This window comes from Anarhichas minor, unplaced genomic scaffold (genome assembly GCF_050575085.1).
Source record: "Anarhichas minor isolate MPS153535 unplaced genomic scaffold, ASM5057508v1 ptg000004l, whole genome shotgun sequence".
Classification (NCBI taxonomy): Eukaryota; Metazoa; Chordata; class Actinopteri; order Perciformes; family Anarhichadidae; genus Anarhichas; species Anarhichas minor.
Window position 1 is genome coordinate 9536228 of NW_027466450.1, and position 72089 is coordinate 9608316.

A 72089-nucleotide genomic window follows, 5' to 3' on the forward strand; every position below is an offset into this window, starting at 1 on the left:
AGTTGGATTTTGTCACAAGAAAAGTCAGTAGAGGGCCTGTTTCAATGTTGTACACATAGCTAGTGCATTGCTTCTGCTGACTGCAACTTTGAAACATATATACACTGCGAGCCTTATGCTGTAAATGTTATGCTGTTGCAAACAGGACGCAGTAGTACTACAAAACAATCAAATGCCATTAAATATAAAGTCTTACAAATAAAGGCAATACACAGGCCTTACATTACACCGCAGATAAACTGAAGAGCTGTGACACTGAGCACTGGTTGAAAGACTTCTTGGTCCTGACAATGGAAAGCGCTCATCAGTCCTCAAAGACACCGAGTATGGCTTTGTAGACCCTGGGACTGCACAGGGCCATAGATAGAAACTATAAAAGATGTATTCGTGTCCTTAAGTTTGAAATCATTTATGTAAAATGTTTGTCTTGTCAGTTTAGTTTATTTGATTCGTTTATCTTAGAATACTCTTCTCCCAACCTCCTTCCTTCCAATCACTGGTGTTATATGTTGTTGTTGTATGTTTGCAGTACAGAAGGACTGTGATTTAGTTTCATAATTGGCACATTATTTTTCCGTTGTATTTTAGCGTCTTTTAACATAAATTAAAAAAATAAATGAGGATGAGATGTGTCTGCATTAACTTGGCCTTGGAAATGACCCCTTCATTACAGACCGAGTCAAGAGCTGACTAAGATTAATGGCAGATATTACGGACAGGGAAGCTGAATGTTCATTTGCTGACCAACATCCTGCCCTTAGCACAGCTCATTCATTATGGTTAGAGAGACGTTCAGACCACCGACACTAATTATGACAAACCACTGGTAAGTGAACCTAGTCTGTTGTCATTAACACTACACCATTTTGTCTCAGATAATATATTGAATCATACAAACACAAGAAGATGGGAGTTGAATGATGGGAGGAAACGCTGCTGGTTGACCAGTGGTCACTATGACTGTATTGTGACACTGTGTCACTCCAGTGTTTACTGCACTTTGACGTACATGTTGACAGGATGACAGGATTTAGATTCAGTGTACTTGTTGAGAGCTGGTGGCTCTCCATTACTGCGACCACTCTGAGGAGTATTATTTTTATGGGCAACAAATGCATCACTGAGCTCTTTTACATTTTACAACCTCTATTATACTCGAAGGAAACTTCGCTTATCCTCCTGCCCTTTACCTGTGACATGGCCTATCAGTCATGGGGAAGTTCTCGGGAACCTCACAGTTCGGCAGGCAAATTAAACTTGATCTCTACCCTACTCAGCAGAATAACACAGTGGGATATTTTATCCCCCTTCCCATAATACACAGGAATAAAAAATGCTTGAAAGAACCACTAAGACTTTTTATTAACTTGTCAAAAAGTAGCAACAGGACAGAGCGGTTGATCAACTGTCACTCGCATGTCGCAAATTAACAAGAGGGCAATCAATTTTTGCAGATGCTAGCTTTAAGGCTCATCCTACACTGCTTCAAGACAAATGAACTGTGACTAAACCCGGGCTATTGACACCTACAAAACACAATCTGAGAAAAAATAAGAACAGAGTTCACATGCAAACAGCTTGTAATGCAAATCATTTAATCATCGCTCACTGCTAAGAGACATTTGAAGCACGCTGCTCATCATCGCACTTATTAACATCACATAAAGACGGAGCCATTAGTGTGTCATCCACTGGGACATGGATTTTACAAACAGCACCTGAGCACCCAGCACACATAGATAATATATTCCATTGTGTTATGTGGCTGTAATGTAATCTGCTAAGGTAGACCATTGGTACAATTTGTTACAGACACACAAACAAAAATCTACAATCACCTAAAGATAGTTGCAAATAATTGATAATAGCTAATCAAGGGGTAAATGTATTTGAAATAATTGGGGGTGACATGGCTCCCTGTCTCTGCAGCACATTTTCCATTTGTTGATCATTGATTATTTTTTGGACACTGTGGAAATAGAGTGACTAAATGTATAATTGATGTTGACAAACTGAGCTGTGATTTGGACCTGCTGCACAGGGAGAAACGATGTACTAAATTAATTCTACCACACCATACTTCAGAAATATGTCAGATGATTTTAAATGCGTTTTTCCATCAATCTTACTCCATGTGTCAGATCAAATGAAAATAATTATTAAAACAACTAAACATAAGGGAAGCTTATTGGTTCTAGGGATGTTATTCTCCCTTTGGGTACAAGGGGTCCATGATTAAAATCCCAGACAAGTGCAGACTTTAGGTTGAAGCCATTTGAGTATGGACTCAGTTTTTAAGTAAGTATCAAACAGTATCATGTAGAAAAAGGATGCAAACCCTTTCTATTGTCTCTTGATGCAATGAAAATGCACGGGTAACTGATCCACAGCTAACAGTGAGACAAAAATTAAAAGTAAACTGGAATAATTTTCTTGAGGACATTTGTGGCTCAGGGGATAGTGCAGTTAAACTAATTTGATCCCCTGCCTACATGTTGAAGTGTGCTTGAGTATGGATGGCACTGCCTTAAGCACTATATGAATGCTGTCATCCAGCCATGTTTATAGTTCAGCTGAACTAAATTGAGAACTGAAATGCATAATTCCTGCACCAATTAATGACCTTTGACTGATGTAACCAGAGCAGCTGATCTCTCAGCCGTCAGTCTCTTAGTGTCAGAGGGTCTATGTCCAACGTGATTGTATTTCTGAGTTGGAGGTGTATATATCTGTGAACATCCATGTGATTAAAGGTTGTAGATGAGCCCCTGTTTGACTGTGTTAGTCCCCAGTCCCCTATAAATTACATTTGTCTGCCACCATTATGTATTAACAGTAACACTCCACATGTGAGCACATTTCTGCTAAACACAAGGTTGAAAGTGATACTTTTGGGAGATTCTCAGTTTTACAGATCTGTCGATTAAATCAACTAATTGATTAGTCGACAAAAAGTGTTAGCCAATTAAGAATTTCTTTGGTCAAGGACGGCCTTGCATTCTTGTTAAAGATAATGCCAGCATAGCATAAAGGTGAGGGTGGAGGTCAAGAGGTGAATAATAATTTCCCTTCAGTGCTGGAACTCAGATTTAAATTCCTGTCTCACACCGGTAGTGAATGTTGAAATATTTATTGTTTGACCTTCATTTATACCTTGTAGTTGGTTTTAGTTGCCCAACCTTAAGCGTATGTTAATCTTATGGCTCAATACGTTTCACAAAAAGTACTCAGATTTTGTAATAAAAAAGCTTATAAGAAAAAGTAGTTTAGTAATCAATATCCTTTGATGGCGGTGACAGCTTGAAATGCCTTTCATAAAAGAAAGTAAAAAGACCTGATAAATGTTTGCAGTTGAAGTTTTGCAGATTCTTGAAATGTGAACGTGTTATCTTTCCATTAAAACATATTAGCCACATATGTGTTGTTCCCCAAATGCTGACGACCACCATTTTTGCAAATGTATTCATACTTTATGAGACGTTAAGGTTAAGTGATGAATCATGTTAGGCAACTAATGCAATTGCATTAAAGTTACACAGGGTAAATAGGAAATATCATTATTATGGCGAATAATAAAAAAGTAATTGTTGACGTCAATATGACACCGGATGGGGAAGCTGTAAACTGCAGTTTTACTGTAGAGACATCCACGACCTTGACCGCATCACTCTGCTGCACTTAAATATCGCACCACTTCCTGCATTAGCATTGAATTGTTAATGCAAATTAGTTGCATGAGAACATGACTAATCAGAGACAGGGTTGTATAAACATGCTAAATGTCAAGTAGGGTAAAGAACAAATTGAGTCACAAAAATGGATGAATTTAGGAGTACAATCATTGAACTTGTGCACAGAGGTGAGAAATGGCAACATATCTGTCCTGCCATAGGATGATCCAAAGCCCTCAGCTCTGTAAAAGTGTAATTTATTATTGCTTGATTATCACTTAAGATTGTGATACGTTTAATATGTTTATACAACTATGTCCCGTGGTAAAGTCGCATGATACTTCACACAGTCCTGTAATGCATTTATCTAAAATGGTGCATGGAACAACAAATAATCCCAAAGACTTTGGGTTTGACATATTTGGATAGGCAAAATCTTCAGTGAGCATCATTTCCGTCATTTATGTTGCACTTAAACTCATTAAATGTAATTTATGCTGTTACCTGCATTGCTGTGTGCAATCAGGTCTAAAATAACTTTCTATTAGTTCCAAACAACTTCCAATGGTGTTCAAATGAGTTTTTAGCATACTTCACTTTGGGATAATTTTGATCTCATTTGGGTTGAAATTAAACTTCCTGCACACAACTGACTTGAGGCAAGTGTTGTACTATAAATACAATGTTTCCATCATTGAGCACAGGGCTTGATTTTTGTCTCAGGATTAAAGAACTAAAGGAGACAAATGTTTCTGTAGAGGAAAGTCATTGATTTGTAAAAGGATGAAATAAAAGTACACTGACTTATGATAACAGGATGCTCTGAAAGGTGAGGAGCTGTCAGACTGCATTTGATTTGTAGGCATACTTCCTCCATTATGTGCTGTGTGCTGATTACAGCAGGAAAAGAACTCAGGCTGTGAGGTGCAGTTTGATGTGGCTATAAGGAAGCCATATACAGAAGACACCGTTATTGCCTTATTGTGTTGCATAATTTATTTTCTGTGGCAGTGTAGTGTCTTATGATAGTGCCTGATCTGTGTTTAATTATAATGTACTTGTGTACAATGATTTGTGAGCACCGAAAAGTTTTGACTGAACACATAAAGGTGGGAAAATGATAGAAGTGATCGTGTACCCTCAAGTGATTATGGGCTATGTAAAGCCATTTATTGCTGCACGGTATACAGCTGAAAATATTGCCACGATACACATTTTTCAATAATGCTGTGACAATATCAATCAGACTTGGGTTATTTCTGTAAATATAAATAAATTAAAAAGAAGCCAGTTCAATGTCATGCTATAATAAAACAAATCAAAATGTTTAAACTTTTAAATAATTCGATATTTAATTAAACTGAACAAATACACAAAAATAAACAATTTGAATCTATAATTAATTCGATTTTTTGTTGGGTAATCATTTTCTGCAGGTTCATCACCACAGGTGACCATTTTCAATGTAAACTTGTCATTTGATGTAGAATTAAAAGTAAATAAATGAATAACCCAGCTTGGCCAATGTTAGCCACACACGTTGACTGAGATGTCGTTGCGATGGATGTTTACATTGGATCTGCTTTTGATCAGAGCATAATTACCTAGCGTGCTGGAACATTGCCTAAAATAGCCATCATTCCCAATGTTTTGTTTGTAATAGTTTATTGCTGATAACTTCTAGCTAAAAATATTAATGTTTGTTATGAATTATATCATGCTTTCATTGGGAAAGTACTCTGACACAGCCCAGCAAGTAGGATTGGTGGTCAGGCTAAAATGACCACCATCAAAATGTCCCTAATACATTATATTTCATGGTCAAATGTATTTTGTATGAATCATTTTAAAATAACTATTTATGTACAATTTCACATAATGCAGCAATCTCAAAATCTCAATGAGCCTGCAGACTGTTGTTGACATCTATATAATGCTGATTTGTTTGCTTTCACGGTACAGAGTACAGGCATGGATAACGTTTTACTCCGGCAAGGGTTAAATTCTAAATTCATGCGGTTATGATATCTTATCTGGCGGGTGTGTCACTTCTCTCAAGCACCAAATCAGTTTCTCAGCTTTGTGGAACCATTTCAGGTTCTCGCACAGATAAATTGATCCATCTGAGAAATTGTTAAGTGGAGTATTGTCCTCGGCTGCAGCCGCCGTTGGGGAAATCACAGGATTGTCCTTGGCAATGACATGAATGACGGCTCCGGCAGCCGCAGTGAGAGTTTTAATCAGGCATGATGACAGTGGAGAGATGGAGGTGTGTGGAGCAGAATACAGAGGCCACACAGTGAAAACATTCATGACAATGATACTGATATGTTTATTCTGGCCTATCACTGATTTAAGGATAGCAGATAGTTTGTATACCATTTCAGTGCGCATACATTTCAGGAAGGAGGGAGAACTGTGTATGCTTCTGCTTCAAGGAAGACATATATTTACTTGTTCACCGAGGGAAATAATTAAAAAGGGAGAAAAAATCTTCAATTGAAGACTTTTTGAAGATTTGTTATGGCAGTTTTTGATAACTGCAGGCAAAAAAAATTAAAATAAGTTATCCAATAATGACAACTGGAAACTGAGGCAAATCTCTCTGACAATATTAGTGTAAAATTGCACTTGCCATACAGTAACTGAAGTTTACCGTACAGCTCACTTTGGTTGGTAGGTTTTGTGTTAAACATTTTTGAGTTAAGCACAAAAAGTAACGATGAGGTCAATAGAATTAAATAAGAATAAAGATTCAAAAGCGGTGCCTGTATTAGAAATCACTTTGATTATGGCTATTGCATCATAGCATCAACCATCATGGATACTGCTTTGCTATTTAAGAAATAAAAACTGAGTTAGTCAAAAATACTTTGTTTTGACATCCTTTATGTATTAACTCAAAAAAATGAATTGGACTTAGTGGACAATTAGAGCCTGTAGGTGAAATACCATAAATGCTCCTAATAAAAAGCAGCAAGTGTAACAAACAAAGCAAAACTCTAACAAGACTTTTCTCTGGTATACAGCAATTTAAAAAATCATCCATGTATTGGATGCATTGGATCCTTGCATTGGATGATCATGACCAAACTCCGGTAGCGAATCAAGAGGCGTCAGTAGCTGAAGCAAGTCTTCTATATACATTTGCGAAAAAGACATGAACCAAATATGACGATGGCAATGTTAACACATATTAATTTAATATTAAGTTCCTATATGACGCTCTTGCTCAGGTAAACCACGAAATGCCAAAATGTATTTCAGTAAAGCAATTTCCATTTAGCCGTTGGTCTTTTTTACAATGCACAATTGTCATGAATTGATTGGATTAGATGGTAGACTGGCTTTACATTAACCTATCGGTTCTTAACCAAGCCTCCTCAGTAAAGCAGGGGGAGGGGTTTCCATTTTGTAAATTGGGGTTTAAAACTGAACAAGTACACCAAAATGCATTCAATTTAGGGTCTTGTAACACTGATTCATTTCAATGTAATTGAAATAGTTGGTCAGAGGAACATGCAGGGCAGAAACTATTGACAATCAAAAGAGATAATAACTTACTTCTGCGGAGAAATTGTTAGGGCACAATGAGTATAAATATGTTTTTGTTTTCATATATTTATTTATTTTTCCACCACAGCAGCAGCGGCCCACCAGAGTTGCACGGAGGTGGAGCCATTGCCTGCCAAGTGTTTGATGCCGCACTTAGAGAGACTAGGTTTTTGTTTAACTGCCCACACTATTGCCTACATTGTTAATTGTATGTTTTTTTCTTAAAATTGAGATGAAAGTTGTATCTTCTGCATGTGTAAAGGCAGTGTCCATATCAAACTTCAAATAGTTCTTACTACCAACATTCCTTAACTCTGTCAAAGGTAATGTCTTTACAATATTTAAATTCATGATAATTCATGTTTACTTTAAAAATCAGTAGACTATTGTTATATTGCTTTGCACTAAACTAGCACAGGTACTGGAGTCGGAGACACTCTTCTCTTTGCTATTGAGAGAAGTTCATCAGGTTTTTAGGGTAACACCTGTTCAATTGACCGTGCCAGCGCATCTAACATGGGGAAATTTACAGACGGTAGCTCTAAGTGCACAGTTCAAAACGTGTGACACAATGCTATAAGATTTAGATGTCACAGCACAGACAACCATGACGGCAAATAGCTTAGCCGTGGTAAGACCCTAAAGGGACAAAGAGAGGTGAGATAAAAGAGGCTAAAAGAAATCTCTGTGTGAAGCTTAAACCTTAGAAACCAATGTCCTTATAAGTCTTCATCTGTCCCACACAGTTTGACTGAGTCAGACACCATGGAAAGCGGCTTACAGCTATTGTTGCACTCTCAGCTGTTAAAGTTGTATAAAAGCCTCGTACAAAGAAGGCAGGAATGATACCATGTCGCTCGTGTCTGTTCCGCTGAATTGTGTACCATATGAAGGTATTCAAAGGCATTTAAGGAAAGTGCAGAATTTGAATATTCAACGTCTTAATGCTGTTTTCAGGCACAGAGACAATTGTTTATGAGGGTTTCTTTTCTTAGTGCATATGTTTTCACTTTTGAATCAACCCTTTTGACATACATTCAATTCAATTCAGTCAATTGACACTAAGGCATAATCAGTTTGTTTGGTGTGAGTGTGTGTAGTGAAGTTCTCTGCCGGTGAGGAACATTAAATATGCGTAAGTTAAACAGAATTATTATTCAGCTGTGTGTGTCACTTTTATTAAATAGGAAAAATAGCCTGCTTTATTGAATACGAATTGCATAAACATTCATTAAAACATGTGTATGCCATTTTTCACCAACAGAAGATGCATGGGGTAGAGTGGATACAATGTCTCTGTTGTCTGCACTTTACTTTTGAAATGTAACAACCTCCGGTCAAAGCAACTTTATACCAAAGTTGTTCCACATTTGTATAAAATAACACCTGGCATTGATATAACACACATGTAAATTGTTGATAGCAAAACAAATTCATTTCTGTCTTTTAACGTTATCCTTTACATCTATGTTTATCTGAAAAGTGATACTTTCATACCAACTTACTCATTGCTGCATCAGGATCAGAATTTTATCCACATAAAGAAATTAACAATTATTTTACTGGAGCCATATTTGTGGAGGGTATAGTTTTTTTGTGCTCCGGACCAGTTAAAGCTTGCATTTTATATTTGTAGTATCCAATTACCCACTACTTCTGCCAACACACACACACACACACACACACACACACACACACACACACACACACACACACACACACACACACACACACACACACACACACACATTCATTGCTGCACCAAAAAGGAATGAGCATCAAAGCCAGAGGGACGAACTGTCAGAGGAGGCTCGTACATGCATCAATGCAACCTGACGTACCAGAACTTACATTTCTTTATGTGGGCCTGGTTGGGAGGAGACACTCTCAGATCGCCTTCATACTGTCCATCCCAGTTAGCAAGAACTGTTCATGCAAAGCAAGCTGGAGAGTGACAAATGAATTTGACCACCCAGGTACAGCAGAGATTGACGCATTGCTGTCAATGTTTGGACTAACAGAACAAAGCGTCTTCAACCAGCCTTTTCAATGAGCGTATTGAGGCATGCATGTCCACTGCATGAAACCACAACACGCAGACCCATGTGTAAGTGAGAAGCATTTCAGGCAAACCAACATTGGTTTCCAGACCCATATTCTATTCGTTCATTTGGCACCCAGCTCCTCCAATTTACCATCGTTTTTCCCGCACATAGCGCCAGATTGGATGAAGTATTGGTCTGTTTACAAGGTACAAGCTTTAAAGAGTATATATACACCAGTGTAATTCATCTGTGGCCTGATGGATGCCATGGCCCCAGGCTTCATTCCTATGAGACCACACTCTATTTGAAGCGCACTCATCCTGCTTGTCACCATCCTCTCAGTACATACAGAGTATTTTTCCACACTAACTACTCATGTGATGTGTGTGCCAGGAATAGGAGCATGAATAAATGATTGATGTCAAACTCTATCCTGTATTTAGTTATCAACCAAGCTTAATGACGTTGCCTCCCATTCATGTTTAAATAGAAGCCTAAACTGCAGTGAGTTGGTACATAAAGTTGCAAAATGGCTGTGAAAAACAGAACATTTTCAACAAAGTGTTTCTGTCTGATGGTGAAGCGAGCAAGTACAACACAATTTAGGTTCAACACTATATAACTATATATGGACAACAAGAAATGCATAAATTACATTAGCGGTAGAATGACAATCTAGTGAGTGCGGTAACTATATTGCTTTGTTCCTTTGTCTGCAAAATATTTTATGAATGCAGTGCTGTTTAGCATCCTTGATGTCATGATTCCCCTCTTTTACACGTCATACTACAAGTGATAAATATTAGAAATGGATGCCAGCTAAACCTGAATCTACAGATGGCTGGTCAAGTGTGATTTTTCTCCTAAATCTTTAGCCATATCGATTAATTAGTTTCAATCATCCTCGCTAAGACACAGACAGGCTAGCAGGCAAGAAAACAGTATTGTCTTCCATCTTCACTGCTTGAGGTAATGATGCACATTCAAAAGACTTGTGGATTTATTATCAGCAGTATAATCATCCTTTGATCAGGTGTTTATCAGAGGAAGATGTTCATTAGCATGTCTGTGTATGCGTTCTGTAGACGCAGGGATATGTGTTACACTTGTTAGTTTGGTGCCTTCGATGTCATATGATCAGTTTTTGATCATTTAGTTTGCTTTTCAGGGCTTATGTAAAATGGTATGTTAATTCTAAATAATAGTGCTCTTCAAAGCAACTAAAAGAAGTCATTACCTGGAAAAAGATCCCTTTTATTAGTTTCATTTGATGCTACTCAAGTATATTTAATTCATAACTTCAATATATTTTAATTCTAGGGTTTCACCCTCAATAGGATTGTGATTCATCATGAAAAAAACTGAATCATCAAACAAAAAACAAAAAAATGTATATTGGCACATATAAGCTATCTTTAATAAGTTAATCTCGTTAATATCAAGACATATCAGACATTACAAAACATTAAAAGTTTAAATTCATCCATTGGGATTAGATCTTCAAATGTATTATCCCCTGTTATTCTCCCCATTTGTAAGATGAAGGTGAACGGAAACTCTTGCTAAATTCAGTATTTACCTGAGGGGTAAACAGTTCTGTGATCCGGTCTCGTGAGCAGTGGTTTTAACCTTTAGAAGCGATGGGATATACTGAGCTTTTTGCAAGAGATCTTTACAAATAATAATGATATAATGCTACATATGTTGTTTACAACAGGCAGCTTTGCAGGGTTGTACAATTTAGTTCCTACTAAATTCCCAATGAGTGCCATTAAGTGTTGCACCAGCAGTAATGCTGTCACTAAATAAAACTTGACTTTGTTCACAACATGGATAAATACACCAGTGCAACATTAGGTAACCAGGGGACAAAAAAGAAATGACACAAAACAAAAAAGGAAAAACCTCCAAACCTTTCTGAGGTAAAGGATACTGATGCTCTTCAGTGATATCTACATAGTGATATCTACAAGCCCAGAGCGGATGTACACAAATATACAGTACTGTGCTCTGATTTTTTCAAACGAACAAAGAAAAACTGAATTGAGACCAATTTATTGAGAAACAATTCGCATTATTTAATACTTCCGTGCAGTAAGCATACGAAAGCCGGCCGTTCTAAATCATTGCCAATCAGCAGATTTAGATCACCATCTTTAAATAGCTACAGAAAGACAATCGCTATTTCCTTTGTCATCAGAGTTGTCACTGGCTATTCTGTCTTTTTAAATTATGATGGATTCACATCTAGGATTGCATAATTGACTAAGAGTGACTCTTTTTGGGGTCAGTGAGTTTGAAATATGATGACTGCACAAAAGGCATTAGTGAAAATACACCCATTGCCTATATTTACTTTACTTTCTCATTGCACATGATGAGATGTGACAAGATGTCTTCTCATCCGTTACAATCATTTCAGCATTACCCAGAATATCACATTTTAGCACATAACTTTGCAGAACAATGAACATTCAAATGGAATCTGCCAAAAAAACAGAAACAGATAACAACGTGAGATACAGCTCTTTTTCCCCTTTTCTCCAAAGGCAACCATATCATATCCATCAACTGCACACCTGGAACCTTTTTGATGGAGACATGCTTCTTGCAGAGCGTTTCTTGGCCCTGAAAAACATTGGCTAATGTCTGGTCCAGTTCCAAGTGCATCCTGAGTCCCCTCCAGACAGACCCTGAACCTTAGGAGGCAGAGGGGAGACAGCAGGGGTACATAGTTGGGTCACTGTCCAGAGCACTGGTGCAGAGCATTAATTGCTGAATCAGAGTGTGTGCTGGGGCCTCTGCAGTGGCAGTAAATTGGGAGGGGAAGCCTGCTGACAAGGCAGTAGAAACTTTGTGGAAGAGCTAATGGCTTGGAAACTCAAGTAGGAATAACAACTTTAAGGAGACAGACACTACATGCAGGTGTAACTGAAGTCATTTTTTTGTTAGAAATAACAGAGCAGAGACTTGCTGAGATTCTGCTGTTTGTAGTTCTTTCTGTATTTCAACCAACCGTACTATTTGGATTTGGATAAATGTTAAAGTCAGTAGGGTTTGAACTGTTGGTTACTATTTGAAACATTTTATTTGTCATCATTGCCATTGCAGTAGACAAGATATAGGAGCATGCATCTTGTTACAGAGTCTAATACTCTTGCAAGAATATTAAAGTGTGACAACAGATAATGCTATGTTTAACAAGCAATGCAGGCCGCTGTAAACATAGGCTTTTACAAACACCGGCAAAGCCCAAACTTCAACCTCAACATACATTGTATGCCATTATGTATAATAAGTTGTTTAACTAATGTGGCGTCTTGCAATTTGAAAGAAGCTCAACGTTATGGAATTGCATAATTGCATTGTTTAACTAAATTAAAAATAAACAATTTGGTCAAAAATGACATCCACAAAGATTGCCAAAATATTTCCATCATCTTTCACCCGCATTGTCATTTCCAGGACGTAATCTTTCTCATCCCGGCATGTCTTTTATGGAAAAATAAATCATAGCACTGTCACGATTTCTGGAATTGTCTGAGCTCTTTCTCTTTGAACTTTTAAGGTTGTAGAAGCATATTTACCACTTCACTCAGAAAGTGGTGCCATTAGTCATTTCAAAATCAAAAAACATACAGAAAATACTGTCCTTTTATTCTGTCATGTAAAATATCAAAATGGAGCACCATGTTATCCAAGTGGTTACAGTGCATGCCATATAGCAACAACGTCTGCTGCTCGATTCCAGTACAAAACACCAATTTATGGTCGATGCATCTCCATGTTCATCAAGATATATGAGTGTGTGACACAAAGTTTGGCATTTGCCCGTGTCTGAAATGGTCCACACAGGAGCTCATCTTCTTGCTTTTGCAAGGTTTCCATCTTGTTCTCTAGTGTTCTCGTGTTGGAACGTGTCTGTACGGCCATGTGTGTCCGCAGTCAAGTCTGCATCTGTCCGGGTCTGAAGTATAATCAAAGCTTGATTCTTAAATACATTGTGATGAACATAAATCATCTCAACAGGGGCAATCTGTCAACCTATAAATACATTTAATAAACACGACATTATGTGACAGTATATCTGCGTAAAACTCAAATGTCTTTTCTTTGTGCTTTTAATTTTCATCACAGGTCTTTTTTAATTCAATCTGCACCCTTTAATTAAAGTACTTTATTTTATACTAATTATTTAAAAGTATATTATGTGGGTTTTGTGATTGTGATGCCTGAGAATCATTGTGTATGTGAATGTTAGTGTTGATTCTACTGCTCTCTTACCAGTTTGAAACAAGCCCAAGGCGACCACATGACTTTTGTAACACAGTGATGTGATAAATTGAGCCCTGAAGGGCAGTGGAAAATAAGTGTGTGCACGTTTTCTTTGCTTGAATGTGTTCTCTCAGATGCATTGCCGTGGGCGTCTGTCCTACAGTATGACAATGCCTCTGCTAATGCGCCAGTGACTATATGTGACATCAGCCTGACTTATTTTTCACACTTTAGACCACAACCCTCATAATTTTTAAATAAAATGTAAATATATATATATATATATATATATATATATATCAGGTTGTGATATGTGCAGTGTCAAGCACACTGCTATATTCTCTGACGATTTGTCATCAATCACAATGCAGTGCCAAGGACATCTGTCTATTCACAGCTTTTTATGTTACTTATAGAGTAGATCGGGTTTTCACGTGTAGCCCTATAGTCTTGTGTCTGTCACAAAGAACATTGTTTATCTTTGCGAAAACAAATGGCCTACGATGGTTTGACGTGCTGGTCCGGAGACAAGCCGGTTGCAGCATAAAAAGACAAACGTTGACTTTCTTTCCTCCCCATAGGTGCTCAGTTGGTGATGCATCGGTTTTAGTGGGCGGACGTGCTGAGTCAGCTGTGAATGGTAATATGATGGCTTTAAGTATTGCTGTTTATATATTAGGGTTAGAGATGGGAACATTGAAGTATCACCTGTAGAATATGATTTAATGTGACACGATTTGTGAGTGAAAAAATACATCTTAATAGAAAATAAATTATGAAAGATTTATATCATGTGCCATATTGATTTCTCTGAAACACAGCTTGAGCGTCATCCAAATGCAGAACAGGACATTTATAATCCAATATATTTGGCTCTACAGTAAATGGCTCTATGGTGAAGCCACTGCTTCAGACGCTGTAGACTGACACAGCTTTTGGCACGGACAGCCTCTCTAGCATTACGGACTGTAAGTGAATTAAACTAATGCACCCGTCTCCTTTCTGCTGCTGGACACTATTTATTAGTCTGATCTACATCCATAACTCTTATTCTGTGTCACAACTCAATCTTTTATGCTGTTGGCTGAGTAAAATGCTAGTGTCGTGCAATAACACCCAGCTACTTGTCTGATGAGCAGATGTGCGTGACATAGTATTTTCAGTATGGGCAAAGCACTGCCCTGTCAGTATATACGCGTTGACCTTGTTTTCCTTCCGTCATAATTCAAACTGTATACTGAACAGACCATGGCAGAAGATTTGTCCTTTGACCTAATTCCAGAGCTCAATGAACATGCATTATAAAAGAACCATTTGCTTAATTCATTATTTCATTGAAGACCTACTACCACATCAGTATACAACTATTAAACTGAGGTTGAGAAAGAGGCAAATATTACATCCAATGACTGAACCATGGAAACAAAGCCGACCAAGCATTTCCCTTTGATGCACGGCGGTCCACAATCCCATTACCTCTGTCTGGTAAGGATCACAGACTCACCTCATGGGGAATATCCCTTTAGACAGGTGCACAGAAACAGACACCATAGTTGCAAACCAACATTGCCACCTAGTATACTCAGAAAGCCTCCACACCAAGCAATAGCTGACAAAGCCCACCACAAACCACCATACATGACATTAACTTGGCATTAATTAAAAAATCATGATGGCTCTAAAACTGGATTTAAAAGATTCTCATGGTTTTGGCAACAGGCAACAAATAATTGTTCGATGAGCAGAAAAAACTAAATTAATTATCCCAGTGGTATATAGCTATCTTCTAGTGATACATGTAATATTTTATGCCCCCCCGCCTGAAACTATCCATGCATTGCTACTCTTTTGACAAATAGATGGATATGCAAACATTAACAGAGTAAGTGTTTGTCCAATGAATTACAAGTGTACCACGTTCATCTTTTCAACTAACCTTTTCATGTAAGACAATAGCGGCAAAAAGACTGACTTCACTGTGTGATAGATTGCAAAGTGTGAAACTAGTATTTGTAAAAGTGTGTACGTGTGAGTGTGAATATGTCTTAAAGGTGTACTTGCCCAAACACACTGCTGCAGTGTATTGCGTCTATTTTTGCGAGTTCCAAGTGCAGATCTAGGAACCACTCTACATTCCTTTGTAAAATGTCCTGTGATGTACTTGCTGAAGCAGATGTAGCAAAGTGTCTGCTGCATATATAGCACTGTAACAAGCATCCCCTCTGCAATGCAAGGTTAAAAGCTGTCAGTGTCACAAAGTCAGGCCTCTTGATTATGATTTATCATGTTCAAGCCACATTGCAAACAAAAGACATTTGGGGGAAGGGCTGCTGTGTTCTACTTTGGAACTACGACAGTCCTTGGAGAGAGATCACAAGGTGCAAAAGACAAGATAATAAACAAAAACCTGCCAAGCAATTGTCATCTGCATTTCAACTGACGCAAACTGGAAGTTAAAGTAATGAGAAGCCACAGTGTTACTGCACTTTGATTGGCACTTTGACCTGGCAGGTTTTTTAATCGTGGCAAATTCTATGCGATTACAATCAGTCATTCGTGCCTCCTGCCGTGGTGATGGCAGATTTATGGAAATTAGGGCATCATAATCCTGATCAGGTTGTGTCGGCTTATTTTGCGAACACAGCTCTACGACCCCGCAGTAATTGCCTCTTTCAATCCCCTAAATCGTGCTTGACATACCAGCAAATCCATGGGTCCCTGTTGTGTTTTAGTGGTGACCTCAGCTTGGTGTCAAAGCATTGGAGCGGTCTTGCTCTGAACATGGAGGGAATAGGGTTTTTGACTTACGATTCCATCTGCATATCACTGGCATTTCTGAAAACACACTAAATGCGAAACCAGGCAGTGTGGTGCTGGAACAAAACCAAAATAATTATGTTCAAGAAGGACATTTCAGGTAGAGGGACGTGACCACAGAACCTGTCAAACTATTACACTGGGGCATGAATGAAATGCAAGGTGAGGGGCTGAAATCGGAGTCCTCAAAAGCAGTGTAATTTCCCTAAAACACCGATAATGCTCAAATCCTTCATTTCCTGGAGGCTGTGCATAATGGTTTATTAAATCTACATAATTGACCATAATTAGACAAGGGTCTTAGGTCTTTTGTGTAAAATTTGTTTTACATAAAGTTGACTTTTAATGTCAAATAGTAGCCACACATTTATTTATTTTTCTGTCAGTGTGAATGTTTATAGTGTGAATACAACAAAGCTTTGTCGTTGCTACAATAGACAGTTTAACCTTTTGCCGCAGAGTATGAAAAAAAGAACAAACCATAGAGACCATCACACCAGCCACGACGCCAAATCAGCCCAGGGGCGAAAGTGTGTACTTCCTACCTATAATAAAACTCTTTCTTCATTTTGATCTGAAAGTCTTGACTGCATGCACAGTTGTCAGGCCATTGCCATGATAAAGTCTGTCCACAAACATCCAGTTATGTACTCAAAACCGCTTTTGTGGTAGTTCTTACTACACTAGGTATCTCCAAGATCACATTTTGCGATAATGTCTCACAGACAGAGAGACTGAAAAGGTGAAAACAATACCAACCACACGCTATTGCGTTTGGTAACAACAACAAGGATTTTAAATTGTCCAATTCATTTAAGTCATCTATCTTCAATTCTACTTATTCCTTTCAAAAATACCTGTTTAGTTTAATGTTTAGGCCCTGCACACCTCTGATCATGCTGAAGTTGGGTGCAGTTATGCTAGGATTTTTCTGATGTGCCAAGGTCCATAGTATGATTCGTGTAAATTGTCATGCCCTAGCAGGTGTAACAAGACTAACACTCCCACAAGGTTCTGATGGTGCTGTCAGACCAAATTTCGCAGTGCAAAATGTACTTGCATGCAGTGCTAAAGGCAGAGAGGAAAGACATAGCGTGAGCTTTTTGTTATTGCCCACATGCTGCCAAGCATTTTCACTGTGAAGTTATAAACAAGGATATGAACAATCTATATTCTCCGCATTCAATGTCAATGCCACCCCGTCTTTCAAGTTGGCTGGACATCGGAGAGCCTTACAATTTCGAGGTCAGTCAGACTGAACACGAGGCAAGCGAGGCGGGATCAATTTATCTGGAAGCAGATATGTCTCGTAAATGGCATATGCTATTAAATTATAGGTAATGTCAAGTCAAATACATTTTATTCATATAGCCTAATATCACAAATAAAAAGTTTGCCTCAAGCGGCTTTACAATACAACACCCTCTGACCCTTGATTAGAAAACAGAAAAACTCCCCCTCGGGGAGATCAACAGAGGAGGGATCCCTCTCCCTGGATGGTCAGACATGCAATAGAAGTCGTGTTTACAGAATAACCAATATAATAAAAATAACAAACATGATATAATAAACTGAAATGCAGTGTTTCTCATAGTTTACAGACAGTAAACAGTATCCAATGAGGGAGTCACAGGGTATCTACAGTGTATCAATTTCCAAGGATGCATGTAATACCTGCTATTTACCTGATCTGTCCCAGGGTTAAACATCCATCTAACGATAAAATGAAATCTCGACTTGGTTCACTATTATTTACACACAACAGTACACACAACTGATTATTACTAATACTTGCACCTTCTTCAGTATGGCCTTATTATTATTAACTAGAAAAGTGGACAAATTTCAAATAAATTTTGACTGCCACGAAATAATAAGAAGCTATAGGATACAGCAGCGGGAAGGGCAACAACAATCATTAGGGTATCAAGCTACATAAACTAGCCTAGATAACCTGGGTTAGGTAATGTAACAAACAAACTCTCCAGCAGCTGCAGCCTACATACATATTACAGCAAGAGCGCTGCACAGATTTCCGGGTAGTGCGCACACACACACAATACTACGCTGCCTACAGGAACGTTGATTTTCCCCTCCGGAGAGTTACAATCACAATGGGTTTGTTAATACTTTAACTGAAAGGCAATCTATAAGTCTTGAGCATCGCAGAGTCCTCAATTTCCTCCACTCAGCCTCTCAATTACACATTCAAACATTTTGAACTGAAAGAGGCGCAGTAGTCACAATTGCGAGAATGATTGTCTGCAGAAAGGCCTCACACACTTCACTGAAAGTAAAAGTTCCTCAGAGAACAAAGAAATCACCTGAGGGATCCGCTATGAGCATTTTAGCAGTTAGGGTGTAATTTAAATCAAGAATTCATGCATTGTTATGCAGCATTGGGGATGTGTTTGATTTGGGCGCCGGATGGTGCATTAAACCACTGATTAATTGAGGTAGGTACGTTCCTTTTTTTTCATTTACTTGTAGGCCACAGTAATGCTAACCGGTAAGTCATAACATTTACAGGCAGAATGAGAATGTGGTTTAAACACCACATTCAAGGTCCCCTCCCGTCTTTCGTGGCTCAACAACACCAGAAGCACACGTCCACTGACTGTGGCGGGGGTGCTAGTCAGCAGGTTCAAGCCAACCCCGGATTCACTCTCGTTTTGGAGCTAGTTTTGTCGCCTTGGCTATATTCGAAGTTTTTTTTTGGCACTGTTTCCACCATTTTGTAGCTTCCTCTATGATGCGTGCTTACGAACTGGCACGCTAAGTTGATGCCCAAAAATGTCCTGAACACAGCAATAAAAGAACATACAGGTAAAAGCAGGGTCTCTGCAGATACAGACACTGCTTAACACTTCTAGGTGGTTTATTTTCACCTGCTCCATGTAATGATGACGACGGCAACGATTTTAATAACATTCGATTTGAATTGCACTTTTAGGGGTACCTTTATTGTACTGATCCATCAGCCCAGTCTAATGGCAGTTTGTGAAACAGTCACGAAATGCATTCTATTGGTTTTGTGTACTGGGTCACAAATTGTCAAATTGTTTTAGTGTTGCTGAGCATGAAAACAATGCCAACTAAATGAAATGATGTCCTTTAAAATGATGGATACACAAATTAAGCGCGTCCATGTGACTATGCAACGGTGACGTAGTATTAAATATCTGGGAAGACTGGAGGGGAGTCCAACAAACACAGGGCTATCAACCACATGAAAAGTGTTTGACGCCACTTGTCCCGAAGTGTTGTTGTGAAGTGATGCGTTCGAGATGGTTTCCATAAACCTGACAAAGTAGTTTTGTTGCCTAAACTCAAGGTTCGTCTTGGTGCCTGAACCTAACTGTACAGCCAATCATGGTGTTTTTCCCAATCCTAAGAAGTGTTTTGTAGCGTAATGTTGTCGCGACTCGTGCCGAGCAACGCATAACAAATGAACAATTTGTGTCCCTGTTTACAAAACAAATAGATCATATTTTCTGACTATTTCACGACCTGCCGTGAGAGTGTGTTGTATATATGCAGGCATTGTGTGTGGGTTTGAATTTGTATTAGTGTGTAGCAAGTACATGCAGTATGTCTGTGCAAATAGAGCAGTACTGGCTTCTGATGGTACCAACTTGGCATCCTGCCACCTATTGTAAGCAGCCAAAAGAGCTGATAAAAAAACTGAACTCAACATGCCTTTGCCCTCTCAGATGTGTGTGGGTTGTGTTGTGATAGGTTGACAGTACCAAAGTATCTCATGTGTATCTTTATTACATGTTGGGGGAGGATAGTCACTCATCTGTGACTCAATTACAAGAAGACAACAAAGGAGCAGTAAGATCAGTTTAGTCTAGAATCCACATGGCAATCATATTTGCTGCTTGTAAATTGAATTAGAAGACAGGAATGGGAGCAGGTAAAAGGCAGACACAAGAGGGCTCTTTGCTAGTCAAGACTAATTTGTGTCTCAAAGTGTCACAAAGGCTTGAATAGAGAGAGCGCCGCTGTAATTAGAAGGCCTGTGTGCTTGTTCATCAGCCCAGAACCTTTCTGCACCACCGGTCGTCTGACTGAGCCTGTGACAACAGAAGAAACTGCTGTAGCCTACGTTGATTGCAGCATCAACCCTATAGCAGTGAAATACAGTCATTTAAGGCTTACATGATGGTCATGAAAATGTACCCAGAAAGTCATATCGGGTGGCTGGCTGGTTGGCTACAGCAGCAATTCCGAACTCACAATCAGTGCTCTGAAACTGAGAGCAGTGGAAGTATGAAGAAATAATTGATGTTCATCTCATTTAATATGACAGAAAAGGGTCTTATCTCATTTTAACATGAGAGAGAGAGTACACTTTATCTCATCCCACCATCAAGCGACACGGAACATCACTTGTGTTTTCATCTGAGGGGTTTCAACATGACTTGCTGCACCTAAATCTATTACAGGTCAAGAGCCCAAAATTAACTATCCACAAGTATACTGTAGAATTTGTGCAAACCCACTGGACCATGAAGTCCCCTAACTGAGTGCAGGGCTGAAATGGACTAAACCATCTGAAAACGTTTTCTCACGAGGCCTTTGCTTCTCTGTTTTGTGACTCAGACATTTTCACCTGTCTTAGAGTATTGTGAGAAAGCTATCTCAATGTCAATGACCCAATGTAATACAATCTTCCTAATCTCCTCTCATTGCCTCCTTGGGCATGCCTGATAGCAGAGAAAATAAATAAATCATAAATACTGTATATGCAGAAGTGTGTACACCTTCAACAGTGCTGGGCAACACAAATACCCACAGCGTAAAGGCCTACAGCCTCCAAGATTTCCCAGCACCATCTGTATTTACTCATGCATACACTATAGAGCAGTTTCACAATGTACAGGTAAAATCTGCAGTGAACTAGCACCAGCCATATGATCCAGCGAGTCTATTCTCTCTCTCTACTAAAAGTGTATTTAATTAGGGACGCATCCATATACTGACTCGAGAGGTCAGTGCATCGCTGGCAGTTCCCCTTGCAACTCAAATGACCAATGAGGTGGCAGTAAGCACATTAGAATCACTGAAGACTGGTGAGGCAGGCACGAGAGTAGTCAGATATCAGCAAAATATGCCAAAATGTTAATTCAACATCAGTGACATAAGACTGGAACAGAATACTTCAATGAAATTAAATAATGATAAGCAAATTTCTATAAATACCGTGGAGGCTAATTCAGTATATCTCTTGGATATGGTTTTGACCTTGTATTCCAGGCTTTTATTCTCTCTAGAGCCTGAATATTCAATGGTATGTATTTGGCTGAAGGGAAAGTCATGGGCTAACTTGCACAAAGACCACACACAGTGTAAAGACTAGTCTGTCCTTTTGTGCAGCCGTCCCTCCCAAGCTTATTGGTCCATATACCCCTAACTTCAGAAGTGTTGACAGGTTAGTACAGTAAAAAAAAAAAAAGAATAATTGTGTAAAACAAAATCAAAGAGATGTATATTGTAATACAACAACCAACTTCAGCATGAACCCACTGGTCTGATCCGGTGGGCGGATTAGCTGTTGTACAAGTATCACACTTTACTTTTCTTCAAAATAAAGACGGCGCTACATGCTGAATATTTACATTGTGGATATGAGATGAGATTTCTGTAAGACATTGTTTCTTTTCTTCTTGCAAAGAGGTAAAGCGTGGCTTTTTTGGGAGGAGAATAACACAGCTGAAAAGTTATTTTTAGGTCTACAATAGGTCATGTTTCAACTCATTCCCTAATTCATCACATCCGGTCAATTCTTTTGTAGACACATGCATATTGATGATCTGTTTAGCTTCACCTCTGTCGCTCACTGTACTCATCGTACAACTGTTGCTGTGCCAAAAACTGTCCAATTTAGTAAGAAAAATGGGTATTTTTATGATGACATGATTGGGATGCAGACCTTTTGATCTGATTTTACAAATATACACTAGACTCAACTAATAACACGTTAAAATGGTACCACTCATTTCCAATTGTTTAATGACACACACAAAGAAACATGTAATGTAGATCATAGAGTCTGTTGTTAAAAATTCGGCTGCATATTTTCTTTGTGCGTGCTTGTGAAATCGGCAAATTATACATTTTGTGACTTTGCGCTGAAAACGGTCTGTTTTTTGAAAGTCAAATCTCATTTCAATGCCAGGAATTTAATTGAGACCAAAATGCGATCAACTTCATCAGGGATAAAAAAACGATAAGCAATAAATTCCCTGGAATGTTGTTGGTGTGCAACCAGAGGATTCATTAACAATTATTGAAAATCTACCTACAATCTAAAAACCTACAATGCCAACATTTTAGTCCAGGGTTGTATTTTGAGATGCCAGGCAACGATATAGGTATTTACTTTCTCTTGAGTTTCTAATAACTTTTCAAGTTCTGGCAAAAAAATAATATACAACAGTGCAGAGTGTAGACTAAAACTATTAACCTTAAAGTTCAATTAGAGAGTACGATGTTGATAGATGGATGTCAAGCCAGAGTGAATCGAATTTTCCTCTACCTCTCAGATCAGAACAGACTGGCTTGTGTGATGAATGGTGACATTTATTTGATTTGGGAGGTATTACAGTAGGTACTGTCAAGAAATATAAATGGATAGAGTTTCACAATTTTACCAGAAGACCAATACTCATGTGGATGTGCACTGGATGGCAAAGGTAGGAGGGACAACCAGATGAAAGAACATAGAAAAAAAAATATATATATATATATATATATATATTGTCAGTTGGATATTGCTGAAACAATAAATGTGGGTTAGATTCACAGATATAAAAAAAAGTTTATTTCATTTTTAGAGGTTCGACATACTGTATGTATGTTTGGTGTGGTTTATCCATTTTAATCTTCAAATGTCAATAGTGAGGATCATACGGCAGAAATTAAAGTAAATGTGCATTTCACCTTGAAGGCAACACAATCTCACTCCAAAATCATCAAATACGGACCCTTGGTTACTGGCCATACACTTTAAAGGACAACGGTTTAGGTACCCCTGTAGTGTCCATTTTGGACGGGGCATGGACGACGTGGTATGGATGTTGTATCAGTTTCCACCATAGACTGTAAGAAACATGGAAGTAGTTTCTGTGACATCACCAATAGATTACTGAAGAGCTACAATGACGCTCAAAGTGGGGCTGTTGGTGTATTGGCAGTGATGACATAGCCTAAATCACCGCTAATCCAAAAAGGTGGAGCGTAGATGAAGCTGAGGCGGGACGAATGAAGCATGCTCGCTGAAACAAGTCCAAGCTAGCTAAATCTAACAAGCTAGGCTGCTGCTAGCTGGCTAACGTTAACCCTGTGGCCTTGTTGCGCCTAGTTGCCCGTTGGTAACATACAAATAGAACAATAAGAACGATAAAATTTCACACTGCGAAAATCAATCAATTTACGGTTTTCTCAATAAAGCACACAACTCCTCTTTTCTTGCCAGAGTCCGCTGTTCTGTCAGATTGGTATATAGAAAAAGTAGTCAGTTGATTGGGGCTGTCTGGGATTCCAGGATTTAATCAAGTTTCATGGACATACAGTTTCTGACATCCCTTTAAAAATTTATGCCGCAGCACGGAGATCATCCAACCCCCACACATGCCAGGGTCTATTGCAGGGGTCCCCAAACTTTTTCCTGTGAGGGCCACATAACTTTTCCCTTCTCTGATGGGGGCCGGGGTCAGTTTGTAACAGAAAAAGTGTGACGATCGCAGGGGTGCCTAAATGTAAACATTTATTGTTTTCCAGAAAGCCACACATAACCAAATATTAATAACCCTTTCCGGGATCTTCACAGAAAAAAGTCAGGAAATAAATAACACTTTTTAGCTTTGAGAGTTTGTCTGCTCGCATTTGGCCTTGCAAGTTACTTGTCTTTGTGACGGGATTCATAGTGTCGGCGCAGATTGTATTCTTTGAATACCGCCACCGCCTCTTGACAGATGAGACAAACAGCCTTTTCTTTGCATTGAACAAAAAAATAATCGTTTGACCACTGCAGGTTAAATACCCTGCATTCTGAATCAATTTTTCTCTTACCTAACCTTTTCGCCATTATTCCGTTCTATTTGACAGGGGCTAGTCTAGGATTTGCGTGGCCAGACTGAAAAAAAATCATAATGCGTCTCTGGTATTGTTCAGGGGGCCGGGCCAAATGTGGAGGCGGGCCGTATTCGGCCCGCGGGCCTTAGTTTGGGGACCACTGGTCTATTGGGATTGAGCCAGTACTGGGAGGCCTTTCGATGAACAGCAGTTTTTGGCACCAACAGTTGGCTTAATCTTTTTTTTTTTTAACCAATCTACCTCCCCTCTCGTCCACCCTGTGTGGACCACAGTATCTCACTCTGACCATCTAATAATGGCGCAGGGTAGTTTACATTGGAGTTTGAGGAAAGGGCAGTGTGACGCTATCTGATGCCGAGGGGCAGTGACCAATTGTTGGTATTTAACAAGTTGGGAGTGAAACCAGGTTGTTGAAGCAGAAACAAAATGATGCGTCCTAATTCCCTCCTCTGAGACACAAGGCACCATTTGTTCTGAAAATTCTAAAACATGCGTTTAGCCTAAACTTGCATACTGTTCAATAAACTGAAACTCTTAGACAGATCTTTAGCCTCCTCATGAAGGATATCTCATCCATTTATCAATGTGGAGGACTTGCACATTGTGGCTTAATCATTTTAAGGGCTAACCTACAAAAATGCTTTTAATGACAGTGTAACCCAAAGGTAAATTCAAATTTAGACAAATTAGGAGATGAATACAGAACAACCAAGAGAGAGTAAATGGTTTGTATGTCACAATGTATCTAACATGCAAGCTAATATAGTGTTATATCTTGGCTAACTTTTGCTTTAGAGAATCACTGCACATTTTACTTGCATTTGCACAGTTCTTTTGTTCTATGCAACCCAGGGGATGTGGAGGCAAGATTCAGAAATAAAGCAGGCGACTCAGAGACAGTGGGTATGTAACAAAAAGTGTCCTTTAATAAACAGGTTAGGGTAAAGGGGGATGGGGTCAAACTTAACAAAAGATTCCTCCCAGTCAGGGTCTTTAGCCTTCAGTCTACACCCAGTGCGAGGCAGTTCCTTCGTCCTGTGTGGGTAGAGCAGAGGAGAGCGGTGAGCCTGATGGATTACCTCCAGTTTCATACAGCGTGTCTCCAGTGGTTCAGGAGATCTTCCTTGTCTTCTGCCCGGATTGTCTGCCGCTGCTACTTTCCAGCTCTGTGAACATATGCTCACTCTAATCACCTGATGAGCCTTAGGTGTGACCAATGCCACATGCCTTGTGGCTGCAGCACCCGCACTGGATAGTAGACTCCCTCCATCACCTCCCCCAACCTGAGCTTGGGTATCCGCCCCCTGTGTTGGGTCTGCTCGGCCATTCCCCCTGGTTTGCCACACTATGTCATGAAAATTACATACATTTTTTTTGTATTGTGCTGGTCATCTAGCGTCCTGACATACAGTAAACAGTATCACGATATTTGAGTAATATAATGCCTAGTGTTGACACCACATTCAGGGTGATGTCATTTCATCCACACTTGGTAATTGTTAGCAGTTGGCCTTCTGTGATAAGATTCAAGTGTTTTTAGAATACGTGACTTCTAAACTTGCAGCAGAACATAAGGAGAACTGTGGGCCGTTAATAACAACCATTTGTCTCTGTCTGCTTGATGACACATTCTTAATATACAATTAATTTATTTGAGTTTAAACACATTTTCAAGGCATTGACCATGGAATTTATGGGGCGTATTTGCAATCCATATGCATTCTTAAGTTGCTGAACAAGGTCACTGAGAGGTTGTTAATTCAAAATAAAAGTTGTATTTCAGAGTGTGGCACAATAGGATAGTTTTACCTTATTCTCTCTTTAGACAGCACTGAATTTAAAAAGCAAGTTTGCAGGATCTCATTCTCCAGCTGTATGTGCCAGAAGAGATGAGCCACCCAGTTGTCTATAATTGTCTACAGATATCTTCGAGATCTTCATTCATTCCCACCTAAAGCACATCTGATGGGATTAAACAATAGCTGCTGTGGACAGTGATGTATTTGAAAAGGCTTGGGCCGTCTTTTTTTCAGCACTTTAAAATCCACGTGGAAGTGTTGCAGAGAATGGAATATGAAAGAATAGAAATCTTTTGATGCCCGTCCTATCATTATGGCTGTATTCTAGCTTGCCCATTTTTGACTCTGATCTCATCAGGATTCCAGTATGCTGGGATGAATTTGAATTTCACTATCAGGGCTGCAATAGTCTCAAATTATCTGCTTTTCAGCTCTCCTCTGATGGTTATGAAAAATCAGCCTGCCTGTTCAGCTACAAAAGAATTAAAATGTTTCATAGTGAGTCAAAATCTCCAGAATCCTCTCAAATGAAAGCATGACACACGCTTACTGGGATTAGTGCTTGTAACTGACAAATTGTTACATGTCATTGCTATGCTAATGATGCATTTTTACATTACTACAGAAAGAGTGTATGTGTATGATGATGATGACAGTATCACATTGGTGTACGGTACATAAGCAACCCACGGAAGTCCACCACCGACATCTCTCTGCCAAGATTTCCCACTAGTGATCACCAATGCAGCAGGACAGGTTGTAAATGCTTGGATGAGATGAGAAATCACAGCTCAGCCGCCTCGCTCATTCTCAGAGTAACAACGTGACAATGAGGAGGAGGGAGCGTCGGTGTGATAGAGCGCCCATGCGCCACTTCTTGGGCTAACTCGGTCGAGGCACCCCAGCAAATGAGGGTAAGCAGGTGAACAACTGAGTGAAGAGAGGGCTCCGTGTCAACAAAAGGCTTATACTTGGAGCGGATCGACAGCGCGGGAATGAGTACGGGAGGGAGCATCCCGACTGTAAGGGCTGTTTCCCCATGTTGTCAGAATGAACACCGTGTCAAGTATAGCGGCGTTAAACAACATCTCTATTCTCAGATATGGCTAACGTTACTATGGTTTTGCTTGCACAAATTGTTTGCAGAGCAGTCCATCTAATGCCCAATTCGGAGCCACCTGATTTCGCTCTCTCTATGACTCTCTCTCATCTCTTACCTTCCATCATTTCCGGGAAATGCTCCAGCTAATCGCCTGAACCCTGAGGGCCATTTGCTTCCTCCATCCACTCTGGCCTCCCAGGATGCCCCAGATGTGATCCCACTCTGGCTGTTCATTGAAATCATTCCAGCTGCCTTGTCCCTCTGCCCACAGCCAAGCCTACTTGCTCCTCGTGCCTCCTGCTCTTAAACCCTTGGATGTCAAATTATTGAAGGGACATTTTTCAACTGCGGTTAGCTGGTGGTTAAAGTGTTTACAGGCAAGCTCAAGTCCTGGCTTCTTTTCCTAAGTTGATGGTATGAAACAAAGACAGGGCAACATCTAGAAAGCCTTATTGTTCTATTGCCACAAACAGAAAAGGCTTCAACAAATGTTGTATTTCATCACTTTATCATATATTTTTCCTTAAAGTCTGTTACACTTGATAATAGCTCTGGGTTGAAGGGACACCATCAGGTGAAATTATTGAATAGTAACTTGAATATTAATATAAGTATAACTTAAATAAACATTAGCAATTTGAATTAAAATGCATATGATAGTTTATCCCATCATTTGTAATAAAATCATAAGCAAAAGTTCAGTTACTACCAACTGACCTATCAGTCATTCGATACAAAGCTTCAAGGTATCGTGCTGATTTATTGGTAGGAGTTTAGGGATGGGGACATGTGGCTGTTAAGCATGGAACGACATCTATATTTGGACCTGGCACCAGGCAGGGACAGGCACAACTGATTTAGTATCAATAGCTTGCTAAAAGTTTGCCTGCATTAATATAAATTCAGCCAAAAGAGGAACAAAATGTTTGTATGCAAACATCAGGGCTGTATTTTATGCCAGAAACAAGAGAAGAAAAAGAAAACATTTGGTTTTATAAGTGCAGTGTAAATAAAATATTATATAAATGATGATAACCTTTGTTCACAAACCTAGACTAGCCAGTACTCTCTCAAATTAGTGAAAATAACCCCCTTTAGATTTCCACGTTGTGCAGTCATAGTGGTATTTCACTGTCACAGTAAAAGCAATAGTGTTGACAGCAAGGAAGACAGGTAAAGTTGGCATCTTGTCTTAACAAGACTAAGAGTCTATTGTCACGGTGGCTGTGTGGGCTGTACCTAAAGACAAAAGTACTTTGAGCTAACTGTTAAATTTGATATTCTAACATGCTCGGAATGACAATGCTAACATTCTAATATTATGCAGGTACAATCTTGGGCTTTCCCCTCTTAGTCGATTAGTCAACTAATTGGACATTTCAGTCTCAGTCAACTAGGTTTTTTTAATGCTAAATGACTTATTTCTGAAAAAGTTATCAGCACATCTCTGGTAAACATTAGGTTTAAAGCGGTGCTGGGACCTCTCCGGGTCCTTGGCTGAAAAGAGATTCCCTACAATGAAAGTAAACGCGGGGCTAACTTGCAACTCCCCTATGGTGCCATATGTGGAACCCAGTTGCAAAGTTTGCAATGGTAGACACGCCTCTAGTTACTGATTAAACCATGTATTATGTCCATGAAAGCTCTAAAAGATGCGTTATTCAACAGAACTAGCCTATATGAAAATGAAAGCAACAGCTTCTATTGAGGTTGCATTGCAAAAGGGTGCTGCTATATAATGTCATACTGTGCAAATTAACACATTTTGGGTGATTATGGGTGCTGCTTTTATATTGTGTACGGCACTCGTCTGAACAGCTGATTTATCAGCAGTAGTACCGGAACAAACTGACAATGTTATTACACAAAGAAAGAAATACCTTGTTCAGATCAATGCTACTTCCTGGATATTCCAAGAAAACAGCTGTTCTTACCATATTTGATGTGTATGAGTGGGTGTGCTTCCCACAGAGAGCATATTTTTAATGATTATTGTCATATCATGATGGTCAGGTCATGAAAATATTAATATGCTGAAGCCTTTTTTGCGATTTAGTTAAATTCTCAAGGACAGGGCTGTGACACAGTAGTCTACTGGTCTCTGTTCCTTACTGAGCCCAAACACTTCAAAAGCATTACGGTGTCCTTTGTGTTCACACTTAATGGGCCATTGTGGTGTTATCCACAGGTTTTCTTGCCCCCTCTGAGGGAAGTTGCCGTTTTATGTCACTGAGACAGCGCAGATAGTGTTGGGTTGTAAAAGCACTTCATGTATTGTTGTACCTATTAAAAGAGACAAGGCAAAAAAAAGTGTTAGGAGGTCATAAGTTAGATAACCAGTCAAAGCCATTAACAGCTTCAGTACTGGAAATAAAGGGGAGCGAGGGAGCAAGATATCAATAATATTTACATTTGAGGGAATAGGGCTATAGCATTCAGTATTTGGTTTGAATATTTACTCAGTGTTACTTGACTTCAATAAAGAGCTGGAACAAGCTGATAAACGTGAGTAAAAGGTACAATATTTGCCTCTGTTGCTGAAGTGGAGTAGAAGTATAAAGTAGCATACAATGAAAATGCAACTAAGTAACATACAAGAACCTGGAAAAAAGAACAATACTACACCACTAAAAAGCAGGATGTATGCTGTTAAAAAAAGATATCAATAATAACTACTGAGGGGAAGCAAACATTATTGAACTTCCAGCAACTACTTCAAGTCTGAGAAACGTACAGTGAAAACCATGACCGAAAAAAAATAAACATAATTCTTCAGTGCACTTTGGTTGGTTTATGTGTTTTTGTTGAGGGAACTCCAGCCCATGGTGACACCCTTCAATTCAATGAAATGGGCGTGTTTACAGTTGAATCTAGACACACCCTCAAGGGAAACAGGGGGGGGGGGAGTCCTGGAAGTTGGCTGGGAACAGGCTGGCAGCCAGCTGGGAGGATAAATTCTAGGTTCCCACATATGTATGATATCTTGTTTGATATGCTGTGTTGCATTTCTCAAAAAAAAATTTAAGACAAGCTGCCATAGAACTGATTTAATATCTGGACTCCACTATGTAGCATTTGGATGCATCCTCTTAAAATTGCATGCTGGTTTGATTGAAGTCCTCTGGGTTTATTTATAATACTTCAAACTGAGATGTCATTTCGATAGAATATAAAAGAGCTTTATTTCCCAATTATAGCAGTGTTTCTGCCATAATGCTGCCCATGTATAACCCTGCTCAAGACATCATTCTTTGTTCACCTCACCCAACCACATTTGTGGAATTTAGGTTTGGGCCATGCTCGTCTTGGAGTCCCCTTCTATTAGGTGTTGTGTCGCAGGGACTTTGCTGGGTCTTTGGAGCCACCCTCACACAGATCACTACAAAGATCATGGAGAGGCTCGAGGTCCGCTTCAACCTTATGAACACAGTCCATATTTCAGCTTTCTCCATTTTCATCCAGCTCTAGCTTCAGCTAGCATTCACACATGAAAGTGGTAATCTTTTCATCACTCAAAGAAAGATTTTGTTTTTCCCAAAACGTCAAACTATTCCTTTAAATGGCTTGTATATAGTCTTGTAAAACACGTGATTGATGTACATCAACTTCCAATGTCTTTAAGTTATTCTTCCAAGTAAAACTATCATGACTTTCATGCAAAAAAAAAAAAAAATCTGAATTCAAGGGATGATCTCTTCTCTCATCAAAAAACGATCAGAAGAAAAGGACGGCTTACGCTTGAGCATGAATGCCAAAAGTGACATTTTTCTCTCCATACCTGGGAGAAAAAAAAACTGCCATAGACAGCACTGATCTCTCTGTCAAACTGTAAGCAGAGCACATAGGTTACTGGGGGGTGCCCACTGGGAATGGCACCGTGTCAAGCCTCCTTTCGATTGGAGTTGTCAGTGAGAATGAGCGATGTAAAATGGCAATGTCAAAAAGCCCTGTGTTTAGCTTGTCTGTGCTGACAGGTTAGGAAATGGAGCGTGCTACCTGACCAGCATAAGAGAATGGCTGCCCTGCGGTGCCACAGCACTCACATCTGCAGGCCGGCGATAAACAAGTTTTCATGCCGTCAATCAGCTACTACTGCCTATTTTCTCAGTGTTATGCTCTATCTCTCTATCTTTTTGACACTCTAGTTCCCCCCTGTCTGTCACATTGACAAAGCAGTACAGTCAAATGCTTCAGTAAACTGCCATGATTGAACTCTCCATTTAGTTATTTCAAATGAGAACCTCTTAATAATATACTTGCTGGTCAATTGCATAGAATTTTGGAGCACTCACTCGAAGTTTGCTTGCAAATGTGATATGACTTTTAATGTGATTATGTATCACATATTTTTTTCTATTATTCTGATTGACAAAAGGAAAATGAAACCGTCTCGGTTAAAAATGGTGCATGTGTTCTGATTCTGTGATTCATGATAGGATTACTCTACGAGTCACCATGTAAGGACACCTCCATCTTTGGTCAAGTGTCAGGGTGGTAAATATCTGGGTTTGCTAAGCGCCAAGGCTAAAAAACAACAACTTATTTCTGCCTGCCCTTTCTTGCAGAGAGCAATGTAGGCTACATCAAATTCAAGTAGCACGCTTCTCACCTTCAGCCACTTTTGGCAGTTGAAATGAAAGACTGATAATGCCATAAATAGCTCTCCCAAAGGCCAAATAAAATATAGCAGTTTTCTGATTGATGTGCTCATGCAAATATCATTTAATAGAAAAAAAGGCTCCACTCTCTAACACAACTCTTGGTGGAAAGTAGAGCTAACCTTGCAGTGTCGGTTTAGGCAGTCGAAATCAACAAACTCAATACATTCAATAGGATTTGAAAAGGCAAAGGGAAAAATCGGAATGAACCCCAGCTTTAAGGTCAGTAAAAGATAGTGCTTATTGTTAAAACAAAACCAACATTGACTGTATCAGGTAGTATGTGAAATGTGCTCTGCTGTATCCAGTTGAAAAACACTTTGTATAATAATAATAATGGCTTTTTTCATATTTGTGACATTTGGCTGAACAAAGTGCAATTTTGATCAAAGTAATTTCTTTCAGCTTTCACGGTAAACCTGTAATAGTTATATGTGTGAGCCAGTGGATGCAATAGCCCAAGCAGAGCTCCTCCAATCACTAGCAAGCATTCACCCACTGAAAATTTGCTTAAGCGTAGCTGGCCAAGAAGGACGTGCCTGCCCGAATACTGTTTGCCATCCTACACCCTCTTCAGCAAGCCAGACAGCGCCTGTTGTACTTGTAGAATAATCTCCTGTGTTTTGGAGCCACCTCGACATGAGAGTATACGTCCTTTAAGTCTATGGTAGTGAACCAATTGCCCGCCAAATTCCAGTAGCCACTTGATTGTTATTACACAGAACATGCGACCCTACACCCTGATGCCGCTCACCGGCTTGTTTTTGGTGGAAGCGATGCGCCAAAGGACCTGCAGTACAGAAAGGACTGTGTGTCTTATTAATGGAAAGATAATTTGACAAGAGGGCCTATTATTAGAGATAACAAATATTGCATAGAGGTAATGCTTGCATAATATGGAATATGGCACAGCATGGTGGTTAATTCCCAGATAATGTGTTGAGGGAGATGAATTCCCATGGTGCATTAAATGCATCTGCAGTTGACAGGGAAAGAGTTGGGCTTGTGTCATTGCTGCATCTGAGCGGAATAGTTTTGGCTCATTAAAAGAGATTCATCTAATAACCTAGGGAACAACATCACCGACAGAGGATGCTGATGTGATGAGGCCTGCTCTCTTGCTCTCTCCCTTCAGCTCCCTTTCTATATTGGAAAGGCAATGGATCATTAGACATGGCCAGGAAAACCAGTCAAATTGGATTTCATTAAATTTTCTTAAGCCTTAATTCGATTGGAGTCTAAGAGACTAATGTCATTTTCAATAACAGAGAGATCATGACAGGAAATTAGCCAGTGTTAAAGATATGGGAAATATAAACTATGCAATACAAACCACAAATATTACTACTAAAATAATGGTTGGTGTAAAATAGTATAGCAGACTCACTGACTGACTGACTGTCACAAAGACCTGACTTTTTGTGCAATTGTGAATATCAAAATTAAAACCAAATTACAACTGTCAAATAATTAAATCACAGATGTCTTCACAAGACTTCGAGGTCATCTTCACAGAGAAAAGTAGTAAATGTGTGATTTGACTGTCATGACTTAATTGCATCCCTTTGATATTTAAATGTTTCAATCTCAAATCTAAAACAGCTGGTGGTGGAAAATCTATTTTAAAATGCACAGTGTTGTACCTTGCTTGGACAACATATACCGCATGTTGAAGATTTGTGTATGCGGAGTGGCAGTGGTAGTAGGAAGCGGAGGGAACAATCTGCATTTCAGAGGCTGAAATTGTTTCATGGACAATGAAGCAGATTTTATTATGATCAGGAGACTGAGATTAAAAGACTGATTCCGGTTGGCTAGGAGTCAGCAAGGAGGGCAGGGGTCCATGTGGAATAAACTGCCCTCCTGGGAACCCACATGCTGAAAGAGACAGTATACAACCAACTGTTCGAGTACACAGTAGATATAACTCGTGAAAACAGCAGATTAGAAGTCATTCCAGGATGAATTTTCACAGGAACTTTCTCTTGAGGATGAACTACCGTTGAGGCAGTGAGGATAAAAAGCTTCCTTGGACGGAAAGAGCGGCACAGTGACAGAGCATGTATTAAACCAAATGAACTCACAGGTCTTGCTCTGCAATATTCTAAGAGATACTATGCCAAAGCTTGTCAAAGATTCCAGAGATTCAAGTGAACACACGTACTGAAGGTTGTCCTGAAATAAGACATTAACCTGTCAAGGATATATTTGTCCTCACAGAGTGTAACACTAATGCAACAAATTGTGCTCGAAGGTCAGCTTTTCTACACGATTTTTTGGCTCTGCTTGGAATAACAGGATGTTTCATAACATGATACTGGGATATAAGGGGGCAATGCTTGTTCGGTCAGACTGAAATACAAATTCAAACGGCATCAAAAACAGCAATCCCTCACATTAATTTGATATGAACCATGCAGGGCTTATCCTGTTACTTTAGAATTTGTATCAGGGTTTGTGTTTCTTTTCCATTCCCTTGAACATCCAATCTCCCTCCTTCTGTAAAGTGAAAGAGAGAGAGGATGAAAGAAACTGAAAAGGATTTTTTGGTTTTACATTGGCCAGAAGTCAACAGTCCAGTGTTTTACCAGTGAGAACAGTTACAAGGCCATTCCCATGTAACTATCATAAGGGGAACTTGTATAAGCGCAGGCAGAGTCCTCTACTGGACTTGGGGTAAAACTCTCCTCCAATCACGAGCATGCATTAGCCCACTGAAAATTTGCATAAGTGTAGCTAGCCCTCAGGACGTAACACCTTGAGTACATTCACACACCACTGTCTGACATTGTAATCCTTCTTCTGCGAGTGGCGTAAGAATGACAGGGCCCTTGTGCTTAGAGAACTAGGGTTACAATATCATAACCATAGATATAAGTCACACAGGCTACACCCTCTACTGGACGCTATTGGTACAAATGCACACCCTGCTACGACACAACATCAACCCAACCACAATAAATCTGACCAGCTAGAGGTAACCTGCAGGGCTCAAAAGACAAGAGGTAGACGCCCAGCACTCCACGTGTCGCATGTTCATCAAGGAGCACGGGAACATGTAAGTGTATCATGCAAAGAGGGGTCTCAGATGCAATATAACCAACACTCATTTAACAGTTGTGACGACCCCTCCCTTCCACTAGGGGTCTGTGTCCTGTGTCCTGTCAGTTTCTCTTTCAGGATGTTAATCGGCCACTGATGAGCCCCAGCTGAGCCTGATGTGGTGATGGCTATATAAACCACATCTGAACCAGGAACAGGACCTCTCCTCTCCGACTCTCCTGGGCTGACACGGCTGCGGCTTCATTTGATTGTTTGTTTAGTTTAGCTTTAGTTTGGTGATTGGTTCGTTAAATAAATGTCTATTTATTACTTTTATCACTCGTCTTGTCTCCCTTGTGTTGCAGCCTTGGAGCCAGGTCGTAACACAGTCCTGTGTCCAAGAGATATTACAGGGTGTCGAATATGCTGCCGCTGTGCATATGTCCTCAACCCACCTAACAAGGCCCTTGTGAAACAACTGCTAAATTCTTGGGAACAAAGGAAGGATTTGTTTGAGGGTAGCCCCGAAGCAGCAAGCAACTATGGTGCACTGACGGGGCGTTTAGTTCACATGCTCTCTTAGGTCAGTGCAAACAGCAAAGCTGTATTAAATGACAACGCCTTCAGAGAGGAGACTCCAACGGCTCTAAGGGACCTTTTGCTAATGCTCCCTCCTCCTCACCATCGAGTTGTTACGCTTCGTCTCAGTTTTACTCCGAGGTTGAGCGAGTGGCGGGTGGTGGCTGAGCTGTAATTTCTCCTCATCCAGACATTTAAAGCACTGAGTGACCGATGAAATCGACCCAAAGAGCTCTTTTGTAGAAATGGGCGCTCCCAGGAAATCATCCCGGTCCTTCCTGGGAAGTGCGGTGAGTACCATCTACACATCGGGAGAACCTTCAGTGGAGGGAAACATCACACATTGCGACTCCCTGAATCAGATTATTCATTTGGCAAGACGCCAGATGAAATCCCAACACACCCAGATTGTTACCAGCTGTAGCCAGCTCTTGAGCTCAGGCTCACTCTGGTCTAAGCGAAGCATCACATTGAAGCATCAGAAGAGATCCCACTGATGTTAAGAGTCAAATTCTGGGGCTGCTGAACACTGCTCTCTGTATGGTCTGCACTGAGGCACTCAAAGCAGGAGTCTTAAAGATCCATACTGGCGATGAGGCAGGGACATAACGCAACGCTGACGATGTTCTTGAAGCAGCGACTCCATCCATGTAGATGGTTAAATTGCCCTTTGCTGAAGAGAAAACGGATGGTAGACAGTGGTGTGAGCTACCTAATCTACTGTCGGGTTCAAACGTATTTGGGTAAGTTTTGAGAGGCCAGCTACGCTTATGCAATTTTCTGTGGGCAAATGCATGCCTGTAATTGGAGGAGATTATTACCCATAGAGTGCACTAGAGGGCAGAGACTGTGTGAGTAACAGATACTTTTAATTACTGTGCGGACTAAAAATCAACACATTTATGATGCAGTGTAAACAAATACTGAACAATACAAGGTTGATGGGCTATTGTCTTGGATTACATTTTGACATTTACATTACATTTTACAGGTGTACTTAATAAACCTATAAGTTATTAGAGTACACAGATAAAGTATAGGTTAAAACTTCTATGCATTCAAAAACCCAACCGTACTTATTGAGTGTAGCTGATAGCAGAGTGCTGGCCATCTGGAGTACAAATAATTGTTCTGGTGAGCTGGTCGACCTGAAGATCCATTTCTGTGACATAAAAACAAAACAAAAAGGTCTCATGCTGTTTGGCAGATTGGATTGGACTGCAGACACACAGGTGTGAGGCGACAAATCAGGAATTCATCGTATCATGAGTTTCATTTCTCACTCCACAAACTTTATTTCAAGAAATTCAACCTTTCATCGCTGAAAGGAAGAATCCAGCTAAAAAGCAAACACAGATGCAATAAATTATCATTATGTTACTTACAGGTGGCTGAAATCAGAGCTCATAGTTGAACATACATAAACGATGCATGTAAGGAGGTAAATATGTCCCATTGTATATCATCGTTTGTCAAAGCTACATCATAGCAAGCCACAAGGTTGAACCATTCTAAGGCCAGGAAATGCAACCTTATTCTGGTCTATGCCAGTTTACTCCATGCTGCACTTGGTGACATATTTCTTATTCCTTAATAAACTGGCTTATACTGTAGACTGACCTGCTTATTAAATCCCTGCCAACACTACTGCTAAAGAGCTACATTAATTTTGCATTGCTCAGTCTTCATCACAATTATGTCCCTTGACACTTCTGCATGGGTTAGTGATGGAAGTATCCTGGGTGAGGAACTGGTTAATATCCCAGGGGAAACTGAATTAAATGAGGACACTGAAACTAATTCTACATGGAGTTATTTAAAGCTGATTTCTGAGGAATCTGACATAACTGTCATTCCCCAAATCTTGCACAATAACTGACTAGCTAGTTAAGTTGCTAAATAAATAAATAAATAATAGACCTTGAACCATTTAATGCACATATTGCAGTCCCCAGGGGCTTGGATTATCAAGTAAAAGCTGTTTTTAGGTGCATTGTTTACATTTAAAAGCAATTATTTTAGAAGTCGATAGCATTTCAACATGAACAAAAAAAGTAAAGGAGTGCATTACTCGTTTGGTTTATTGCCATTTGGAAACATTTTGGTGGCCATAAATTATGAAGCAAACATATCTGTACCCAAATGCTTTCCATCCATAAATCCATAAACAAGGCCCCTAGTTCTACAACATTAGATCCTGGATTTAAATCCTTATCTTCATTATGTATGTACACTTTGTCTTGTGTTTCTCATCTTGATTCTAAAATGTATTCCTTTTACCATTTACTCTGTATTTAACCATTCAAGCAACACATAGTTATTCTTAGAGATGCAAAAGAGACCTTTACACTCATCAACTCAGAAAATGTTTTTTGTCTTTGTCCCTACCATGTGTGTTTCTTTGACATAAGAAAGTGAGCCATGAATCAGCCTCGAATACAAAGCCGTGTTTTCCATCATTTGAAGGACCACGCTAAAATTGCTGTGATTTATTTTCGCTTTTTCAGTCGAGTGGTAAAATTGATACCCACATACACATGGCCTTTTTAATTGCGTGGGTGAGTGCAATGATAAGCAAGCAGGAGGGCTCTCTCCTTTGATAAACGGAGGACTTTATTTATTGCACCCTGGAGAAGAGAGAAGTATTAATTTCACACTCTGCCTCACAACTCCCCCATAGGAGCAGATTATATATTTGTTATATTAAGGAGGCGTCTCTGAGTCAGAACAGAATACAATTACACCTTGGCCTGGTAATAAATGAATGCGTGTCAATATGAAAGGTCACTTCCTTAGTCAATCAGTTATTCTGATTCTATTTTCAGGACAAAATGTAATGATTCAAGCTCAACGCCAAAGTACATTGGTTTGGTTCTATGCGATGTTTGGCACAACACAACATACAAGTATATCACCCTCTGATGTGTCATTGTTGGTCACAGGTTACAACAAGCCTGTCTGCTTTGCTCTGCATCCCTTCTACTTTACACCCTTTCTCGACAGTCTTCACTGATTATATTGTGCCGCGTTGAGCTTGTTTATTCTCTGAGATTGTGATTGCAGTCATCAGTCATTCCAGTACCGTGACGTTTTGTTTTTTTCAAGCACTGTGGACTCTATTTTAATTATCAATACAGCAGGGGTGGTGTGCGTGGGGCAATCTTTGGTTTTCTCCTTCAGTGCAGTTGTTTTTCTATGCTGTGACAACCCATTGCCCTCACAGCAGCAACACATCGATTTTGTTACATGTTGTATCGGGGGTTCGGGTCAATGATAGGGGTAAAAGGGATGTAAAATATAAATCACAATAAATGTCATTCCTTACTCCAGGACATACTTTACATTACCCTAACATCTTACTTTACTTTGGTCATTGCACTGCTTCACTATAACCAACTGTATACACCTCCAAACATACTGTTTAGTATGTCCTGCTATGCAAATTATTAATTAATGAATGCTCAATATGTAGAGTTGAAACATCTTATTTAGAGTGATGAGCGATGAAAAGGCAAGCTGTTTGTTATGTTGTCCACATGTCCCGATCTAACGCATATTTTTCATGAATATTGTTAAAAGTATTGTTGGTTAATTTATTTCAAATAAGAGTACAATACTCTGATTTAAATTAAATTTACCAACAACACCCATATACTGAAAAGTGGTGTGATAAAGTGTGATATCGGGACAAGATTTTGGTATTGGAAACGTTCTGGTTTCCGTTTGTGGTCCGAGTAGTATTGACCAATCACGTTCGAGCAGGCTTTGGTTGAATGCAGGTGAACACTCCGTGTAGAGAGCAAAAGAGGGGGAACGCATTGGCCGAAATGCAATCTCGGGACCCGCTGGCTATCATTTGAAGATGATTTAGCTTTTTATTGGTTTAAAATTAGCTTTTGAACTTGCTACTTGTGAAGCAACCTGGTGGTACACATTGCCTCCCAACTCCATCTCCAGTATCGCCTCTCAAGTAGCTCCCAGATATCCCCAGAACCCCAGAAATATAGCCCCTCGCTCCCAGAGGCTTTACGCCGTCGGACCGCTTCGGGCTCCCATATTGATGTACAGATGAATGTGTATGGCCTCGATGGCCACATTCCTCAATTGACTGTAAAACATACTTGGAGATGGGACTTTACATTCCATGTTGCATTGACATGAATCATGTGAATGTATTGGATGTAATACATTTATACACGGAATGTAAAAATGATTTAGTGAAATGTGTATCTTTGACAGGTTAAACATGATTGAGACATTAAAACCTGATTCATGATTTATGATACAGCTCTTTTAACTGGCTTTTGAAGGGAGTGTAAGTTATTTATTCAGTAACATCTTAATATTTAACAGCAGAATTTGGTCTTAGATCCAGGGAACATCTCTATCCGTACAGGAATAGAAATAAGGAAAGCTACTTCTTCTTAGAGACCATCAATAAGCAGTTAAAATTTGAGTTTCACAATGTCAATATAGTCATAGTTAGGTCATATGTTGGACATCAAAGTAGATGACTTAGTTTAGTTACTGACTAAACAAGACTGTATGTTATATTACAATGACTAGCATTACATTCAATGAGTTCAATTTAGTTTAGTTATACGACAAACTGGTTACATTTTTGATTTGATTGGACTTTTGCCTCATCTTAAACCTCCTCATGTTGGTGCTTTGTAGAGCAGTGGAGGAGGCACATATTTGCCAGAACATGCAAACACAGATTTGTGAATCATCTTAAATTGAGTGGAAGTGAAGGCTGGTTGATAGTGCTTTCAGCTTGTATCCCAGCAGTAGCCAGCCAAATGGAGCCGGGTGTCGAGATACAGTAATCCACTCTGGTGTGGGTAGCTGGCACTCGGGGACATCAGGAATCACCTGACCATCATTTCATCACACTGACTGTGCTGCACCAGTTTGATGTCGCTCATTTAGCTTTTACGACCAGTGAGCATGACACATACGGGTAATCCAGAGTTTTTAACTATGAGTTTATATTACTGCCATCTCATGTGTATCAATAAAGCATGGCAATTATTAGTTGATAGCATTAGTTGACTAACAAGACAACAAACAAAAAAAAGAGTTATTCACACTTTTGGCTTAACATTCAAGTGTAGTCAAAACAATGTTTGTTTACCCAGCCCTCCCACTCCAGCCAATGCATGTACTGTAGTACGTTACATCGCAAAATGAGTGATCGTTTTGATATTTGTGTTGCTCCATAAAGGTCAAAGAGTCTGAATGAAATATTTAACAGTCCTTATCATGAACAGTAAATTGAATCAAATTCAACTTTGCCGAGCCACAGGATGAAAAATGATGACTAAATCTGAAGAAAAGGTCAGGCTGACGGGTTTGTTTGTTGAATGCAAGGATGTAACCAACAGTGACAAGAAACCGCCATTTATGGAAGAAAAGATGAGATCAGTCTCTTTTGGTTTTCAAGCCCGTCTCCAGCTGCTCTTCACTGTAGCATGACAAAATGATGCAGCTATCAGACAATCAAAAACATATTGTTGCTATCCCTGGAGCTGAATACTGTACTTGTCCAACGTCTCCTTGGCATTGCACTACATGTATCATTTATGTTGCTGCAACTACTGGCTCCCATCCCCAGCACACATCAGAAAGATCTAGCACCAGCAATGTCAGGGAAATTTAACCAACCCGTCAGTGAAGAAAAGGGGGCAGAAATCAAGAAATCCTATTGGAATCTATGTCCAGCCTGTTGTGCAGCCCTACCAGCCCCCAAGCAGCAGTTACTCTGACGCACAACTTCCATCAGTCTCCAGTGGACTGGAAAAAGGGCCACATGTTGTTAAAGAAATGAAGAGGACAGGGCTGTCAGGCGTCCTGAGGAGGCAGTCCCTCTTCGTATTAGCCAGGTAGGGCGACTTGGCCCATCTGGCAGGAGACCTGACTTTAAGACACCACAGCTTTTCTACGTCATCTTTGTGCTTTCTATCACAGTGACTGACCCCGCCTGTCACCATTATAAAATCCTTGCCTGCCAAGAGTTGAATATGGAAATAGGTCCTCTCAGCCAACTGGTCCTGAGGCAGGCTGAACTTTTACCTTCTGGCATCACAAACCCCAGCCAGCCTCTGAGCAGTTATAGTATCACTCAGAAGATCTAGCCTGACCGAATTGCAGTATAACATCACTTACTGGAATGATTACACACCCAAAGTCACCACACAAACTAGAAATATATGTGGCCGTAAACTACCCACAGTAACTGATAAGAACTAAAGAAAGACATTGACAATGTACAGACTGCGTGACAATAGCCTGACAATAGAGAAGGGCAGACGCAGACAGACCTGGCAACCTAGAGAAGATAAGCTGTGCTGTCATTGTGATAAAGGAGCAGTAGAGACAGAATTACACTGTCTAACACAATGGCACAACTACAGAAACATCAGGGTGGAACTCTTCCCAAAATTTGAAAAGAATTGCCATAATTTTTGAAGTCTGACAGATGGGGAGAAATGACCCATCACTTTGGGAGACAAGAAAGAATGTGCAGCGTTGCTGCACTGCTGTCACCTCCTGACACAACAAAAGAGACAACCAGCAGGACTTACTTGTACGATATTCTGATTACCACATCTCCTTTACTATAGAATATGTGCATGAATATAATTTAATTTACCAATTTCATTATCTATTATATTATATAATATTGTTTTTCACTTTATTCACTCTTTTTGTTATTTCTTTTTTGTTAATTGTATTCATTGTATATCAAAATTATAACTATGCTTTGGCAACACATGTCAAATGCCATCCCAATAAAGCCTACTGGATTTAATTTAATTGAGCAGTCTCTCCATCCCCTCTCTCTTCCACTTCTGTCTTTTTCCATCTCTCCCATGGAAATTGATCTCCTTCTCTTGTCTCTTTTCCCTGCAGCTGCCACTGCCCTACTATGAGGGTATGTTTAATTAGAACGGGTGATGAATGGTCTCCTGTCCTCACTCAGAAAAGAAGCATACGGTCGAAAGAGAGAGAGAGAGAGAGAGAGGAAGATGGCAGAACATTCATCAGAGAGGAACTGATTTGGATGAAGTGGAATGTTATTATGTTCAAGCTGCAGCCTGCTTGAACTCTTTGAGATTCTTTAAATACAAAAAAAATCAAATGTGGGATGTTTGGTACGTCAGGTACGTATTCAGAGTTGAAAATAATCAAAAACAGAATTAAACCCAAATGCATGCACCAAGTTCCTTTCTTCTAACTGGAGGGGGTCCCAGACAATATAGCCTCTGTGGGTCATTCACATCTCGAAGACAATGTTTGAAAGATGAGTGGAAGAGGCCATCTTTGTGGATATGGAACAACCTATCCTCAACAGAGCGGGCTGCTGCAACACACATCCTTATTCATCTAACTTTAATTACTGCCACAATTGTTATGTTTGACATGCCTTTACTGTATAGCTAGACAATACATTTTGATTGATAGCTCTCTATGGTGGCATAGTGCTGTGGATGCTCTGGTTTCTTTCCACAGTGCCTTTTTAGGTAAGTCCTACACTCTTCAGTTAGTGAGAGACAGGTGGCTTGTGGACCCCTCGTCTTCCCCAGTGCATTGTGGTATAGGCTCTATAGCCCTTGTGACCCGGAAACAGACGGTCCAACCTCTTGGAATATATTGAATTCTCTTAAAGTGCCTCACTTGTCAATCCAAGGTTTGAATGTTTCAGAATTGAATGTGAAACCGGTAAACCCATTTATTTTCCACTGTAGTGTGCAGCATCATGGCTGCATCTCCTGATGAGAACCACCTGATAACGTCTCTCTAAACTTTTAGACTCGATGTCAGAAAACCTCAAGGAAGGCAGGGCAGGGAGAAGAGCAGAGAAGAAAGTTCTGCAAACACTAATGTGACTGGACTTGAATTTGAAATTCTGTGGCGCCTTCAGCCCTGACAGTGGTTTACATGTACAGAGAATGGTAAATTTTAAGCTGGAAGCTGTTTTGAAGAATGCAAGAAACAAATGTGTTAGCTTACACTTTGATTATGAAACACCTGGTGGAATTGGCTGCCCTTTTCCTGCACTGGCCAGTGTGTGGAATATCTTACTACTTAACTTTCCCACCTGAACATTGCAAACTCCAACATGATGGCAGTCAATTAGACATACAACTACAAATGTGAGCTACTGAAATATAAAAAGGGAAAAACAGATGGCCGACCTGTCGTGATCCTACAGCATACCTGGTAGCATCCTCGTGAACTTAAAAGCCATGAAAAAACATATCCAATTCAACACCTTGCTCTTTACTAAATTAGTTATACACATTCAAAACTTCTTCTACATTCAGATAAAAAAGCAAAGTGAATTATGGACTTGATTTGTTTTGCAATAATAATTTAATACATTTTTGAATGTTAATTGACAGTGGACGACATTAATGAAGTGACAAACAGGAGCTGCTTATGAATATGTGAATTCACCTCAGTTTATATTTTAATACCGTCTTTGTATGCAATCACATCGCGTCTACATTTTTATTTAGCTGTTCATCTCTTAGAGCTGCCGAGTACAATCTAATTCCTGTTGTGCCCTCTGGGCAGAGTTAGGGTGACATTACAGCAGCTGGGAGCCGTGCTCAAGGTTGAGTGAATGACACTGGTAGTGGTAAGCATTAATCAAGCACTCTCTCTGCTCACATTTTCTCAGCCAACCCAAGGCAACCTTTGAACAAGCTTCTCTGCCAAATCCCTAGGCTAACACACTCTGCTTGCTCACATTTGAACCAGGGTCATCCAGTTGGGGAATTGCCTGCTGCGCCAACACCAGTTGATTTCTCCAGCAACAACTTGTAATACATTCATAACACAAGCACACAGTTCCCGTTTAATAATCTATAGAAAATGCTCATAATACTAATGTAATTCATAATTGTAAGTTAATGAGCCTTCATTAGAAACACATTCTGTTGCGGGGTTGGAGAGTTTGCTCTATATCATATAACTCCTTCCTGTCCTTTTAAGGATCTGCTGATTTATGGATGGCATTGTAAAAACAGATGCTCCTTATCTCTAAGGGTGTAAGTGCTTTGAATTATTTTTATATGGCATCAAGTGGATTCAAGCACACAATAAAGTAGACAGTTAAATTTGGAGTTTCTAACGCTGCCGAAACATAGAAAGCCGTGTCTATTCTCTGAGTAAATATTAACGTATCTGTTAATCCTGTAAATCTACTGAAATACTCGGTCTCTCCCAGCAAGCATTTGACAGCTGGTAGGGTGAAAAAGGAGGCCAAGTTCAACAGCAACACACATAAACAAGTAGTTTGCACAGCTTTTGTTTATGTGTTTATAATTAAAGTGTTCTTAAATTGCATCAATATTCAGGTTTCCATTTGTTTGTCTGTAACTGCCAACTGTCAGCTTTGATTTGGGTGCTATATGCACATTTCAACTGTCATTGTACCATAAAGGTTTAAATGTTAGCTTACTGCACTCTGTTACTGTATAGAAACACTCCTTCAGAGCCAATCAATTGCTCCCCCAAATATAGACTATCTCAAATACTGTGATTGCCAAGGTATCACTAAGGTGCAACACTCGTTACATCCTCTTGACGATGTTCATGAGAGGCATATGACGTGCACGAGGCCCAACCATTCACCATCCTCTCCTCTGCATTTGACCAAGCAATTTCTTCCCTTCCAATGCAAGAAGCCAACTTCATAAAGGGAATCAGTGTCACTCTTGGTAATGTTACTGACACTGAAATAGAAGCTACACACGTTGTTTATCATCACATATCAGGACATGTGATAAATCTCGCATATTCACTCAATCATGGAAAAAAGTCAAAAAAATATTAAAAATGAAAATAATTAAAAAATATAGTTTAATGTGTTACTATACCCGAGCTAATGCTACAGTATACACACAACCTCGAGGACAATAGTACAGTTCCAGCCACATTTCCATCCAATGAATAATGATGGGTTTGTAAGCTTCAGATGATAGGAAAGGCATCTATCATATAACAGCTGGTGATATATGATGGTTATCCCTCTTCATCCGAGCAAGGCACCCCATCTGTCATTCAACGCTTCCCTCAACTTGCACAGTTACATGGCCACAATAATACCGCTCCAACCAACATGCATATAGATGTGCACAAAGCTCCCTCCTGGGGTTTGAAATTAATGGTCAAACCCGGGAGCATGAGAGAGAACAGGTCTGAAAGATTTACTCCCCCTCTAGCTGCCATAACTCTCCGCCTCTCTAGGCATCCTCTGGTGCTAGGGTGATGAAGGCATGATGAGAGGAAGCCTCTTTTTCATCTCTCTCCTATCAGCGGAGTGTTCCCTCCAGCCTTCTCCAGCTGCCATAAAACCTGCCTGTAGGTTTCTCTGCTTGATTTGACTGCTGACTACCGATTTAATCAGAAACGATGCTGTTGCTCCATTGAATTGTATTGATTTGAAGTATATTACAACATGCGTGATATGGCATTTATTGGAAAATCCAAGCCATAATCAGTCGTAGTAGATTACCTATGCATTCTTTGACCTGGCAGTTTGCTCTTTATTCATCGTAATAGCATTTCATCTTGGATATAAATCTTCAATGTGCACTCAACAAATAAGTCGTGTCGTGTTAATTATTTCATGTGATCTTTTTAAAGTCTTTATATTCCTGAGGTATGTCAACACTTTCATTTTCAGTTTCCACTTTCACACCCTCAAGCATACAATTTAACACTCTGAGATATTAAATATGAATAGAAATTAGCTTTTAAATGTAGCACAACATTTACTCACAGCTGGTTAAATCTGATTTCCTTCTATAATGAAAAAACGAGTTGTTGAAAGCATCTTTAGACATGTTGTTTTGACAATATTTACATATCCAGGCTGCATGACGCATAAACATACAAGGTGGGACTTTTCAAATTTCTGGTGTATTTGACAGCAGTATTGGCGGGTCAACCCAGCCTCCTTTGTTGTCCTCCCCATTGACAGGAAGGTTACTTGAGATGCATTGCTGGAGTCTGACAGCTGTCTGCTCCCTGGCACCTTTCAGCACACTGCTCTCCCAGAGGCACCCGGAGGTGCCGAGGATGGGCACTGCACATCTGACTATCAGGGATAATAGGGTAGATGGAAGATGCACCATGCTGGCAGCATGAACAGGGAGTTGAATTGATGGGCATACAGGTGTATGACAGTGAAGGTTGGTAAGACTTCATGTGATGTTGTCATGTGACGTCAAAAGTATCTGATATATTAAAAGCTTCTCACGCATGGTTACTAAATGTAATTTGATACAAGAGGTCTACTTTGCCACACTTTTCCCAATACAGTTTGGTTATATTAGCTCTATTGATTAACATGACAATGATGTCAATTAAACAGCAAAACAGCCATTTCCTGTAGACGCACTCAATCATTGCATTCAGGGGGTGTGAGTGCCTAAGCAGGCTGTACTGATGTCTGTTGGTGTGCAGTGGAGTATATTGAGGGAAGTATACTGTTGCTGTTGAAAGACTGGCTCGCTGAAGCCCCCTTTAGATCATTTATATGCTGGGAAAAGACCTGCTGTTGTGCATTCTATCCTTAGGTGGTTGTTTTGAGGATGGAACATTCTGATGTGTGACACAACTGAGACATTTTTTCCTCAACTGTCCAGGCAGTCGGATCCTTTTACAGTACCACAGCTTTAGCAGTTGGGCTATCAGGACTACTTCTCCAGACCGACAGTATCAGTGAGATTCTAAACTTTAAGTTAAACAAATGGCACTGATGCAGAAAAAAACAACCATTGAATGGACAGAGCTGTCCAGTACATTTACATAACATGCAAATTCAACTTCAACAACAAAATGGGAACCAATACAAATACAAACAAACATGCACAACTTCAAAATGTTTCATATATTTTCCTCATCATCAGAGTAAACAACTTATTATTCGCTTAATATTGGTAAGATTTGACTTTTTTCATCCAGGGCAGAAAGATATTGTTTGTTTGTTAAAAAAAATCTGTTTAGGTTTTGCTGACTATCCTGAAAGTAGTGTTGGTTTCCTTTCAGGGATGAATGGAATCCGTTATTAACCATGACTTTGATCTTTTCCAACCTTTCCAGCTTCGGCTGAACTTTAGAATACATTTTTGCTTGCAGCAAGGTTTGTTGATTCGATCCCCCATAACTTGCACTGTTATTGCACAATGAAGGCATCTCTTCATGGCCAGCACAGAGAAAAGGAACTAATAACTATTTAAACATGCATATGGCATGTGAGTATTGTGGTCACACTTTATTTCATGGTAGTATATATTGGTATAATAGTGTTAAAGTATAGTATATTTTGGGTCTATTGCATTATTCGGTTTCTGACTACATGTAGATATATGGTGTATCATCAGTGTACTGTATTTGTTTACCATATAACAAAGAACACATTTCTAGTTTTGGTCTAATTTGATAGAAAGTTACTTTGTTACTATGGTGTTAGTGTACTGTAAAATACAGTGCGACCAGTATAGTATTAAAACAGCTTTGAAAAAATCGGAACATGCCTTTTAACTACTGTATAGAGGTGATAGATGGAAAAATACTCTCGGCTCATTGAGGTATAAGTACCTATGACCTATCTGTGTCGAGTGTAGATCAGCTATCCCATGTTTAAAACATTTACAGACACCACAGTGTACAATTGCCTCAAGTGAGATGCTGGCCAATTGCATAAGCTAGGAGTTAAAGCTAAAGATAGCTTAGGATAGTTAGATTGAAAGTTGCATCTGTAATTGTTGTTATTTTTGCAAAGAAACATTGAAATAGTAGTGATTGCACCTTTAATCTGTATAGGGCAATTAATGAATTGTAAACTGCCAAGTGGTGTAACTATGTAGAATGTGTGTTTGTTTACCGTTATTACAACACAATGTGAGAGTGAAGACTAAATGCTCTGTTAACTAGTTTTAGCCCATCACAGAGGTAAGAGACGTATTCATTTTGTTTCAACTAACTTGAAATGTACTAAATTGCCAGTCAGTGCTACAAGGCCTCCCTGAGAGCTAACCTTGCTCCAAGCAGGGTCAGCTTATATACATCTTCCCATAAGGGCCTGTGAAACTCAGGCAGTGTTTTAAAGGGGGGATTTGTGGGGCTTTCAGCAACTCATCACCCTGAGAAGCCCAATAACCATGTTGTTTATCCAAAGAGGACTTTTGGCACAACCTCCCACAGGGTTGCAAAGCTAATGCAAGAGCTGGAGCATTATTCCGTTGGCTGATATGTTTCTCTCTTTTATTTTTTTATCTTTGTGGTGTAAATAACCCAATTATGCTAATAAGTATACCTTTGGGAGCATACATTGTTGGCTCAACATGAGAGGTTGAGAGAGCCTCTATTTCTGAGGCTGTCACATACATTATCCCTCCAAAGCACTGTTTTGTTTAACTCAAGCTCTGCAAAGATGCAGATAGCAAACTGGCACCGCATCCATATCAATTCATCTAAAAGCTTCCCCAGATTTCATAGACACATGAAACATAATTTAAATGCAACTGTATTCATTTAATTTGAAAAGATGAGCACATATAATTGTTTTCTGTTTAGTGAGGATAGCAAAGTGACGAGTGTCAGTACAGTACATTATGATTATTTAGCCTCTAAGTGGCAAAGTAGGCTCTTAACTGTGACACGTTCCTAAAAATCCATTCTGAAGTCCAGATGCATCTTATGCTATTTAATAAACCAAAACACTGGCAAGTAATTACGGCACTAGAATAATTAAAGCAGCATTGTGGTGGTCAACAGAATCTATCAGAGACTGGCGAGACTTTGATTGACAGATGTTCATCCAATTACCTGCCACCTCTAAACTGCACTTTTTGAAAGCAACTGCCCTTTACCACACAGTTTCCAATATTCTCAGATGGTCCTGTGTAACAAACCATCTGGCAGATCATCATATATATTATCAGAACAACAACCTATACATCTTTGAATGCATGTTGGGTAAAACGTCACTAATCGTACACACAATATCACTAGTGTAACTGCAGTCACTCATATGACTAATTGTGTAGAAAAACAAGTAGCACATTAACACCATCAACAATGTAGGAACCGGGGTTAGCCTTTCGTTTCTATATCACCGGCAATGAACAGGAAATAGCAACAAAGAAATGTTTCACAAATAGTATGGTGATAATGCAAATGTATCCTTAGCATATCAAATATGTATTTACCTGATTAATCAGAACACATGGCTCTCCCCTACATTATAGTACACTTTAAAAACTAATTTAATTAATAGTAAAATTGAATTATTGTTATATTGGGGATTCTAGTCTTGGTATTGCTTAGTATTGGATGCAAACTAAAGTTTGAAGTATTCCTGGCAGGATCAAATTTGATTTATGTCCATATGTCTCCTGCCCTAGTGTCAGCTGGGAAGTATTCCTACGTACATGCTCCCTGGGATAGTTAGATATTTTGTATGTCACCACCTTTACCTTTTGGCTCCTAGGATACTTGCTTGAAGGATGAAAAAAAGTGTCCCTATAATGACATTATATTTATGAATATTCAAGTCAGTAAAAGTCCATTTGTAGATGGCAAACCAATAAACACAAAACAGAAAATAAATACACACAAACACATTTCAGTAGTTGTCCTGGCTTTTAAATATGAGTTAGAAACACTCCTTAGTTCTTCATTAGCCTGTTTTATTAGCCAGTTCCTCTATGATTGCTCAAAGCTACTCAGCGGACATTACTTTTGAGTGCAATCACTGCAGTATTTTGAATTTTGTTGAGGCCCTGGAGTATTTACGCTTTGCCAATAAAATAAGCAGGGGACACAGTGGCATTATATGTCCGAAGGTCAGCTTGTTAACCAAAGTAATTGGATTTTGCAACCCTCTCTGGGTGATGGGAGCCTTTAGCCTGCTGTTGCCGCACAATCTTTCCCTGACTCCAATTTTGGTATTGATTGGTCTTTCATTTGGATTCAGAGAGAAGACAACGGCAGACATCAGTCAAACTCTGTGTCATAAAGCGCTCAGACATCTTGATTAATCAGCATGTAATGTAGATTTATATGAAGAGTCAATTAACCTCTTTGTCAACCACACCGTGGTGTAGAATCCTGGATCATTTGTGGTGAATGTACCAGCATAGAACCTTAAATCAATGTGTAATTCCTCAGTTGGTTTCACGCTAATTATTAGCCAATATAAAATAAGTCATCATAATTGCAGGGACATTGATGAAGATATTTTTTAAAGTCAGTTTTAAAGGTTCAACAGTCAGACTTTTCCACATTTTTTTTTAAGATTGGCTGAAAGGTAGAGTTGATCTGTTGCAGGCAGAAAGGAAATCAATAATTCACAATGTTGAAATGTGAAAAGTTAAAGCCGTGGCCTGCAACAGAAAGAGAGACAGAGAGGAAGTCGATGTTGCTCTTGGCTGTTTTGAGCACCTTTGGATAACTATTCATCAAACAACTACAATAAGTTACAGTATGAGAAGAACAATAAAGACTTTGAGAGAAAAAAAAAGAACAGTTTGGACTTTGGGTTACATGTTTCCTATTGATTCACAGACGGAATACAACAAATGTATCTGCTGCCATTATGCTGTAATCTTAATTATTATATATGCGTAAACAATGTTGAGTCTAATTTAAGAAGCCAAGCTTGTTTCATGAATATGCATTTGTTATGTTATGTATAATGTTTTGAGGAGCATACTGTTTTTAGTACTCATGGTTCTGTATGTCTTAACTGAAGACAGTGATACAATTAGAAAGCACTCAAAGTGCCTACCCCCTCCAAGGATGCAAAATACTCCTATGTGTTAATCTAATACTACATTTAAATGATTTGTTTCTTCAAAATAGACATTTTAACCCATGAGCACACATCAGGAGCAATTTGGGGTTCAGTGTCTTTGCTCAAGGTCACTTACCAATTTATCGACCAACTGAACTAAAGCCTCCAAGGCCTGGATTAACCCGCCAGAGTACCCCAGGGCAAAGAATGAGCAGGGGGCCCTTTTTGAGACCCTCTACACACGTGTTCATTTTCTCAGCTTCTTTAAATTAGAATTTAGTCGTAGTCCTGTGTTAATTTAACGTTATCTTAGACAAAGAAAACTGTAAATACTTTAGTATAGTTGTATTCAATGTTGACATAATAAAGTGTTCTTAAACTATGTGATAATAATCTCCTCTTGTACAGTGACCCTGCTGTTAGGATGAAAAAGAGACTAAGCCTTGGACGTGGATGTCAAGATTTCAAAATTGCCTGAAAATAGTTTTTAACAGCAAATTTGGCCATTCTTTTTTAAACATTTCATATTTGCTTTAATTTCATGCAATAACATCAATAAAATCAATATAATCGAAACCTAACTCCAACCCCACTCACAGGCTTTAAACCTCCAAGCCCCAAGGCTCTCCTTTACAAATCCTAGTTAAAGCCCAGGCTTTGACACAGTCATCTGCGCTACGCATCAAAAGGAAGAACCATCCCTCAGAGTCAAGCAAAACACCAGAAAAAATAGATAAATTACTCAAACACCAGGGTGAAAACTGGTTCAGAAGATTTGGAAGAAGTTGCACTGTTCTTCTGAACAATATGTAACAACTAGTTTGTTGTTCAGATAAATTCCCCTTGAATTGCAATAAAGCCATGTGTTTGGTGTTAACAATAGTGTTAGTTGATAATGCATTAGCTTTATCTGACAACAAATAACAAACAAACTCAGCAGTACATGGCAAATTAAAGCAATTACTAGCATTGTAATCAGAAAACATTGCCAACTATAACGTTAGGAAAGAGCAACCTTGGTTGCTCTGCCATCTTTGCTGTTAAATTGTTGCCGTCAAAGAGTGACAATGTCACATGCACAAACAGTAGAATTATGTGCCTGATAGAAAGTCAGTCTAGGCCAATGCGATCTGAAACATCTCTCTATCTCTGTTTGGCTTTCCTTTTTGTTGACACCGTCTGCTTACTGTACTGTACGATGATGTCAGTTTCTTAAAGCATTTGTGTATTGCACTGAGCATTTTAGAACCCGATTTCAACAGTAGGTACAGTATCTGTACCAGCACCGTGCAGGCTTGCGTGCGTCTCAAAGGCGATGATAATACGCGCGTAGACGCGAGGTTGATCCCCTCTAAAAAGGCACTGACTTAATGTATTTATCTACATTTTGAAACTAGACCCTTTTCAGAGTAGCCATTTTAAAATGGAATTGCAGAATAAACAAAGGTATAACTAATAAAATGAATTACGGTCCCGCATGTCAAATTGGCTGAAATGGGGGCCTCTTGAGGCCCCTACTGGCCGGTTAAGAATAATGAGGAGAAAGCAGTCAATGACGGTATAAAACATTCAACAGAATGAGTCGTTAATAAAATATGTTTTCATTGAGTCCTTGAGGATACAGTCATAAATGAGCACAAAAAATATTCGTCTAAATAGTCTAGCAGTATGCAAAATTTGCCGTGGACAGAGAAATGCATGCATGCGCGCACATACACACGACCGAATACATAATCTCCTGGTGGAGATAATAACTCGCAAAAAAGCTGCACTGGAATCTGAAGTTATTACAAAGCATAACCAGAATGGTTGATCGACGAACGGGCAGATGGATGACAGGCAGACAGATGGACAGAGTTCTGAGAGTGTGTGGCTGCATGATTATCAAATGAAGGGCAACCCTAGCTAAAACTCAGAGAAGCCCTTCCTGCGTTGCAGAGCCTTAAGAGGTCCAAATAGCTGCAGCCCAGAGTTTTGACTGGAAGAGATAAGGCGGCACTCTGCCAAAAGTACTCAAGCTGGTATAAAATGATGTGGACAGTACACAGTGTTCTACAGGTCTTAGTAAAAAAGGGGTATTTTTGGCAAGTACCTTTAAGGTAACAGTGTCAGCAGATTGTGGTAAGCTTTAGTCAAATCTAAACCCTTACCCCTCCTCCAGCACATGCACATAATTATGGTAATCGAAAAGGTTAGCCTTCCTGACGTACACCGAATGGTGCCAAGCTCACATGGGCTTACAAGACATGACGTACATACTGAGGCAGAAGAAAAAAAAGGAATGTAAATGCAGTCCATTTACTATATGGGTAATTGTTTGAACAATCCGTATTTCAAATCACAGCATGTACTTTTTCTTTCTTTCATCAAATCACATTTTGGAGCTGTTTTATGATCACAGTATATCACGACAAAACCTCCAATAGAGTGAGGAGTAGGAAAGCCAAGAAGGCCTACAAATAAATAATATTGAGGTTGGACTATGATCCAAAACATTTAAATCATAGCATCTTATTAACTTGTATCAATTACTGGACTATATATAACATAGATTTATTTAATAAATAGTCAAAGTTGTTATTTCTATTGGAAGTACAGTTCCCGTGATGCTTGGGGGGGGGGGGGGTAAAAAGGACGTATATGTTAATGGCGCTATGGTAATACTTTGGGTGATTGTGATTGTGGGCATCGACCTTAGCCCTGGATTTTTAACCTGTATGTGTTTACATTTTAGCAATTTGGCACCTTTAAAAGTATGCCAAATTAGCTATTATAAGTTATTGTTTGCAATGTGTTTGACACATTACAGCCAACTATCAATGGATTACTTTGAAAATGAAGAAAACTTAAAAAGGTGATGATTCTCAGGCAAGTTCTGGAGTTACAAGGAGCGTCTCGTGGAATAATGGACGTTTATTCGCGACGGACATCTTAGATAATGCTAATCACGGAAAGGGTAAGTTACCACAAATCAAAATATATGCCTGTCTTGTCTCTGTGTTCCGATTTGACTCAGAAATAAATTGTGGCAAAGGGCGCTTACCCGTATTGTCTCCATGAGGTGTGTGTCTCCACCACAGTTGCAGTCCCAACTGCTGGCCTTGTTGGTGTGCTGGCCAAATCAGCCAAACCACAATAACTAACAAAAAACATTGTATGTGGTGAGGCCTTGAAAGGACTAGCCTATATCAAAAGAAGACTATAAATATTTCATTGTAATATGCTTTAATAAAATTGCTCAAGGGGGGGATGAAACTGCTGCGAAGCAAAATATCAATAAAATCCAAAATAATCAAATATCCTGTCCAGTAGTATTGTACAGTAAGCTATACCTAATGAGGTCCAGTAGTTTTTACCTCGTGGAAGAAAGACAATATGTTGCATCTCTTCATGTCTTGACACAGTGAACCGTCTACAGCTGGAGTATTGCCTGGCAGTGCTCAACACATAACACACTTGTCTGACTGTATACAAATGGGACACGTTCACAACACACAATCCACGCACTGTATTTTGTTTGTTTTAGTGTAATTTTGATCCGTCTCCCCCAAGTGCCTTGCTGTTTAAACACCATCTGCACACCGCAGCTTAATTACTGCCTGCATTCGTGTAGAGATTGTCTACTTTAAATGCAGAGTCACGACATGCATATCACTCTAATGCTGGTTATTATTAAGATGGCGGAGGAGAGTAATAGTACCCCGTGTGGCATTTCATCTGTCACATATTGTTGGTGTCACACTGTGACGTTTACAAGAACGGATGCTGAGTTAAATGCTGAGCAAATCTCACTGCAGGCAAAGTGTTGGAGCTCATGATCCCCCCCCAATAATCACGATCTCCAAGTAAGGAAAACAACAGGTGTGGCCATGTTGCTCCTTGATAATTATTCAGAGAGGTGGGAGGATTGTGCTTGAGCCGTTAGTGTTAAGTGTTGAACGACTTCACATTAAGCTTTTCCAATTTCTGAGCATTATCTCTCGCTCACAGAGGGGGTGAACGTGTCATACACACTGTGCAAAAAGAGGATTAGTTTGACGTTAAAGATGTACTTAGCAAGATGTTTGTGAAAATACATAGTTTAACAGTGTATGCGGCGATTTAACTTATTTCCCCAAATAGGTATCCTGCTGAGTTTTAATTTGAAAGCATCATGATTTAGTTTACACCACATATATACCGACAATTAACCCGTGGCATTTGCACAGCATTTTTAAATATATTGAAACCTGCATGTTTACATCAAGTTTTGATCTTTTTTTCCTCTTTTATTGGTGCATTTTTAGTGACCATTACTGCCACCAGCTGTGGATATGCCCCACTGCCCTCTGCAGGAAGCAGATACTCTAGTATCTCGTCACCCCTGTGCAAGCTGAAATGTCCAATGTTGCATTTCCTTCCTCGTCTCATTTCTTTGGTAAAGCATCAGTGAGGCTGAAAACACACCAGATCAGCGGCGAAGTGCGGCCTGTGGCGAGCTGCCATGCAATGTCTATGGAAAGCTGCGGCGGCTGCTCCGAGCTCAGCGGGCTGCAGCCATTTTGGTTCTGAGGCCAAGTACGGCCGAACTACAAGTTGAGGATAGTTTAACTTTTAGCTGTGAATTGCAGTACAGCCAATCAGTAAACAGAGCCTTGTGACCTATGACAGGTTGACCTATGTTACAAAGAATTCCGTCCTGCCTGAAACACACGAATATGGCTCCCGACCAGACAATTATTATTGCGGCGATCCGCACTTTGCCGCTGCGCCGTGTGTTTTTGGCGCAAAAGGCCAGATCAGTAAATATGAGTGCTTTGTTTGGAGCTAGGATCTACTTTTGCCCCAACGCAGTCCCCATCACACTGTTTTGACCATTCAAATAAGCACAAGTGAACACCCCAGGTAGAATACCTTGAACTGTAAACAACATAGCTTATTTTACTGTATTGTAGATCGATGCTGGGATAATAATATGTCATATACAGTATGTAAAATCTCGCCTGATATGAGTGTACTCTGCTGTGAAGTGTTTTGGAATCTGATAAGCCCTCAAAGTCAAGGACAAGCTGGACTTTTAGGATTGCACTTCATTTTCTCGCCAGTGTAGCAACACTCCCACATCATTGCAGCCTCATGCCTTTCCGACTGCCGTGCTATTTTCAGTCAGAACATGGCCTAAACCAGATATAAACATACAAGTCAGATTAAGTGAGATTTGGTGTATTTTTTAAAAGGTTAAAGGGAGGATATGAAGATATCTGACTTGCTCCTCTTGAGTCAAATGTAAAGTAGGACAGTCATTTATAAATTATGGAGTAAACAGCTTTGAAAGAAGACTCAAATGTGACTTAAATGTTGCTGTGAAATCTAGTGTATATCTGTGCTGTCTCAGGAAGGCTCTTCATGCAACACTTAAAATGCCATTCAAAATGCAGATTCTCTCTGAGCTCAACCATAATTCACTACTGGTTTAGCAAGAGAATATTGGAATTAAATGCATCTGTTTCAAGGTGAATACCACAGGATATAAACGGGGAAAAAGGTCTCCATGCCCAGTGTTGACCATGTTAGTTCATTTTTAAAGTTGTGCTCAACAAAGTTTAAATGTGGCATGTGGTCTTTTCCATTCCTTTATTTATTCAAAATTATGCATTATGTGTAGGATATGATGCTGCCCACACTGTGAACAAGTCAAGAAGGGGTCACATTTTAAGGCAAAGATGTTGATAGAGAATTTCATAACAGGCTGAAAAGCATCTTAGGGCTAATTGGCACAAATAATAAAGCTGAAGGCCCACACATAACTTATGGGTAGGAGGTTGCACACAAGTAATTGTCACTTCTACAATGAAGCTAAAAGGCACAAACTTTTGCAAGAATTAACACATGAGAAGGCTGTGCAGAGAAAGAACCGGAGAAAAAGACGTTGGTCCAGAAGCGTAGGAGTAGGGATTCACAAATTCAACCCTTTCTCAGAGAAATTATGTTAATAATGCTTTGTGGGGAAACATCAAAGTGTACAAAGAAACATACAAGCATTTATGTTCCATAGCTACCAGCTAAAAGATGATTTCTAAATCTAGTTTTTACCTTTAACTCCAACTTGAATTTTAAGATGAAATAAATGCGCACACAAACCGGCAAATAATGACTTCATTGATATCAGTAATATTTTATTCGGGTTTGTCCGAGAATTTTAAAAAGGTAAAAATCAAATTAATCAAATTTGATATAAAAAATTATTTATACTCTATAATTATCGTTTAAAACATTTCATTTTTTACAAACTTGCATTTTAGCAATTTTTCTATCAACCTAATGAAGGGATTTTCACATTAAAAGAGTCCTTTATTATATTTCGTAGAGGTTAGTTTTTGTTTCCTGCACATGTATGTACTGGACTGGACACTATGGTGCTGGATTTAGTCCTAATCCACATTACATTGTGTTGGGTATTTTTGTAAACGGTGTTGAAAGGAATCTGTCCAGATGAAATTGCAAAAACACAATTGACGTGCCATCAAGGCCAGTGGCCAAATTGGGACACACAAACACTCTCATGCATTCATGACAGTCTATCCAATATTTGTCAAGACATTTCACTCAAAACAACAACTGTGAACTTTGAAGTGGCACTAGAGGAAAAGTCACTACAAACAATAGGATTTGTTATAAAGGAACCACAATGTCTGACTGTTACAGCTCTTTGTTGCCCTGACCAGTCAGAACCAGTCAACTATTCACTTGAGCATCATCTCATTTTATTGTTGCTTGTTTAGTTTTTCTCTATACAGTATACTTTCATTACATACATTATTGATATGGTTATGTTGTATAAACTCATGCTATCGTCATACACTGTCAATTTTAATACAGATTTGTAAAAACATAATTTCATTTTGCAAAAGGATCCAATTTTCAACAAATGAGGGGGATTCAACTTATTCACTCTTGAACTGCATCCAAGCAAGAAGACATTTGTGGAATGGAAATCCTTTTCCTCATCCGTTATGTTGTATAATTTCCCTTTTCTCTATACGACTCCATCTGTGGCTGTGAAAGGGCCCCCGGTCTGTTCAATTGGAGCCATTGTGCTCATGTTTCCTGGTCACATCTGCCAAACAAGCCTTGTCAGCTGCCACTCGGACGTGTCCAATTAATTTCCAATTTGAGGGTAGAGGGATAGATGGAAGGAAACACAGATGGATTGACAGTCTGGATGGATCTGAAAATGAAACGTTAGGCATTATACTTGCTTGAGAATGATCAGTAGCGCAGCATTTAAATCAGACAATACATTTTACCAACAGGATAGTCATTTAAGAGGCAAGTATTAGGTAGGGGAGAGAACCTCATTTCAAGCTTAATCTCTCCAACTCGGTGGCAGTCATGTTATCACTCTTCCCTACAGCATGAAAAAAAATAGATATGCAATGACTTGCATTCAACAAACAGTACCAGAGGACTGGCTACTGACTTAATGAGGCAAATGTTGCGCACTCTAACCATAAATCTGGGAATGAGTCTTTGGAACATGCAAGGAGATGGTCGTTGCGTGCACCCAAACCTCATCCCCAGATTTATGGAGGCCAAAGCACTCAGTCTCTGTGACGCGCATTTACTTTCACAGAGTCTCGGTCATCAATCACAATGCAACACCAAGGACGTCCTGTTTTCTCTGACATCTGCTATTTGACAAGCTGAAAAAGACTGACACAGCAGACAGGTTTCTTACTTAATACTGCCTTGTGTACTCTTTGGTTTATAGGAATATTCATACAATACCATTGTATCAGGATACATTGAATTTGTTATTGTACATTAGTGAGAGAATCCATCAAAGCGTTGCATTCATAATGCTCTTCTGCATTCGTATGAAAAGCCAAGCAGACACATCCAAGACACAAATTAAGATTTTCAAGGATGAATTTCCATCTTTAGGAAAGACTGTGCTCATTTGTTTTGATGCTATTACGACGCCAGCATTCTTGCTATTACGTAAGTGAATTAAACTAATGCTTCTGTCTCTTCCCTGCTGGAAGGCATTAGCCTGATCTGCATCCATATCTTTTATTGTATGTCGATCTCACTGTACTATCTGTTGTACCTATTTCTCTTTTTACTAGTTATCACATTACAGTATGTTAGATTATCCTCTTAAAACTCATTTTAGCAATGTAAGTAAATTTACATGTACATGTTTCTAAATGGTCACAATGTTGTTATATTGTGCATGTCCTTAGATGGTACCTTAAGGTACAGTGACAAATCCAGTTATTGGGAAGCAGATTCTATGAATGGTAATTATTCCTCAGTGCTGCAATTATATGCAACTGTTCAATAAAGTAACACAATAATACACAGCTGGTATAGTCTGCTTGAAGCAGTGGTAGTCAGTTTGTTTTTTATCAGCCAAGTCTGCCTATGATTTTCTAGCCATAAAAGGTTTGGATGAACTTATAGACAAACATTTTTTTAATGGTGAGCTCCCACAGCTAATAGAGGTAATACTGGGTTATCTGTTTACCAACACCGGTGCTTCCGATGGGCCAGGACAGCCGACGGGTGACATTTAAACAATGGATTTATTTTATGCAAAAATATGTAAAAATGCCATTCATAAAACATTACAGTAAGTTATTTATGAATGACAGAGGGATTCTGTTGTTGTTTGGATTCACTCGTGAGAATTGGAAGAAAAAAACTAATTCTTATTTACTTTGGGGTTTTAGATGAATGATTTAGTGTCTTGGCAGAGGAGACATCTTGCATAAAGTCTTACTGCTTGTGAGTTTATGCGTGTGCCACTGTATATTGAAACCTCGTGTGCGCTTGTAGTGAAAACTGCTTGGCTCTATCGTGGCAAGACATAAAAAGACGTTGGGACATGCAGGAGTTCATCAATAACCATTTTGAATCATGTTGATGTAAGACATCCTTTAAAATCACCCGCTCACCTCTGCTGTCGCTGCTGAAACATAGAGGACTTGTTGTAGTGCTGTTCTTTCAATGTGCATGTGTTCATAAAAGAGACAGCGATATAAATCCCAAACATTGCTGTCTCGACAAACAGTACAAACACATACTCATCAAGTAAATCATAAGGCATTTAAAAGCAACTTGTTCATTTTTGACCTGAACCCTTAATGTGATGAGGTGAGGGTTGTCAGATTTAAGTTGACATTTTCACAACTGTTCAAAAAGTGGAATAATTAAATATGCAGTTTGTATTTAACAGTTTAAATTCAAACTTCAGTGTTTATTAAAAACAGGTTGTGCAACTTGGAGATGTTGCTGAAATATCTGTCTGGCACATTGCATGCCCTGTTGCCTTATCAGATTAGCTATAGTTGGTCCCTTTGTTAATGCTAGAATAGAGGAAAACTAGCAAGCTGTGCTCAAGCTGTGAGAGGCACTGTAATTTGGAGAGCATTTTGGATTTGACACAATGGATGAGAAATAGTATATAAAGGTAAGGCTGTTTGCTGGCTCTCTAAAAGTGTGAGGCAGCAGAGGAGTCTTGAATGAATTCAAATTGTATTCTACAATGTTGTTCCTGAATAGGTTGTGTGGATTTCATTTGAATTAGAAATTTAAATTCTGACAAATTTCCCTATTAACTTATGTACTTTTTTAAAAATGTGACAACCGTGTAATTAAGTAGGAGGTCAACCTCATATAAAATCATTACAGAATAATTATTTTTTAGCACAGGTGGAGCCCTCTACTTGACCCCGCAATACTCTCCTACTGTAGTGAGCATGCATCCCACCACTGAAAATTTACATAAGTGTAGTTGGCCAAACATGACTTACCTTTTCAAATATGTGCAGACCCCACTGTACATAAGGCAGCAGACAGCGCTGTCTGTCATCCTCCACGCTATTCAGCAAGCTGCCTTAGAGTGACAGGGCCCCCTGTTCTATAGAACTAAGGTTACAATGTCGTTACCTCCATTCTGACTGACACAGGCTCTGTCCTCTACTGGACACTATGGGTACAGCTAAGTCTGCAGGTACCTCATGTGCAGCAATCCTAGCGGCACCATCAGATGGGCAGTCGGCATAAACATCTGTGTGGGGGGTGACGGTCACCATCGCACCGCACCACAGTTTGTCAATTGCCTGCAAGAGAGTGGCTCGCAGCCTGTACGCGTTGTGCATAACGTCCAGATACTGGACCTGTTTGTGTGGCAGGGGTCGCTCGTTTTCCAGTTCCCCAACTTGTTTAGGTGCAAGATCAATATAGCCATGTGGAATAGCCAAATCTTTGGACTTGTCAATGACGAAGAGGTAGTAGAGATTAAAGAAGACCTCATGCCATTGTCACAGTAGCTGCAGCGCCATGTCCACACATCTGCTAAAGATGCAGCAGCCTGTTGTACTACCCCCTGGAAGCCAAAATGCAAGCATTTTACTGTGTTTCGGAGCCTTTTGGATAAGAAAATATGCGTCTTGTATGTCGATGGTGGTGAACTAATCTCGAGGCACTCGAAGAAGGCGGTGTGAAGATTCATCCCTGTGTTAAGGTTCTCAAAGCGGCAACTTCATCCGTGGCGATGAGCAGTCAGTGGGCAAATCGCTGTTCACTGAAGAGAAAAGGGATGGCAGACTGCCATGTGTGCTGCCTTATATACTGCGAGGCCTTCCTGTGTGCTATGCTTATTCACAATTTTCAGTGGGCGAATGCATGCTCGTGATTGCAGTAGAGTACTACCCATATAATCCAGTAGAGGGCGGAGCCTGTGTGGGTTAGAATAGCTGTTATATGCTCTCCTCAAAGCTACCAAACTCCACATCGTAAAGCCAACTTCATTCTAACTCCACAGAAACAAAATTGAAATCTTTTCATGAGTTTGGAGAAGAGATCGAGTACGTAACAGATATAAAAAGGAAGTAACCACCGTAACATTTTCAGCATTTACTAACCCTGTTTTCCAGCGCATTTGCGGCTTCAAACGTGATACAAGAAATAAAAAACTGAAAGACATACTCATTTACTGTATGGTCTATGGGACAGGAGTCTATTGCCTATTTTACAGGGTTTTTCCGTGTTTGAATAACCTGAATAGATACACTAACCTTGTTGGAAAAAGGGTATAATTCTCGAGTGTGGGTTACATTTAACTATGCTTATCTTTCGAAATGGCTGTCCGCTATCTGTAGGGCAAGACTGAGAAAAAGGCAGCAGGATGTAATTTGGATTCATGGATTTTTCTATATGTATCAGAAATTGCCCTCCGGCAACTCATGTAAAATGCACAAAGGCCACATAATTTTCCAGGTATGACAGACATGAATAAAACATAAATAAATATGATGATTAGGAGGCTTTGTTCCTCTTTAGTCAAGGAAGTTCAGTATTATGGGAAAAACCCAACAGGTTATTTGATCTCATTTACGCTTCTCTGGAAAGCTTGACTTTGGAACTCACGAATCACAAATTTGCCCAAAACATCCCAGCAGCCTGATTTTCAGAGGTTTGGGCTCATCTCCAGAGCCCTGCTGTAAATGCCATGCCACTGGTGAGTGTGGATCTAGGCAGCCGAGCCACTGTCAAGTCTACATCAGGCTGCCTCGTTTGTTAAAAAAAATGCATACGTATTTACACTTCACTGTCAGGTGCCTTTCCCAACTGATGCAGTCTCTGGAGGGACATCATTGTATACAAACCTGTTCCCCGCTCTGCTAGAGCAGAATGGTATTGAAAACTGTCAAACTAATTTAAGGCGGCTAAATTTCTCTTTATATACTTTCCCTTAAGCAATCACTCACCACTATATTGCTATGCTTGTCCATGTTGGGTTTGGATGATTGCCAGGATGAAAGCTGCACATTCCATATTCTTTCTCAAGAAAGTGACACACCAATCCTCTGATCCTGGCAGTTGAAATTCAGACCATGATGCCTTCCCTCAGACCACAAGGGAAATTAATAAATGATTAAAGTCTAGTGGAGTCGAGGGAAAGAATGGTAAAGAGGGATAATGGTGTATTGCTGGATGATGGTATCTCATTGCACTCAGGGTTATGTCTCCATCTACTAGTGTGTGCATAGAGGAAGCACTGCCTGGAAGATGTTTTGTTGACAGGTGTCCTAAGTGACGAAAGGACACTTTGTGAGGAACATGATAACACTGTAAAACTCCATGAGGTCATGTTCAAACCTTTCATTTGTTGAAAAAAAAGGGCACCCTCTATCACAGAGCAAGCCGAACTTTTCAGACTATCTTTGGGTTACCTGGCTTCAGTCAACTAACCTTTGATGATCTGATGCAGCGGGTCATCCTTCAATCAAAGGATCGGCGGTTTGATGTTGATGTGTTCTTGGGCAAGACAACCCCAAATTGCTCCACAGGTTGTGCCTGTGGTGTATGAATGATTAAATAGACCTGATGGGCTGAATGAATTATGAATAATACACAATCTCAAAATAAATAAATGTTCTCTCGTTTCAAGTAAAATAAGGGATGCATTTAAGAATAAATTACATACAATTTAAAAAAATGTGCATCTTAAAAAAAACATGTCAGACATTGGTTTTGTAATCCAAATCTTTGAGCATGCTATCCCAAAATCTTGGATAGAGAGAGAAGAAGCCCAATCAGGTTTTGTTTTCGGTCTAAATACTGAATGGACAGTGAGGTTCCTAAACCACACACTATCGTACATGAACTTAGGATATTAGTGATCTACTAGTGAAATCTAGATGAAAATCTTCCAAGAAGGGCTGTCAACGATTATTCTAAATTCAAATGAATGGATGAACCGTAACATTCTGTCAAGCTGATCGAGGAATAGTTCATGAACTAATGTAATGATGGCAGAGAACTTGGCCACAGAGAGAGCGACATAATGTAACGTAAACAAACCACGTACAACATCAGTTATGTTAAGCAGTATTAAACAATCTTAAAGAGAGAAAAATGATGACCTGAAACTAACGCTGAAAATGATGACCTGGTCTTGGCGACTGAGGGAAAATGCGATGTGACACCACAGACGAGCTGTGCCTCACTTCAAAACAGCAGCGAGTCCTCTGGGAGGGCTAGGTTTTGATACGAAGGCCGGCACACTTCACAGCTAGAAAAGCCTTTTATCAGTCACTCGGACTGCCTTTGAGAACGGGACATTTTGTGTCGGCTCTTAAAGGCCTGAAACACACTGGAAGTTAGCATGAAGTACTGTGCACTAGAAGAGAATGCTCACTATGGAGCAGACACACTAGGGCCATTCACTGAAGGCACCATCCGTGAGAGCATTTCATTTTGACCTATTTTGAAACCTTTGCAATATGTGACTTGGTTCTCCGTCTAAATAAACTGTGAGTGTTCGCTACTATTTTGATCTAGTGAAAAATCGTGAGTATTGATTATTTTAAGCAATAACAAGAACATGATGACGAGCAAGGCCAACGTATTATTGTTCATCAGACATTCAAACTAACATGACATTCAGAGTTGGAATTACTTTCTCTTCTGCAAACACTGCATTCATTTAAACACTCTGCCAAGCCAAATGTACCGATATGCAGTGAAGCAGTGGTGGGTGAAAGTGTTTTTTGCCCATGCCAACTGGTGCCCAAATCTCTATCCTTTTGTGCAAAACAAACTGATCAGCTTCAACAGCTATGCCACATCATACCCCACAGCAGGTCCACCCCCTTCATTCTGAAGATCTCTTTCTGAATAATAAGAGTGAACAATTCAGAAAACAATGAAAACTGGTTTATGAAACTGTATTTTAAAGAAACACTGTGCTTATGGATTTAATAACTGACAGCAGGTACCAGTGACACTGCTATAGACATGCAAGTGGCCAAACCCAGTATGTGTAGCAAGCAAAGAATTCATTTAAAAAAACATGAATGTATTTAATGACACTATATATAGGGGATCATCTTTCAAGTTATTTCGACAGCGTACATTTTTGTAGAAACTTGAGCCAGTTCCAGTGAAAACTAGTGCATTCTAGGTGTCTTTGTGTAGCTGAATGCACTTTCCATTTCTGCTGAACTAACATGTTTTGTCATGGAATTACCGAAACTCTGAGAATTTAACTCAAGGTTATACCTGACAGAAAACAAGTTGGTCTTAAATCATTTTTCAATAGGTTAATTAATATACCAGGGTATGGGGTCAACACTATAAAAGTTGTGAGCTCTTTTTTGTATCTTTTTGTAATCTATCTGTAATTAAATGTGGTCCGTGTGCTTATTGGTACGACTATTTAATTCATAGATTTGACATTTTAGCTATAAGGCTATAAATGAAACATAATGCAGAAAGTGGTTATGGCTCACCCAGGCACTGACCTTGTTGAATTTGAATTGGAGAGGATTCTGGCTCTCAGTGACCTTATGATCTCTTATTCATACAGGGATGATTCAACCAGACCTAAGCCCATCCCTCTTAATTAAAGGCTGATGATGAACTTCTTTGCCTGCAATGTCATATTGGAAAGTAGAGAATTCTGGCATTGCTGAGCCCCCATGGATTATTACTGGATGTTTAAACTATGTGTTGATGTAGCTGGCATGATTACGCTGATTGTGCATCTGTCACTATTTGTTCACAGTATACATGCATGCAGACCTGTAGTATGTGTCTGTTGAGCTTGCCTACTTGTTTTCTGGCTCATCAGGTCATACATCTCTCCAGTCAAACATTTGGACATTGAATCCGTGTTGATATAACTCCCTGTGCTGCACTGAAAACGTGTGTTGATATACTGTGCAGATGGGGAGCAAATCACAGCAAGAAACGACATAAAGTTTCTTGGTAATGTGTCATGAGCTTCCAGAACAGCTTAAATACTCCTTGGCATAGATCCCAGCTTTGCTTGTATAGTTCGGAGAACGTGCATCTCATGAAATGTCCCTGCAACTTGGAGTTTGTCAAACAGTGATCGGGATGCCTATAAAACAGGGATGATTTGATAGACGTACAGATTGCCTGCGTGACCAGAATTCATAAAATATTCATCAACTTTTTAAAGTGAATTTGAAATTTCAAAATACAGAGATTACTAATTCCATGTAACTGCAGGGGGAACACAGATCGTTGGCTTATTGGAGAAACTAAAATGGCCCTTCTGCAGTATAGGCACAACATAGTTTTCAAAAGTGAGATATGATGACACTCTAAAGAGACCAGTAAAAAGTTATAGTGTGATAAAACATTCCTTGGCACTCTAAAACTAAAGAAAATATGATTACCCTTGAAACCTTGATGTGCTGTAGATCTTCCCGCCTCTGCCTTGCCTCCTATTCTACCACTGGGATTTAACAGTTGGATTAATCAAATGAATGACTGATAAAGCACGAGTTTGAAACATTTCTGCATTTTTAGACACATTCCATCACTAGCAATTTCTTTTACCTGGCAGCCACACAGCACATTATTACAAATGCACACCCTTATGAGTCCTATTTGTCAGAGCTATGTGACAAGGTGTATAGCTGATTCATAGCCCTGCCGTAATGGGAATTTCACTTTAAGTAGAAGATAGTAAATTAGATTAAACAGCTTTCAACGATATCAATTTAATTATCTCAGATGGATCAAATCAGTAACTGTGATCTGGACATGATTAATTTTATGACAACAATGTAAAAGCTACTTTGTGATTACAGATGCTAAGTTATGCTTGTTGAGCTAGGTGTATGGGTGAGAAGTTAGCATCTGTTCAGGTCATGCTCAGCATCTGCCTGGGCAACTGGAAAATATTTCCCTGTCCAACACCCAATGGTGCAGCTTGCACAAACAACAGATGTGACGCCTGACACAACTACCTAATTTTGACAGTTTATTTGGCTGCTATATCAACACATGCATGCTCTGGCCTCGTGGCGAGCTTCATTCAGTCATTAGATGTCGGTATGAAGGCAAATCACTGTCAAAATCCGAGAGCGCAAATGAGATCCACGTGTGTGCGCAAATCAAACAGCCGCGTGCGTATTTTACTTTGACGAGCGCTTATACATCACACTGTGTTTGTTATGTAATGCAGTGTAATGTAGTTAGAGTTCTTCCTAATCTTGGGTTTGGATGCGTCCGCCTGCTCTGTATTAACAACTTCGCTGACATGTTATACCATGGTAGTTCAGGTTTGGCAATAATGTGAAGCCCAAATTAGGGCGTCCACGCTGTACTCTTTATTTCCTTTATCTTCATTTCTAATCAAACAAGGTGTATGTAAATACACATTTATAATGACCACAACATTTTTTTTTTTCTGTATTGTACAAACACATTTTCTGTATGCACGTTGTTACCTCCTCCACATCAGTGTGTGTATTATTTTTATTCTGTATCCTGAAAACAGTTTTGTACCAAAGTAATACTGTTTATTTAAGACAACAGTCTGAAGAACAATTAAAAGACAGAATTTCGCACACTGACCGACCGGAAACTCTCCGTCACTGGCACAAAAGCAGCTGTCCCTCGAATAAAACATTCAGACACAGTCACTTGCTTTCTCCTGGATGTCTGTGGGGAGTTCTGGAGAAATGACTTTGCTTCAGGGCCTGACGTCTCTAATCGACAGCTTGGTGGATGGATCAGCACGGTCTGAATGCTCTGAAAATTCCTCAGATATGGAAACCATTCTGCGCCGCTAATGAAGGCGTTGATCATTGTCAGCTTAATGACACTCCATAAGTAGACTGTATACCCACCCGAATTGACTGTGTTTCTGGGGGCTCTCTGTTATATTGTTTAAAAGAGGAAAACCATTGAAATGTATACTGTCATTTTAACTGCGCGTTAGCCGCTATATTTCACAGCAATAGAAATGCCTGTGAACACTTTGCAGTTGATTCAGGTCCACTAGGTAGAAACAAAAGTTGTGAATGTGACAATAATGACCAAGCATATTAATCCTGCCCTCATTAGGAAGATCAATTGATTCAACCCTCACTGGGCCAAGATGATAAGTTCACATACTGCATCACTTTAGCCTTATTTAGTCTACTCCATTTTCACAGACCAAAATTACCTCTGAGTCTGCCTTCTGATCATCAAATTACTATATCAGTGTTTTAGTTTATTCATAAATCTGCACCACAGGGGGGGCAAAATGCCTCAAGGCATTGCCAGGAGTGCAGTATGTTAGTGATTTAAAAAAAAAAATTGCCTTTTAACTGTCAATCACAGATACTACCCCTGTATCATTTGTAAAATATCAATCAGCGTAAACAACACATTGTTCTGGTGTACTGCAGCTATTTGGAGCTGTTTCTCATGTTTGCCTGGTTTTATATGCTTCCCTTTGAAATCCTTTTTTTGTTTTTACAATTTTTTTTGCAGTGAGAGACAGTGTGGGCTCCACGGTAGCTCTGGCAGCTTGACGGAGAAGCAGCAGGAGGCGGGGCTTAGCGAAGGGTCAATTGTCTGACAAAACTGTGATGTGCTGTACATAGTCTCTGAGTGTGCTAACGTACCAGCATTATAGTTTTTTAGAAAAACAAAATACTCTTTGGTTCAAAGGGTTCCATTCTGGAGCATGATATTTTCGTGACCAATCCATATTGCATCTGGAGGAAAGTTTCTGGGAAATCAATGCAACATAATTTGATCTGGATGTGTGATATTGTAAAGCCACCACTAGCCTGTAGCTACTTGTTATACCAGTGTGTAAGCTGGTGAGTGAGTGAATAGCCGTGTAAAGGCAGGAGGGAAGGAGTGAATGAGATGGATGACTGCTTATTAGGAAGGTTATGATTCAGTGAATGCAAATTAAATGGAACAATTGATTGTTTGAGTCAGGGTGGGATTGAGTGAGTGACTCAGAGTGCAAGGGAGACATTAAATGAGTGGGTGGGTGGATGCGTGAGTGAATGAGGGAGACTGGGCGACAAAATGTGCATGAGAGACAGAAGATGAAATCCTGTCTGGCTGACTCATCGACGGACTTCAATGGGTCACTGAATGACTCAAGCCATATATAAACCCCCTCTCTCTTTATAAAACAACAACATTAAGCATTCACGTTTCTGCCTCACAGCACCAGGATCAACAGAGCATCTTTCAGTCTCATTTAAAGTCTGCTCTGGCATGTGTCTAGCTTGAGGGAGTCCGACTGACTAATTCAGTCTGAAAATTATTCTGAGGAAAGTGAAAGTATTACAGCTCCCAAATAGGGTATAGCAGGGATTTGTGGGTAACAGCAGTGTCCAGCTGTCCAGGCATGGCAGCCAATATCATTTTAATGCAAATGGATCCACATAAATGACTGGGAGAATAAAAGGCTAGGTGACAGAATACTGAAAGATGGCAAAGCATCACCAGGAGAGATGGACCTTTACTATTCTTGGCCAAGGGGGGGGATTTATAAAGAGCCATTAAATGGTATGTTGGGGTTGGAGGGAAAAAGCAAGGTTTTTGTATTGATTTAAAGTGGGAGAATGGCAGTGAATGTTAAGGGACATTTCTTTCTCTGTGATGTGCTCTATATCTCTTTAACTCTTTCCCTCAGTCTCTCTTTTGCTCTCAGTTCTCTGTGCTTTAATGCACTCTCATTTTACATTAGCTGCTGCCGGTACATACTGTTCCAGTTCCATGCTATATGTAGCTACCATGTCAAGGGAATGCACTTATAGAAATTATATTCCATTAAGAGCAGTTTAATAAAACATTCTCAAGTGAGTGTGCTGGAAAAACCAAATAGACCATGACCTTATACCTTATCTTCTTACACGCTATTATCAAATATTAGTGTGCACTGTTAATGCAGACATAGCACGAATGTGCCCCTGGCAGCAGATTATTAAATAGTATAAACCTTTAGTGTGATTCAACACAGAAACATGAAATCTACACATTGTCAAATGTTGTACAACATGGCAGTTAACGTTTAAATTGACAGCAAAAAAAATGATGCAGCTTACAGACATCACAAACTCCTGCTGTGACTATCTCAACTCTTTCTCATCCAGTTATTATGATACTTCAAATAGTAACACCCCCCCCCCCCCCCCCCCCCCCCACCACCACCCTTCCTCCACAGTCTCCGTGGAGACCAAAAAGGAAGGTGTCAGCTGAACATTCATCATGATCAAAGTGAAACCTATGTATCCTTACAATACCCTTTCTCTGACACACGGATTCTCTCTGTTCATCTGCACCCAATCCCACACATTGTCCTGTCTTACAGAGTGCAACCTTAGAGGAGAAGCATACAAGGCAAGGATGGATGTCAAATGCAATTAACCCGAAGAGCGTCCAACACTTTACTTTCTCCTTTTATCTCTCTTCACAGGGAGATTTCAACAAGGCCTCCTCATACTAGCTGTCAGCCTCCTATACCCTTCTTCGTTCTCAGTTTAGGAGGGATTTGATCACTTCTTGATTTGGTTAAGGCAGAGACGTAGCCACCGAATAGTAATGTGCCAGGTTGTACCTTGGAGACTTTGAAAAATGAAAGGTGATGTTCTCAAGGATGGTGCATGACTCCAAGTAGACAGGTTTGAAGAGCTTTACCAAAAGGTACAACAAAAAGGACTTGGGACATTTAAAATACCACTGATCCCAAACAAAGATTTTAAAGAAAAGATACAAATTAAGGCCCATATATGATAAACGTAGCTGTCCATGTATTAACTGCATGAGTAATTAGTGAGAGATAGGGTAGGAGGGGACAGGGGAGGCAAAAGACTTCAGAATTAAGAAAGCAGCTGGGGAAACTAAATGAAATTTGGCTACATCTGTCGTGTTGGGATGAGGCTAATGAGGAGCATCTGGTTGGCTAAAAAAGGTGGATAGTTGCTAATTACGTATAGTTTTTAGAGCTTTTACATTTTAAAATAAGTAATACTTTCCCTAATTTCCGAATAAACTTGCTGGACTTTGTAGGAACCTATGTCATTATAGCTTCATGCACGATGAGATTGCCGTTTGTTTCATGCATTGCTTTCCTAGCTAATTAAAGCTCTGAAGTTGTACATAGAAAAAGCAGTGGACCATGGTCGGAGCTCAGAGGAACAATACTGACAAATTTGAAGGGCTTGTGTTGTCTTATCACATCATGATTGAATGATGAATATATATTTTTTTAAATCATGTAATTACTGTCTACCCATTCAGCTTTTGTTCTGTACTGTGCTCCGTGACTTTATACTGTATGCACTCACTCCCCTTTGATATATTACATTTTTTTCAATCAATAGACAGGGATTTCTCTGTTAGGACAGTTCACAGACAAAGGTTGCATATTTTACTTCCAAGCCAACTGCGAGGCTGCTGAATTATGCAAAGGTTCCCCATGGCTTCCTAAAATATTAAGATGGGAGGCGCTATTCGGAACTAATATTATAATGCATATATCTTATTTCTCTGACAGGTTATGCAAAGCCAAATCAGAAAACTGAAAAAAAATGCGAACTACTCTGCTAACAAACATTTGTTTTCTTTTCCCTGCCCACCATAGCTCTATAATCACATTGTGACACTGCAAGGCTCATTGGGAAGCCTAGGGAATTGACCGATTGTTATAGATGTAGTTTCCATTTTCACAACAAAAAAGTAGAAGATATGTGTGAATTGAATCACTGCCTGTGAGTATTATGTTTCACTAAGTACAGAACGAAAATGTGGTAAATCAGCTTAGACAATACAAATGCACTCGAGAGGGTGAGTGATTGAAAAC